Genomic DNA, 69,915 nt, shown 5'->3' on the forward strand with positions numbered 1-69,915 from the left:
CTCTTAACCCAGTACCACAGTGAGCTCTTCCAGAGGACCCCTCCTTACTGCAGTCCCCTGGAAACCCACCCGGTAGGCTGACAATCTTATTATATAGGTGTTGTTCCTTTTTCCTTTTGTTTTGTTGTCTGGTATCCTTTAGGCTGCAGCCGGGCCTGAAATGCAAGCTGATATTTCTAACTCTCCCACTCCTGGCACCCTTGTTGGTGGGGTAGAAGATTCTTGGACCTCCTTATTCTCAGCATCTCTTGAGGCCAGGAGATGGTGAAAGCGAGCTCCATGTTTCCCACAGGAATTGACCCAGATGCGGAATCACCTTAATGACATGTCTGTGGTCCTGTCCATGGACAACAACCACTGCCTGGCCCTGGACAGCATCATCAGTGAGGTCAAGGCCCAGTATGAGGACATTGCCCAGAAGAGCAAGGCCGAAGCCAAAGTGCTGTACACGACCAAGGTGGGAGCTCTCATCTGTTTCCACACTCTAGCTGTAGGTCCGCTGACCTCCATCAAAAGCGCTCCAACAGTTTGCAAAGTTGTGATGATGGGTTTCTCTTCTGTCAGCTTGGAGAGCTGGAGAACAAGGCTGGCAGGCATGGGGACGACCTGAAGAACACCAAGATTGAGATCATGGAGCTCAACCGGATGATCCCAAGGCTGCGGGCTGAGATTGAGAATTTCAAGAAGCAGGTGGGTTTGGGCTGAGTGGAAAGTCCTGGAGGTCTTCTGGGCCCTGAGGAGGAGGAGAAGCAACAGCTGGGCCTCTGTCATAGGCCTTCTCAGTCCTTTTGTGGTGTTGCCTGCGGGAGAGCCTGGTCTTTGGGACACTCTTCTCCTCGATTCTCCTCCTGGAGGTTGGGCTTCTCAGAAGGCTCCTTCAGGAGAGATGGTTGTCCATTCTGGTTTGCCCAGCAGCAAATCTTCCAACTGTAAGGGAGGCTTTAAACACTCAGCTCTCAGTAGGATCTGCCCTCAGTGAGCTATTTATTATGCACTTCATGTAACCTTGAAGACTAATTTGTATCACTGGAATGAAGTGATTAGGAAAGACAGTCTTTTAACAATCTTAAAAAAAGAGAACCATTCACCAGACTACTGCCACCTTAACCAGCAAATTGGTGTTCCTCTTCTTGATGAGACATGAGTTAATTTAAAAGGGCCAAAGAAGAATGAACCAACTGTGACCCTGACTTCTGTTTTCTGAGTATGCTCCACTGAATTTCTAAGAAGGGGAGGAAGGGAAAGGGAGGAATTTCTTGGGTGCGTAAGAGACATTGGAAAGATCAGCTGTTTGCTTTCTGGTCACTAGGCTAAACAGTCTCTTAACTCCCTCTTTCCTAGAATGCCAACCTGCAGAACGCTATTGCTGATGCTGAGCAGCGTGGGGAGCTGGCCCTCAAGGATGCCGACACCAAGCTCCAAGAACTGCAGGATGCCCTTCAGCAGGCCAAGGATGACCTGGCCGGGCTGGTGCATGACTACCAGGAGTTGATGAACATCAAATTGGCCCTGGATGGGGAGATCGCTATCTACCGCAAGCTGCTGGAGAGTGAGGAGTGCAGGTGAGGGGCTGTGGGGTCATTCCTCCAGAAGTGAGTTCAGAGTGACCTTTGAAGTGGAGAAAGGGAACAAGGTTACAGGGAGAGGACAATAGGTAAGGAATCTCTTGAATGACAGAGTTGAGGATTCAGGCCCCACTATATATATATATATATATATATATATATTGACAATCATACTTATCTCACACTCTGATTTACCTTAGACATCAATACTGCATTACATATCTCTGTTAGGTGACAGAGGATGAGACAGTTGGATAGCATCACTGACTCAATGGACATGAGTTTGAGTAAACTCCAGGAGATAGAGAAGGACAGGGAAGCCTGGTGTGCTGCAGTCCATGGGGTCACAAAGAGTTGGACATGACTGAGCGACTGAACATCTCTGTTGAGCCTCGCTCTATATGCAAATGGAAGGGAAAGTCTTTTGGGCTTATAATAAAAGTTATAGTGCTGTCCACTGGACCTTTCTCAGATGATGACAATGTCCTATACCTGTGCTATTTAATACAGTAGCCCTTAGCCACTTGAGCACTTGAAATCTGGCTAGTGCAGCTGAGTTTTACATTTAATTTAATTTAAATAAAATAGCTTCATGTGGGGAGTGGTTACCATGCCGGACAGCACAGTATAGACATCCCTGAGGCTGAGTCTATATGGGAAGGTGGCTGATACATACATACTCTGGAAAAATAACACAATATCAAGTAGTAGATTAAGGGCTCAGTAAGTGGATGTCAAATTCCAAAGGGGTGTCAAGAATTGAAAGATCCTTCTAATGACTAGCTGCTCCATGAATCCTGTGTTCAGAGCCTCTGTCTTTAGGCAGCTCCCAATCTGATGGAGGAAGTGGAACACACATGTGAGAAGAAAACTTAAGGATTTTTTATGTCTCTAAGAAAAGGAGTGAGAATGCAGATGGAGCTGTGTCTATTGGGAATTGTGGGATGAGGAAGGAGTGAACGACAACAGTGGGGGGCACACTGGCAAGGCGTGCAGACATGTTCCATGTCTGCGCAAACATGCTGTCATGCCTGTTCCATGAACAAGAATGAGGCACAGGAAAATGGGGAGTGTGGGCAGGACATTTCCATCATGTGTTGAGTGTCAGCCCCTCTCGTATATTACCCATCTTGAATAACCATTACCACCACCACCACCCCAGGAGGGCTCACTGGGGAAGACATCCCGGAAGAAGAGAGGTAGGAATAAGAAAGCCAGGCCTGGGTGAAGGAGGGGAAGGGCATAGCTAAGGCGGGAACATGGTCTCAGGAGGTGAGGAGAGGTGAGGATGGGTTAATCAGGGGGGTGTTGGGTGATGAGTAGTCTGTCTGGAAGACAATCTGGGAAATTAGTGAAAGACGATGGGAAGATGGAGAGATGGTGATTGGTGGAGCTGCTGGAAGGCTTACCCCTCTGCAGCAGCCCCTTTTCCTGGGGAGATCTGTGTCTGCAAACAGACTCAGAATAGCCTTTCTTCTTTTGGGAGCTTGACCCCTATGAGGGCAAACGGGAGGACATAGCTCCCAGGGTTATGGACCCTGAGCTCTTCGGCTAAGGACTCATTGCAGAAATAATCCTCAGCTCCTCTTTTTAGGATGTCTGGAGAGTGTCAGAGCGCTGTGTGCATTTGTAAATAGCCTTTCAAAAACTTTCTCCCTGGGATGCAAAAAGGGCAACTAGAAACATCCTAACTGACATTTGGGTGGGAAAGCCTGACCCATGCAAGGCGGCCAGGCCACCAAAGTGTGCAGGGCCTCAGGCCACGGCCACACTACTCTGCTCCTGGTGCAATGTGATCAACTGGCAGGCCAGAGCTGAAGCCCCTGCAGTCCCGGGGAATTCTTTATGTTGGAGAACCAGAAATTCCTGTGGATACTTCTGCCTCTTATTCCGGGGGAAGGGGGCCAGAGGGCCAGGGCTCACTCCTGCTCTTTACCCCCTGAGGCCTCAGAGAACCGAGTAACTTTCTCTGAGTCACACAGCCAAGCAGGGTTGGGATCCAGGCCCAGGGCTCGAGGCTGAGTCGAGTGCTTGTCCCGCTTAGCGGTGGTCAGCAACGTCACCAGCACAGACACCAGCCCTGGTGGAGGCCGTGCGGGATTTGGAGGGGTCACCCGTGGCAGTGGCGGTGGCTACAGAGGTGGCGGCGGCAGCGGCAGAAGAGGCAGCAACAGAGGCAACAGCGGCAGCTACGGAGGAGTCGGCGGTGGCAGCGTTGGGGGCAGAGGCAGCGGCGGGGGCTGCCAGGCCTACAGCAATGGGAGCAGTGGCTCTGGGAAACAGAGCGGCATCCAGAGCTTGGGAAGCACTGGCTACAAGTCTGGCGGTGGGGGCGGCACCACCATCTGCTTCACTCAGACCACCAGCTCAAACCAGCTTTGCAAGTGATCCTTTGGCAGGGGGGTCAATCTCCACGCCCACTGGGTCCTCCTCAGCTTGTGACAGCACTTCTCCCCTCTCTGCTTGGCATCAACAAATGCCAACCCCAACCTTGCTTTTCCTCAAGCTCCTGGGAGAAGCGGTTGAACTTCTTCCTGGCTCCTCCATCCCCAAGACCTCTTCTAGGCTAGGGAGGTCCTGCTGCTAGTCTGGAATGATGATGCCCCTAGATGCACCCTTGTAAAGGCCCCTGACTTTGGACAGCAACACCTCAGCCCAGACAAGTGTGGGTCTTCCCAGCCTGGCCTGTTCCCGCCCTGGCCCATCTCTCTTGGCAGTTGATGGTCTGAGGCTGGAATGTTTCCGCCCCTGCCTGAGGAGGGCAGTGCAGTGGGGCTGCTGCTAGAGGGTAAATGGTTAAGACCTCCGGACTGTTGGTCCTCAGGGTTCCCGCCCCACATCTGGACATCATATCCTGACTCACCTCTGGCACCTTAATTCCCTGAGCTGTGGATCCTCTGCTGATGGTTGTTGTACTTTCTTTTCCCAATAAATTGCATTGTATTTCATATTCTGGTGTTTGGCTTTCAAGGAGTCACAGAATAAACCAAGGTCCCAGAATAGATGGAAATCAGGGATGGATGGCGATCTCCTAGAAGGGTAGTAGTAGGTGTAAAGGACACTGCATAGTCTTGGCTTCCCCTCTATCCATTTGGTTGTGTTCTCGTGATAGGACTGGTCAAGAGTATTTATGTTGCTTCAGTGGGAACTTCCCACTCCCAAGGAGCCCTTCCCACCCACTCTCTTGCCCCCACTGGGTCGCTGAGACCCAGTCTTGGTAGAGGAATGTTTTGCAGTTCATCAACGTAATAGATTCCAGTGGGATTTGGTTCCTTCCAGGTAAGAAGCAAGGGTTTCCATGGTGGTTCAGATGGTAAAGAATCAGTCTGCAACGCGGGAGACCCAGGTTTGATCTCTGGGTTAGGAAGATCCCCTGGTGAAGGGAATGGCAACCCACTCCAGTATTCTTGCCTGGAGAATTCTATGGACAGAGAAACCTCATCCATGGGGTCACAAAGAGCCAGACACAACTGAGACACTAACACTTTTGCTTTCTTTCAGGTAAGAGGCAGGAGTGCTACACTAGTGAGGCTCACACCAGATAGACGTAAAATTATGATTGGGGAAGATGCGTGTTTACCCTTACACCAACGTTTCCCAGTCATTCTCAGAAAGCTGAATCCCAAACCCAGGAAGGATCAGGGTAATAAGATAGCCACTGATGGAAACCAGAGAGCCTGAGAGAGTCTGTGGAGACAGCAATTAGAGTCTCATTCCTTTTCCCACCTGCCAAACCAATCCCTTTGGCAGGCCTTTGAGTGTGATAAAACTGGTTTGTAAGTGACTGTAAGTCATGCATTACCACCCAGAAGTGAGATCAGAACTGGACTAATGAGAAGGCAACGGTACATTTCTCTGATGGTCCAAGGAGATCACCAGGAGATTGCTCAAGATTCATGTTCTAGAGCCTGATCTGATCTCCTGTGTTCACCCCAAGTATAGCAGCTCTGGAGAAGGAGATATTTCAAAGTTCCTACACTTGAGAGTGCAGTAAATCTATTCCCATCTTTTTAAGGTCTACAGGCAGGAGGTAGCCCTCTTTCCTATTTATCCCTGGCACAGCTCTGGGGATTTTGGGAGCAGGGCAGACCATTCTGGATTACTGCTCTTACTGGCCCTTTAGAGACATTCCAAGAAACTTCACTAATCTTAGGAAAACACCTCAGATGCTCTGTTTCATGTATTGTTTAGTTTACTGGGAAGAGTCGTGGATTAACCCAACTTTTCACTACATTGGAGCAGCAGGGTTGAGGGTAGCCGCTGCAGTCTCTCTCTCTTTTTAAACTTTTAATTTTGTATTGGGTTACAGCCAATTAATAAAACACTGTGGCAGTTTCAGGAGAACAGTGAAGGGACTCAGCCATAGATATATGTGTATCCATTCTCCCCCAAACTCCCATCCCATCCAAGCTGCCGCATAACACTGAACAGAGTTCTATGAGTCTCCGTAGTCTCTTTATCCATCTGGTCCATGTGTGAAAATCTTGGTGTGGTGTGCTGTCTCAGGGCCCTGCATAGGGTGTAGGGCACTGAGTAAAATTTTGGTCATCAATTGAAAGAATGAACTGAAATGAATAAGGAGAACAGAACCTCCCTCCTCCCAGGCTGACAGGAAGATGGGATAGTTCACACTGCAAAGCAGGATGGAGATGAAAGTTACAGTGAGCACCTAGGACCCTTTTGTGAACTCTTTTGAGAAGAGTTGGCAGAGGGGGCTCTTGAGGGAGGTAGTGAAAGCCTGGGAGAGGAAGCCTGGAGCCGGCCTGGGAAAGAGAGAGAGTTTGGGCCGCACAAAGGAGGGACAAAGATACAGGGCAGATATCCAGACCAATTCCCGGGAGAATTCCAGGACTGGCATCATGTCCCATGTTCTTGACATAGACTGGGACTAAACCATGTGCTAGTGGAGCATGGAAGCTTTCAGGGTGAGGGCATGATGTTTCAGGTCAGAGTAGTGGTGGAGAGGATGGACTATTCCTAAGCCTATTGGAGGCTGGCAATCCTGGGCTTTCTGAACCTTCAGGAGTTCCTCAAGTTTACCTCCTATTTGAAGTTAAAGCTCCTCGTCTTTGAAAGAAGCCAGGGTGGGTAGAGTAGGTATTTACCCATGTGGAATGGTCAGAGGGTGACAGATCACTTGAAATCCTATCAGTTATACCTTTAGCAGTAAATTTATCTCCTAGTGTCAATGCTTCCTTTTTCTCCATTCTTTATTGTTAATTCTTTTTATCCTTCACCCTTCACCCTCTCAAGAGAACAGCATTGAAACATGCATATTATCTAGGGTGAAACAGATCACCAGCCCAGGTTGGGTGCATGAGACAAGTGCTCGGGCCTGGTGCACTGGGAAGACCCAGAGGAATCGGGTGGAGAGGGAGGTGGGAGGGGGGACCGGGATAGGGAATACATGTAAATCCATGGCTAATTAATTTCAATGTATGACAAAAACTACTGTAATGATGTAAAGTAATTAGCCTCCAACTAATAAAAATAAAAGGGAAAAAAAAAAGATCTCCCAGATTAAAAAAGGAACATATAGCAAAAATGCAAAACATTTAACAAGGTAAAAAAAAGAAAAGAAAGATCATCTGTAATTCTACCACCCTATAATATTTACCTTTGTGTAATCATGTGTATGCACACATACATATACAAAAAGGACATGTAAATACACTTTAATATGGAGAGTCTTACAATACATACTGCTTTACAACCTGGTTTTCATTTAATCTACTGTGAAATTTACCCATTTAGTCACTCAACAGCTGAATTGAGTGTCTACCACTTTCTAGTCACTGTACTAGGCCCAGAAATAGAGTGGAGAACACAAAACACCTCTGCTCTCACAGAATTTATAGTCTAACTGGGAAGAAATTTACTGAATAACATCTTTCCATACAATAAATATAGAAGGCTGAATGCCAAAGAATTGATGCTTTCGAACTGTGGTGTTGGAGAAGACTCTTGAGAGTCCCTTGGACTGCAAGGAGATCAAACCAGTCAATCCTAAAGCAAATCAACCCTAAATATTCATTGCAAGGACTTATTTGAAGCTGAAGCTCCAATAGTTTTGTCATTTGATGGGAAGAGCCGAGTCACTGGAAAAAACCCCGATGCTGGGAAAGATTGAAGGCAGGAGGAGAAGGGGACAACAGAGGATGAGATGGTTGAATGGCATCACTGACTCGATGGACGTGAGTTTGAGCAAGCTCTGGGAGATGGTGAAGGACAGGGAAGCCTGGTGTGCTGCAGTCCATGGGGTTGCAAAGAGTCATACATGACCAAGAGACTGAACAACAACAATATAATAAATATGGATAGAAATCATTATTTTTTAATGCAGATTTTAATTTTTACATTAAAAAAAATAGAAGGCACACACTGGGAATTAAACTACTATTTTTTTTTCCTATCTAGAGGTGTGATATACATGTTTTCTGGTCTGTAATATTCTACCAAACATTTTCCTAAACCAAACCCAGACGGAAGATCAAAAATCAAAGCTCCCTTCTTTCTCTGGCTGGGTTAGACCAGTGGAACATGATTTTGATAGAAAGAAGAATAGACTTGGAAGTGCAGAGCTTGAAGAATCACATTTTTATCAAACCTATCTCCAACTTAGGACTTCCCAGGTGGTGCTAGTGGTAGAGAACTTGTCTGTCAATGCAGGAGACATAACAGATGCAGGTTCAACCCCTGAGTTGGGAAGATCCCCTAGAGGAGGGCAGGGCAACCCATTCCAGTATTCCTGTCTGAAGTACCCCATGGACAGAGGAACCTGGCAGGCTAAAGTCCACAGAGTTGCAAAGAGTCAGACATTACTGAAGTGACTTATTACCACAACTGCTACCATTCCCAACCCAACCTGAAACTAACCAACTGATTTATACAGAAGGATTTTAAGTAAACTTGCACAAATACACTTAATATACTATAAGAAAAAGATGTCTTTTAGTCTATTTACAGAGTATAGCATATATTCATTGGCATCAGGGAAAGTAGTAACACCAGGGAACAATGTCATATTGGTAACACCAGTAATACCATCATAGCGCTAACACCTAAAAATGACAACTACTTAATACTTAGATTTAAAGTGGTTAATCACAGAAATTCTAAGATCAAATCTAATAGATGAATTAGAGTATTCATCTACTATTTTTATCTAAAAATGATTCTAGAAAAAAAGAGGTTTCTCTCAAAACACGGAGTCTATATCAGAACTAGAAGACAGTGATAGAAGAACTGCAAGCCCAAGACTAGGAAGTTGATTCTCACATGCAGCTTTTGGATAAAGGAAATCTTTTCCAGTCTATTTCCACAGCCAAACTAGTTATAATTTCTCCATGATGGCAGGCAGAAAATAGAGTTTCAGAACTCTGAAGACAGGGGCAGCTATTTTAACACCATATGTAAGTACTGCCCAAATCATAGAAGATCCCACACAGGGGGTCATTGCATTTGAAGGACTGAAAGGCTTACCCAAGTGAAGGAGCTGTGAATACCTGAAAGGTTCAGGCAAAGCCCGCCTGTGGTGTTTGGTGTTTGGGACATGGTATTATTCCACTTTGTTGACACAGGAACATATATGCTGGGGTAGGGGCCTTCCAGGTGGAATGCTTGACACTGTCTTGCTCTGGAGCAGCCAGATTCTCAAAAGCACATGAAGAAGTTACTCACTTTAGCAGGGATTATTGAATAGAAAGTGTTTCAGAAAAAGCAGAAGTCCTGGGAGAGTCTGGTAATTATCTTTTTGACCCGTTAATATCTAAAATTGATAAAATGCTGCAGAACAGAGCTAGTCTCTTCAAGATATACTCTCCTGGCATCACCAGCAGAAGCCTTTTCCAGACGATTTGGCTCATGATATCAGAAGGTTTCCAGTGCCTGGACGGAGGAGCGAGTGTTGCGTGTTGTTCTGGGAAGCTGATTTGCACAAGGAAGTCACCACTAAACTACTGCCTAAGTCTAGTCCTCGGCCTTCTTTTTCTGCTCTATACTCTAGAAACATCTCTTTAAATGCCAGAAAGTCTGTGAATGTGAGCATGTTGAATATGTCATGAACCACTTCATCATTATGGTGCTTTAACGTTGTGGTGAAGATTGCCATGTTGAATCCGGGTATCCGCTTCAGGAGCTGATTTTCAATATACTTTTCTACAAAAGAAAGATTTTCATTAAAAATTGCAATGTAGGTGAGTTTATTCTCTTCTATGATTTTAAACTCCTGTTAGTATTTGTCCATGAAATTTCTCTGCAGGACTTGGAATTTGGCATCCATGATAATGTCCTCCACAGAGCCAACAACAGCATCAAATTCAGCTTCAGCGGCGGAGGAAGTGGACACTGCGAAACTCTCTTCCTCCAAGACTTTCGTCACTTCCGCTATATCCATTCCATGGCCTTTCACCAGTCTGGGGCCCCTCTGAGGCTGGGTCTGCACAGTGCACCCAGGAACTCTATGCCCCACCCACCACTCTGGACCTGGCTCCCATTACTGACCTCTGGGAGCCACGCCCTGCTTCCTGTCACCATGGCTGACATTATTAGTCTTAATGACTGAGCAATATTCCACTATATGCTTGTAGCATAGCATTTTGATGCATATGTTATTTCTATTATTTTCCAGTATAATAAACACTGCTACAAGGAACACATATTTCTGAGCACTTATCCTGTTCATTCTTTAAGATACCTTCCTAGATATGGAATTGCTAGGCCACTTTAAAATTTTGATTTATATTGTCAAGCTTCTGTCTAAAATATTGTACCAATTGATACTTTTATAAGTAATGTATGATTTCTTGTTTCTCCAGTCTCATGAACACTTCGTGATATTGTTGATTTATATTGTCAAGCTTCTGTCTAAAATATTATACCAATTGATACTTTTATAAGTAATGTATGATTTCTTGTTTCTCCAGTCTTATGAACACTTCGTGATATTCTTTTTGAATTTTTCACTGTTTCTTCAGGTTTTATTTTCATTTCTTCAATTAGTAACGAGGTTGAACATTATAAATCTGCTTATTAGTTCTTTAACTTTAACTTTCTGTGAATTTTTTCTTCTTTAATCTGTTTTCTCTTTGGGTAGATATTTTGTTTTTCTTATTAATCTGCTTGTCTGAGGCAAGGACTCCAATGGCACTTGAGCTGCTCAGGAGTCCAGAATCCCAGAAACATTAATCGTTGAGCTATAATTAGTTATCTGTGGGGATGCCGAGAATAGCTGGGGTAAGGTCAGGAAGATAGAATCTGATTCTGGGAGAGGGAGGTCAGAGGAGACTAACAGGATTGCAGGAATGCCTGCAGTGGTAGATGAGATGAACGGAGTGGGGTGAGGCTAAAAGAAAGATAAGCAGGAATCAGCTTTGAAGGGATTAGGGGTCTGTAATAGATAGCTCCCTATCCCAATCCTGCTTCATTCCCTCCCTCACAACATTAATCCTAAGGACACTCTGCGTATGTTTTCTGCCCACAAATGCATCTCAGAGTTTGCTTCCTAGGAATCTGACATGGGATTGGGCATTGGGTTTGCCTGGGATATGGATGGGGAGGATGCTTCTCTTCTGGTAAGAACTGGTCCACCAAGAAGGGTAGAGAAGACTCTGAAATCCTTGAAGGGGTGAAGGACCAGGGGCATATACCAAAGAATTCATTAGAAAGTTCTGTAGGGATTCAGAGGGGAGTGGGTTTCCTTGGCTTGCTGCTACACAGTTGACAGCAGAGATTGATGTGCTAATTGAATCAGTCTCTTTATCCTTCCTCCTACCTTTCTTGTACATTCTGGACGTTCTTTCTTCCACTGGCTGAGTTTCTGAGGACCTCACTCTGAAGCCCAAGATCACTGAAATAATGTCTGGCTAGCTGACAGAGATAAATACCTAGCTGTTTTCTCTGTTTCCAGGCTTCTAGGGTTCACCTCCTCCAATTCACCATCACTAGCATGAGAGGAGAGCAATTAGCAAATGTGTGCACTAGAGCTCCATAACCACTCCCACCATTAACACTAGTCATTTAGTTATTTCTAGTCAAGCATTCTGCCTTATTAAAGATGTGGTTTCTCACAGTCAAGGCCAACACAGTTCATATTTAAATGCCCTTTAATTTATTTCATTCACTTTTTGCTTGAGAAACTGATAATTAAGATGCAGAGTCTTAGCCAGCCAACAGTAATCCTTTGTGATGGAAGTATGAAGAAAATCTAGGGCTTGAAGTATTTCTAATAGTTTGTTTCAGCTTTCCATAATTATTGCCCATCTCTAGGGATAAACACCTTTCCCTGGGCACATGTGCACATACCTTGGCTCAGCTGCCCTCTGGGCATGACCTTTTTCCTTCCTTGTAGATATGAAGACGAGTTTATAAGTGCTGAGGCTAAGAATGACTTCATGGTTCTGAAGAAGGTGAGCAGGGTGGTGGGGTTATATAAGGAGGAGATGGGACAAGAGAAGGAAAAATGGTGGTCCTTTCTCAAGGATGTGAGACTGGACGACACTTTGTCAGGAGGATTTCCAACTGTTGTCCTGTAGCTGATGACCAGAACCCGGGACTATGGAGACCATCACCAGCAGTGACCAGCACTCATGCATCGAATATTGAGACTGGGACCTGATATATGATGCAGAAATTCTCCTTACCCATAGCCACACCTCTCCGCAATAGCTTTTTTTCTCCCAGGATTGATGACACTATAATCTCAGCTGCCTGGACGCTAAAGCCCAGATAGTCATTGTCAAGTTAGGAGTTTGTCCCTGAGCCACCCCCCTCCCCAATTCCTTTAGTTCCCTTGCACATGAACTCTTCCCTGCCTCCCCTCACCTCTCTGATTTCTTATCTCCATTAAAATGCAATACATAATGATGCATTTAGCTCTATGAGCTTGATAGAATAAAAGGGACCCACAATGTTTGCTGAATTAGAGGGCAGCACACAGGAAATGTAGCCTGTGGGAAGTTATATTAGCAGTTGTGTGTGGAGTGAGTGACAGATGAAGAAAGAATGGAGTGCTGAGGGAGTCTTTGGGGTTAAGTCAACTGTGTCAGACTTTGTAATATGTCCAACTGCCATGATGTGCTTCACTGTTTCTGGATCCATCTCATGGCAGGTCACACCCTTGGACTGGCACATTTTACATGCTGGCTTCAGTGTTCAGTCCTTGCCAAGAATTCCAAATGGCTCAGTAATAGCCAACTGGCTAACGTCAGTGCCCAGCCTGACTCACCTCTGGGGCAGCCTTTCCTTACTTCCCTTTTGGGTCGTTGGGCCAGGGTTGTGGGAGAATGTGGTCAAAAGCAGCTGCTATATCCTCATTCCCTGTAATTCAATAGCAGCCATCCCTCTTCCTGGCAACTTTGTCTACAACACTTGGACCTCCTTTTCCCCTCATATCTGGAGTTTTCAAGTTTCTGGAAGAACAGTAAATGAAGTAAAATTTTATTTAGTAATTTCTACCTGCCCAGACATTGTTTTGAGAATTCCATGTGTAACTTGTTGTCTTTTTTTTAAAAACTTCTAAATTTTGTATTGGGATATAGCCAATTAACAAACAATGCTGTGACAGTTTCAGGTGAACCGTGAAGGGACTCAGATATACACATATATAAGTATGTATACGTGTGTGTATGTGTACTCATGTGTCCATTCAGGAGTTTGGAATGGACACATACACACTGCTATATCTAAAATGGATAGCCAACAAAGACCTACTGTATAGCACGTGGAACTCTGCTCAATGTTATGTGGCAGCCTGGATGGGAGGGGAGTTTGGGGAGTAACTCATTTAGTCTTCATAATGATCCCATGCAGTAGGTGTGTTTATCCTCATTTTACACAGAGGAAAAGGGGGCCAGAGAGGTAAAGTTCTCACTGTGGTAAAGGTCACAGTTAGCAAGTGGTAGAGCTGGATTTGAATAAGTGTTGTTGGACCCCAGAATCCTTACTTGTAACCTCCATGCTTTACTAATAACACATACGTAGTTTTGTTTCTTCACAATAAGTTTGGGCAGTGGGGTATCTCTGATTTTTGATGGCAGCATGCATGCATGCATGCATGTTGAGTCATGTCCAACTCTTTGCGATCCCATGGACTATATTTGCCAGGCAAACCCACAACTCTAGCATCTCCTGCATTGGCAGGCAGATTCTTTACCACTGCGCCGCTTGGGGAACCTTTTGATGGCAGTTGTTGTTTAGTCTCTAAGTCATGACCAACTCTTTTGTGACCCCATGGGCTATAGCCTGCCAGGCTCTGCAGACACCTACTTTTATTCAGAGTCCTGCTCTGTCCTTGGTGCTGAAATCTGGCCCAGATGCCTAGGGGACTCTTCTGTTTTGGTAGGCTGATGCTCACCGTTGCTCCCTCTAAACTTGACTTCTTCCATCCCCTTCTTTAGCTCAGATCTGCTCACAGATTTTCTGCTTAAAATCAGATAAAGTCTGTTCCAAAGCTCAACTTTAAAATAGTCCCAGACTTTGTCCATTTTGTTATGTTTACTTTAAAACTAAGGAAAAAACAAACCCCAAAATACCCAAAAGACTCTCTCTCACAGTTCTTATGGATAATAAAACTTAGATAATTTAGCACACTTTATTTTTTTTGTTTCATCTGCTAGGGAATATTTATCACTGGGTGGTTAGAATCCTTTTTGAAAACTTAGATTATAATTTTTAATTTAATTCCTTTATTATTGGGATGAGAGGGGTTTAAAAATAAAAAGCTAATCTTCTCTTGTTTGAGGCTAGGATCATACTGAGCAACACCAGAAACAGGCACTCGCAGAAGAAGAGAGCAATTAAAAATATTAGCTATTAGTTTTTATGTCGAGTGCATAGCAAAAAGCAGAGACACCAAGTTGCTGACAAAGGTCCATATAGGCAAAGCTATGGTTTTTCCAGTAGTCATGTATGGATATGAGAGTTGGACCAGAAAGAAGGCTGAGCGCTGAAGAATTGATGCTTTTGAACTGTGGTGCTGGAGAAGACTCTTGAGAGTCCCTTGGACTGCAAGGAGAGCCAACCAGTCAATCCTACAGGAAATCAGTCCTGAATATTCATTAGAAGGACTGGTGCTGAAGCTGAAGCTCCAACACTTTGGCTACCTGATGTGAAGGGATAACTCATTAGAAAAGATTCTGATGCTGGGAAAGATAGAAGGCAGGAGGAGAAGGGGACGACAGAGGATGAGATGGTTGGATGGCATCACTGACTCCGTGGACACGTGCAGGCTCTGGGAGATGATGCTGGACAGGGAAGCCTGGCATGCTGCAGTCCATGGGGTTGGGAAAAGTTGGACACGACTGAGCGACTGAACAACAGCAACAATGTGGTAATAAAAATAAAATTTGTCTCTCAGGGATGTTTCAAGGAATACATGAAAAACTCTTTATAGAATGAAAGATATTCATATAGCTATTGTACTACAGATATGAAAATTTTGATTAGCAACTAGATTATAAACTCTTTAAAGAGAGGGACTATGTCATATGCTGTTCGTATGTTGCTTAATACTGGATAGAAAATATGCACTTCATAGCACTTGTCGATTGATGAACTGACTAAATAATTGAATGCATGCTAGAGTTGGCACAGCTCCCAGAAAAAGGTAAGTACTCAATAAATCTATGATATTACCATCATTATTTTTAGAGTTACTGCTGTTTATTGATTTCTGAAGACTCAGACTCTTAAGGCTAGAAATGACTTCAGAGGCCATTAAGAGGAGCCCCATTTAGATACTGGAGTCCTCTCCAAAACCAGTTCTCTAACTGGCGATCCACCCTCCTGGGTGGGGTCCTCCTCTCTCTCACAGAAAATGCTAAGCTTTGTCCTACCTTCTACCCATTGGTAGAAGGCATTGTCCTACCTAAATTCTACCCATTGGTCCAAGGTTTCCCCTCTGTGACCATAGGGAGCAGTCTCCCTGTGCATGAGAATCTCCACATGTTTGAGGGTGGTTGTGTCTTTATCAGATTCCTTCTCCAAGCTGAACACTTCCGTTTCTTCCTATGCTTTGGCATGCTCCCTCCCAGGCTTCATGTCACACTCGGGATATCGGGAATAAAGCCCAACCCGCTAGATGAGGGTTAACTAGCTCATGAAAAGTGTGAACATGGGGACTACTTTTTGTGCATCCTCCAACCTTGCAGGTGAGTCTGGCAGTCTTTTCCTGCTGCTGAGTCATCCTGAGCTGGCGCCACTTTATAAAAGGTCTTGTGAATCTCCCCAGGCTGAACCTTACAGCTTGTTTTGTTTTAATACATCTAAGGTTTTGATTTACATTAATCTCTGTTAAATCTTTCTTGTTAGATTTGGCTCAGGCCCCAAACTGTCAAATTATTTTTGGATTTTGATCTTACCACCCAACTTCTTCTTATAGTGGCTAAGTTCGGACAAATCACAAATTTGAGTTATATGCAGTAATGTACTCATTTGGGTGTACTTGGAAGGGGAACTGCTATTTAAAGCAAAAATTGCTCATGTATCATAGAGAAGAAAAGTGTTATATTTAGTCTTATGTGAAGTAGCTATTTAAAAATCTTTTTCTTATGGAAAATTTCAGGAAAATTTCAAAATTCCTCTTATGAAAATGAGAGTGGTATAATCAGTGCTTCTGGACCCTTCACCCAAGTCAACAGTCAACAACTCATTTTCTTGTTTTGTCTTTATTCTGCCCACTTCTCTTACCCCTCCTGATTATGGTGAAGCAAATCCTGACATTGTATCATTTTATTCATAAATTTTTTTGTAAGTTTTTCTCAAAGATAAAGAATGTAACCATAGTAACATTATGAGATGGTTGGATGGCATCACTGACTCAATGGACATGAGTTTGAGTAAGCTGTGGGAGTTGGTGATGGACAGGGAAGCCTGGCGTGCTGCAGTCCATGGGGTTGCAAAGAGTCGGACATGACTGAGTGACTGAACTGGCTGAATAACATTATGACCCTTTGTGGGATGAACATTAACTCTTTAGTAATACGGTCAACTACTCAGTCTCAGTCCACATTTCCCATAATGCTTCATCAATGTTTTCATTCCAAGTGCTTGTTTGAATCAGCCCTAAGTAATGTTTATGCATTGTCATTGGCTCACAGGTACAGATTCCCATCCCTCCGTTCATTCATTGTAATTTATTTATCTAAAAATATTTATTTATTTATACTTTTGGCTGTGTTGAGTCTTAGTCACAGCATGTAGGGTTCATTGCAGCATGCGGGCTCTTTGTTGGGGCATGTGGGTTTCTTTCTAATTGTGATGAGTGGGCTCCAGAGTGCATGGACCCAGTAGTTATAAACTTTCTCTAAGGAGGACCATACTTTGAACACAATTTCTAGAGACCAAGTTCTCCTTCAAACCTCTTCCTTAAAAGCTGGGATCTGAGTGACAAGAGCCAATGACCTCGGTCACTGAAGATGAGAGGAGCATGGAAAGTCATTAAGCAGATGCCTTGAAGTTTAGGGTTGGACCCCCTTAGGGAGCAGCCCATCCATAGGACAGCCTAAGTGCTTTTCTGCTTTGGATCTGGTGAAGGCAAAATAAGACTAATGTCAGAGTGACAGTGTTTGTTGCTCAGTCGTATCCAACTCTTTGTGACCCCATAATAGTAGCTCTCCAGGCTCCTCTGTTCTTGGAATTCTCCAGGCAAGAATACTGGAGTGGGTAGCCATTCCCTTGTCCAGGGGATCTTCCTGACCCAGGGATTGAAGCTGGGTCTCCTTCACTGCAGGCAGACTCTTTCATGTCTGAGCCCCCAGGGAAGCATCAACGTCAGAAAAATCAAAGCATCTTGTGACTCCAGGATCTCAGCTAAGATATGTTCAAGATCTGAGTCACTGACCCATGTTGGCTAGAAAAATCAAGCACAGGAAATTATCCAATTAATGAACCAATTCACTGGAACTTATAAAAATGCCCACCCCTCTCCCTGTGTTAGAAGGCCCTTTCCTCCAAGACTTTCTGAAAACAACAAGCCAGCCGTCCAGCAGGCCGTCCCAGGCCACCAAGGGCTCCCATTGTCTCTGCCATTGCAGTGTCTGGCCAGAGCTGACATCTCTACCATCCCAGTCAGTCTTTACAGCCTGTGTCATGAGAAGGGTGCCTCTGGCAGCAGAAGTCAGTAAAGCCTTGGTAGGAGAGGGTGCTAGAAGTTCTTAGTCAGTGTGGCTGGATGTGCTGTCCAGGCTGGGGGCTTGGCACAGAGGTGTTTGGGTGCTGTTGGAGGGAGGTGGAGTTGGGGACATGAGAGGTGGCTTTGGAGGACCTTCTTTCAGAGTTGGAGGGAGACCCGGGGATATGCAAGATGAGAGTCTGCCCAGCACATCCCATTCACCTTGCCCTCTACCATCAGGATCTCCCTCTGCCCACCAAACTGACGGTGCACCCACTAAAGTCCCCAGGGACAAGCTCACAGTCCACATGGTGGCCTATTTTTAGCTATTTCCCTAAACCCTCTGAAACTCTGACTCTGTTCACCCTTTTAACCCTTATTTTCTTGTGACTTCTTTTGCCCTGCCTTCTCAATCTCTTCTGTGGCTTTCTCTTCCTCAGTCTACTCATTAAATGCTGGTGTTCTGCAACATTTAAAAAAAACTTCTTATTGTAATATACATACAGAAAAGAGAACAGACCTCAAGTGTTCAGCCTAATGAGTTTTCACAAATTGAACCCACTCATGTAACCAGCACAGAACATCCATTCCCATGACCCTAGAAGCCCGCATGCCCAGCTCCCTTCCAACCACTTCCCATCCTACCCCACCCCAAGAAAAACTGATTTCTAACAGCAAAGGTTAGTTTTTTTTTTTAATGTATTACTTGTTTTTGGCTGTGCTGGATCTTTGTTGCTGTGTGTGGGCTTTCTCTATTTGCGGTGAGCAGGGACTACTCTCTAGTTCCGGTGCACAGGCTTCTCACTGCAGTGGCTTCTCGTTGCAGAGCACATGTTCTAGGGTCATGGGCTTCAGCAGTTGTGGCTCATGAGCTTAGCTGCCCTGTGTAATGTGGAATCTTCCAAGACCAGGGATTGAACTCATCTCTGCTGCATTGGCAGGCAGATTCTTTTTTTTTTTTTTCTTCCATTTATTTTTATTAGTTGGAGGCTAATTACTTTACATCATTACAGTAGTTTTTGTCATACATTGAAATGAATTAGCCATGGATTTACATGTATTCCCCATCCCGGTCCCCCCTCCCACCTCCCTCACCACCCGATCCCTCTGGGTCTTCCCAGTGCGCCAGGCCCGAGCACTTGTCTCATGCACCCAACCTGGGCTGGTGATCTGTTTCACCCTAGATGATATACATGTTTCAATGCTGTTCTCTTGAAACATCCCACCCTCGCCTTCTCCCAGAGTCCACAAGTCTGTTCTATACATCTGAGTCTCTTTTTCTGTTTTGCATATAGGGTTATCGTTACCATCTTTCTAAAGTCCATATATATGTGTTAGTATACTGTAATGGTCTTTATCTTTCTGGCTTACTTTGCTCTGTATAATGGGCTCCAGTTTCATCCATCTCATTAGAACTGATTCAAATGAATTCTTTTTAATGGCTGAGTAATATTCCATGGTGTATATGTACCAGAGCTTCCTCATCCATTCGTCTGCTGATGGGCATCTGGGTTGCTTCCATGTCATGGCTATTATAAACAGTTCTGCAATGAACATTGGGGTGCACGTGTCTCTTTCAGATCTGGTTTCCTTGGTGTGTATGCCCAGAAGTGGGATTGCTGGGTCATATGGCAGTTCTATTTCCAGCTTTTTAAGAAATCTCCACACTGTTTTCCATAGTGGCTGTACTAATTTGCATTCCCACCAACAGTGTAAGAGGGTTCCCTTTTCTCCACACCCTCTCCAGCATTTATTGCTTGTAGACTTTTGGATAGCAGCCATCCTGACTGGCGTATAATGGTACCTCATTGTGGTTTTGATTTGCATTTCTCTGATAATGAGTGATGTTGAGCATCTTTTCATGTGTTTGTTAGCCATCTGTATGTCTTCCTTGGAGAAATGTCTGTTTAGTTCTTTGGCCCATTTTTTGATTGGGTCATTTATTTTTCTGGAGTTGAGCTGGAGGAGTTGCTTGTATATTTTTTGAGATTAATCCTTTGTCTGTTGCTTCGTTTGCTATTATTTTCTCCCAATCTGAGGGCTGTCTTTTCACCTTGCTTATAGTTTCCTTTGTTGTGCAAAAGCTTTTAAGTTTCATTAGGTCCCATTTGTTTATTTTTGGCAGGCAGATTCTTAACCACTGGACCACCAGGGAATTCCCATAGGTTAGGTTTTAATGTGTTTGTACTTTATATAAGCAGAAGCATATGGTTTGTGGCTGGCCTCTTCTACTTAACACAATATATGAAGAATCATCCCAAACCAGTTGTGCAGTTGAAAGGCGTTCATTCTCATCAGTATGCTATCCCCAGTTTATTTGTGTTTTCTGTTGTGATGGGACATTGGATTCATATTTTCAGCTGCTTTGAACAATGCATCAATGAATATTCCAATCCAAGTCTTTTGGTGAATACATGTGTGCTCTCGATGGCTTTGTGAATATCTACTGGTGAGACTGCCAAGTTCATAGGGTACTGATGTGCTAAATTATGATAGATACTCCAAATAATTTCCCTAGGTAGCTACTCTAGTAGTTTAGGAGAGTTCCAGTTGCTCCATATTTTTGCTAACATTTGGTAGTTTCTTTTGTATTTTGGGCTTCCTTTGTGGCTCAGCTGGTAAAGAACCTGCCTGCAATGTGGGAAACCTGGATTCTATCCCTGGGTTGGGAAGATCCCCTGGAGAAGGGAAAGGCTACCCACTCCAGTATTCTGGCCTGGAGAACCATGGACTGTTTAGTCCCCAGGGTGGCCAAGAGTCAGACACGGCTGAGTGACCGTCACTTTTCTTTTGTATTTTAGCTCTTTGGAAGGAGGCATTATTTTATGTCTTGGTGGTTTTAATTTGTATGTCCCATAGTGGTTAATGATACTGGGCTCCTTTTATATTTATTGCCATTCGGATACCATCTTCCATATCTGTCTTCTGCCCAGTTTTCTACTGAGTGGGCTGTCTGTCTCTCTTGTTGATTTATAGGGGTTCTTTATATGTTCTGGATATTAGCCCTTTGTTCATGTATGAATACTGTTTCCTGCTCTGTAGGTTACTCACTCTTTAGTGGAGCTTTTTGATAAAACAGTTACTTTATCTCATAAGTTCATCATGTTTTTCTTTAGTGTGGTGCTTTTCAAGTCCCATACTCTGCTCTTTACTCTAAGGTCATGATGATATTCTCTGGTGTTTCCTAAAAGGTTTACTGTTGTAAATCTCATTTACATTCAGATCTGTAGTTGACTCTTGGGTATGCTTTTTCCTGTACATGGTCATCAAATTGAGGATTCTACAACACTTTAAAAAAGAGATGTCCATCTGCTTAACCTTGATGGTGAACACATAGGTGTTTGCTATATTGTTTTCTGTATGATTGAAATATTTTATAATTAAAAATAAAATGAAAAATATTTAAGTACTAATGTTTTCTTGGGTGCCTTCTTTGATCTACTGTTCTTTTCATGTTACATAATCTTCATGGGTGAGTTATTTATCCATTTAGTTAAATTTCATCAAGTACCAATGTACCATGAGGTTGCCCTGCTATGGAGAAGCATAACATGGCTGTTGCCTTGAGGAACTATGGCCTGGTATATATAAGGACAAATCAATACAGCGAAGTTCCCTGGAATACTTATTCCAAAGAATAGCCCAGAGTTCATGTTATCTTTAATATGAGTATTCTGTCCTTCCTATATCCTCTTCTGTTTCCCTTTTAAAATCAACTTCTTTGATGCACAATTTGCATACAGTAACAATGCACCCATTTCAATCATTTTTGATAAATGTATATACCAGGGTAACTACTGCCACAATCAAAATGTAGGTCATCTTCCAAAATGCTCTCCTGCCCCTTTGTAGTCATTCACCCACCAGCCCTCAGGCCCAGGCTGGGCTTGCTTTCTGTCACATTAGGTTAGTTTTGTCTCTTTTAAAATTTCATACAAATGGAATCACATAGCACATATTCTTTTTGTGTCTGACTTCATTGCATCAGGATGTTTTTGAGATCCATCAGATGTATGTATTGTGCATATTTTGCCCGGGGCTCTGGTTTGCATTTTCTTGTTCTCAGCGATGTGTTTTGAAGCTCCCTGCCCCCTTTTAACGGCTCTCGGTGCCTTGCAATCATCAGCATTTGCAGCTGTATCTGAAGGCTGAGTGTCTGGTCCAGGTTCTTGGACTAGATGACACTCTGTGTCTGGTTTGAGGATAGAACAGGTGATCCTCTTATTGTTACCCAGCCCTTCGTAAAAACATGGAATTTTCCTCCTTTGATAAAGTTCCTTTTGTTATAAAAATTAGTCCATCAAAATCAAAGCACACTGGAGCTTCACAAAAATACAAGTTTCTGGGCCACATTTCCTAAGATTCTGACTCTGGAAGTCAGGACTAGGGTTTGAGGATTTGGATTTTAAAAAGCTATCCATTTCTTTCAGATTGCTCAATTGCAGGGCAACAGTGGAGACACAGACATAGAGAGCAGATTTATGGACACGGTGGTGGGGGGAGGAAGGAGAGGGTGGGAGGTTTGGAGAGAGGAAGATGGAAACATACATTACTATACACAAAATAGATAGCCAATAAGAATAGATAGCCAATAGGAATCTGCTGTATGACTCAGGGAACTCAATCCAGGGCCCTGTAACAACCTAAAAGGGTGGGGTGGGGAGGGAGGCTCAAGAAAGAGGGTACATGGGCATACTTATGGTTGATTCATGTTAATGTTTGGCAGAAACCAGCATAATACTGTAAAGCAATTATCCTTGAATTAAAAAAAAAAACTATCTAGTTGTCTGATGTGCACTCAGCACTGAGGGCCACTGTCCACAGACTGAAGTCCCAATTCTGTAGCACAGAACAGAGAGATCATTGCCATCAGTTTCAACCTACGCATCCAGCTCTTTGTTATCACCTGTCCCCCTCCTCCATGTCTCCTGTTCTACAAGCATGTGGGATCTCTCACCAACTCTCTCCACTCACCAACATTTAAAATGTTTTCCTCCCTACGTGGGGTATATTTCTCCTATTGTCCACCCACTGGGCCCACTCCTACTCATCCCTCAACACCTCACTCAAAATGACTTCTCTCTGATGCCTTCCATAGCCTTTATTCATCTACTCATAGCACTTTTTTGATCCGCTGTCAAAAATGCTGACCCCCAAAGTACTATGAGGAATTGTTTACATGACTGATCCCTTCCTTCAATACAACTGGAAGCTTTTCCAGATCTTGGACCCTGTCTTGTGTATCATGGTGTTCTTATTGGGTAGCCTGGGACCAGCCATATATAGGCATTTAACAATGATTGCTGAGAGAATGAATGGATGTTTGGAGAGATGACTGAATGGATAATGGTCCATGTTGGATCCCTTGGAGAGAACGAAGTCTTAAGGAAACAGAGTCTGGACACTTTCTTGGTCCTCTGAACACTGTGCCTGACTTTCACTTCCTGTTCTAATCTTCATGCCTTTTAGCAGAAAGCAGAATCAGTGGGTAGGTTGGGACAGAATCTACCTCCTGACTGCATCAGTCTTCAAAGTCAGTTCATGCTTAATGCTTTTGTCATCTCCATTTGGGGTCACAAGTTCTATGAAAGTGTTTTGTCTGTGAGTCACAGGAGGGTGTGTATCTCTAGGTGGTGTTTTTGCCCATTTGTCTGTCGAGTCAGATAAGTGAGAGGGTTTTAAAAAGTTGAAGACACTCCACAAATGTCAGATACTGTTAAGTGTTGGCACGTATGCCTGTGAAGCTGCGGCTTGGCTTTTACAGGGAACCAAGAACTTCCTGAGTTGTACGAAGCTGGCTGGGTGCTGGGGGACAGAGGACTGTCCCAGGTATGAGGCCTGCCCTACAAGGGCTTTCATATGGGTTGAAGGGAGGGAAGATGCTCTCATCTGATTTACGGATGTGGTATGTGCAACAGGCGTTCCAGGTGCTATAGGACATAAGAGGCCAAGGGGCCAGGCTGGTCATATGAGGCATTGTGATGGGGCCAGGCTGCTCCTAAATGATGCATCAGTTTGGGGTGTAAAGGGAAGGGGGAGAAGGCTTCGTGAGTCCTCAGAGTGGAGTGGGAAGTGAGTCCTCAGAGTCTTCCCACCTCAGAGTGGGTGGAAAGTGGTGGCTGGGCATGGGTGAGGGGGGCGGGCTTACACTAGGGCCTCATTCAAGGGCTGAGAGAGGCAACAGTCACCAGCTGGGAACTGCTTAGTGTCTCAGTGGTCCATGGCTCCAGACTGGGGTCCACCAGTTTGCAAAATCCAGCCCATGGGCCTGACCAGGAAGGAGGGGAATAATTCAGCACAAACTGTCACCTCTGCAGGGGAAATAATGCAAAGCGCCCTCCTGGGGACCATCCCTGGACAAACGTGTGGTGGTCTTTGTGACCCTTCTCCCCATTCCATGCTCTGGTTTTACCTGCCATTTCCAAAATGTGATCAAATCCCATCAACTGTTCAGAGTCGAGGCTTGCTCCATGCACTGAGCTCTGGGCAGGAACAGATGCAGAACGCCCTGTGGGGCCACAGGCATGGCCTCCAGATTGGGACAGAACTGAGTCGGAGGCCTGGCTTTGCACTTGTGGTCTTGAACAAGTTACTTAATTTCCAGGCCCCAGTTTTCCTCACCTGTAAAATGGAGCCACAAATCTTCCCTATAGGTTTGCAAAGAGGGTCAAGTAGGGAGAAGTCTGTAGAGTGTCAATTATGGAGGCCAGCACCCATGACTTGCTTTTCTGCTATTAGAAATCCCTGAGTCAACACAGGACTCCCGCTCTTCAGTTTGTAAAGCCCTTTACTGTACTTAACTCACCTCCCATCCTCTGTACTCAATCGGGAGAGCAGAGGTGTATCAGCTCTATTTCATGACTGGCTAACTGGAGGCCCAGAGGGGTCTGGAGCCTGGGGCTCAGGCCTCCTGCTTCTGGCCGGGGGGACCTCCTGTGGCATCACTCTGACAGACTCCTGGGTGGGAGAGTCTGGGCACTGTGAGGAAGCCATCCTGTCCCTCAGGGCCCTCTCCTTTAGGACTGAGCTAAGTTTAAGACTGCAGCTGCTGGGCCCTAGACTTTTTTTCCTGAGCTCCAGATGCAACAGGGCTGGCCCCTCCCTGGGGAGACTCAGCTCACAGCTCAGTGTCAAGGAATGGTTCCTTGTGGAGCAGCATGCCCTCCGACTGCAGACCTTAGGGCCGGCTCTGCCCAGAGCACCATCCACCCTGCCCTTTCTGCCAGGCCTCCCAGCCCAGGGTCCCCTGTCTTGGTGCAGCCCCATCTCCTCCCTCTTTGGCTCTTTCCCACCCGCTGTCCTTGGCCCGGCTGCTGTGCCCTGTGTTGCCAAGCCTGTCCTTAGCCCCGAGCACCCATATCTGAGTGCACTGGTCCCCGGAGAAGCCGGGACTGCCTGTGGGCAGCAGCAATTCCTCTGCCTCCTCCTTAGTTCTCCCAGTGAGGGCCCAGCTTCCCCAGAGCAGAGGCAGCCTTGGTCATGGCGCCATCCTGGGAGGCACAGCTGTGACCACGGAGAGGAGGTGGTGCGGGCCCCGTGTCTCTCCCGGGACCCCTGTGCCCTCACCTCCTAGAAAGACCCACCTACTGCTTTCAGTGGTGGCACCTCCCAGCCAGTACCACACCATTTCTCTCTCCAAGAGGTGTCAGAGGAGAGCGGCTGGGCTTTTATAGTTTGTGGGTGTGGGGGATTAGAGTGGGATTTGTCAGGAATAAGAGATTTGGGCTGGGCCCTCATTAGAGTCTCAGACTTCCACCTCATGCTCTTTGGACTTTGTTCTCGATGTTTAAAATGCAAACTGACTTCTCAGCATATTCAAACTGGGCCCTGGCATTGGCAGCTGCCAAGGGGTGGAAATCAGCTAATTGTTCTGAAGAATTTCCTTGTGATAGCACCGAAAACCACAGCACGTGGGACAGGAAGACGGTGTGGGACATTTCCTCACTCATTCTCAGGGTCTCTTTGGATGAGGGCATCAGCCACACTTGAATCCAAAACACTGTTTGGACTTTGGAGTCAGGATCAACCTCACTGGTCGGCAATGAGAGTGGCTGTATGTGCTGTGTTGTAAAGTCCCCGTCTCCCAACCCAGTCACCAGGCCACCCTCCCCACTCTCACCAGGTGGACCAGCCTTCATGGATGTCAGCGGGCTGAGATGGCAGTGGCCACGATGCTGGGGCACTGCCTGCTGCTGCCCCTTCCTCCTGCCCCCGTCCTCCTCTGAACCCTGGGCTTCAGTAGGTCTGCATGAAGCCCTTGCTCAGGTGTGCCCCCCTCCTTGTTTGGAAGGGGCAGCTGAGCAGCAGAGAGAAGACCCGGGTGTAGCTGAGTCAGGGTAGGACAGGGCTGCCTAACTCAGCCTGCGCCTTTGTTTGGACCCAGTTGCTGTCTCTTGGTTTCTCAGATTAGTGAGATGCTTTGGGCAAGAATCAGGGCCATGAGGGAATGAAGCAGGCAATGAGGGTTTAGAAGACAAAGCGGGGAATGTCCATTTGTGAAATCAAGGGCTTCATGCAGAAGACAGAGCTGGGCGGGGAACCGTGTTGAGAGTGTGTCTGCGTGTATGTGAGTGGTTTTGTGAGTATGGACACATGTATATGTGGTTACTGTGAATGCACAGTACATGTTGTGTTTTGTTCCTGTGTGTGTGTGTGTGTGTGTGTGTGTATGTGTGCATGCGTGTATGTAGAAAATCTGGTAGTCTGAGGACACTGAATTCTGTGATCCAAGGAGACCTGGATCATAGAGAACCTCCACTTGCCACCCTGTCCGAGGCCACTTGACTTGAGGTTCTTTGTGTGCTTGAAGGAAATAGGAGCAGAGTTCCTGGAACTAAGGTTTCATGGGTCACTGGTATAAACTGGCTTGATTCCCAGTGAGCTTGTAGGGGAGCAATTACTCCGCACTCTTGGTTGAAAGCACATATGCTGAGCAGCCAGAAGGTGAGGGGTGAACAAAGGGGCTGGGAGAGATAAATGAGGGGGGATTCTTGGAGGAACAGGTATCTGGGGACACAGGAGGCCAAATTTGAAGAGGAAAGAGAAATCTCCTTTCTCTTTCTCTTTAAGTAAAGACATTTTCCAGAGCACCTGGAGGTCCACTTTCAGCCTTGGAGTAACTAAGACTGGTCTTTGCTGCTGAAGGGCAATGGGAGGTACATGTTGTAACAGTGATTAAACATTCATACCACACATGATAAGTGATATGACGGTTTACTTTTCTCATAACCATCCTCTCAACAACCTTACAAATAGCAATCATTCTTCTTTTTTTTAGAAACTTGATGGTGATAAGAAAAGGGAAATTAGCAGATTAAGTGATTTTTCTGTAGAATTCACGGATTTTAGTCAACAATGTGCCCTGGAAAAAGAGTCAGAGATAAGAGGCAAGAACCCAACAGGATAGTGGGAAATACTGATGATATGTCCCAAGAACTTGGAACACTGAGTCAAAAGATACCTGATTGTTCCTAATATAGAATAAAGAGCAATGCAAAGAATATTGGGGAAAAAATCTATGAGATCATAATGTGATTGGAAGTAATTAGCTCTATCATACACATCATGATGATAAATAAAAATATATTTTAGAAAACTGATGATGGAAAGAGACTTCCCTTGCCTATGGTCTGAGTCAAGTTAACCGGACCCTGCCTAGCTGCAAGTGGATGTTGTTTATAGCTATCCCAGGGAGCTACTCAAGCTTCCTAGGTGGTGTAGATGGTGTATCTTAGGGGAGCTGAGAGGAGAAATGAGAAATCCTGGATTCATTTCTCTAATGTGAGCTTGCAATAGGAAAGGTTGGTGGTCTCTCTGACCTGGACCAGGTAGTCTGCACACTCTTCCTTCCTGGATTAGTTTTCCTCCAGCTTTCTTTTCCCCACAGGCCCCCCTCCCTCTTTGTTGCCTTCCTCAAAGCCCTTGGCTATGGTCTGTGTGTGCGTGTGTGCATGTGTTCTTAGGCGCTTCAGTCGTGTCCGACTCTTTGCGACCCTGTGGACCGTAGCCTACCAGGCTCCTTTGTCCATGGGATTCTCCAGGTATGAATACTGAAGTGCATTGCCATGCCTCCTCTAGGGGATCTTCCAGACCCAGGGATCAAACCCCTGTCTCCTGCGTTTCCTGCATTGCAGGCAGATTCTTTACCGCTGAGCCACTGAGGAAGCCCTGGCTATGGTCCGTATTTCCTATCAGTCCACTGTATATCCCTCTGTTTCTCAGCCTGAGCCCCCCGCACCCTATTTTCCCAACTCCCCAACCAGCTGTCCATCCAAGGCCCACACAGTCAAGAACACATCCTGTTGTGTGATTCAGACGTGTACCTTTTCCTGCTTGGATGGCAAGAGCCCCAGAGGGATGCTATAGCTTCTCTCACTCATGCATTTTCCACCTCCTCATCCTCCTTCTCCTTCCCAGCCCTCCCCCATCTTCTCCTTCTTCCCCCAGGTCCTCACTGAAGCTCTGCACCCATCCTGTAAACTTCTGAGGCTTAATGGGCTGGCAGAGTGGCCGTGGGGACACACAGGAGGTACGGAAACGCTGACTTGTCACTCCTGGGATGGGAGGGTAAGTCTCTCAGGGATTAGGGCTGTGTCCAGCCCTGCAGGATGGCCCCTCTTCCAACTGAAGCTTACTTCAGATGAGTAACCCTGGGGAGACAAAGCAATTTGGAAATTTGGGGTGATTACTAAGGTGTGTTTCGAGTTTTGGACTTGACCTCTTTCTGCCAGGCAAACCAAAGCTGATAATACCTCAATTAGTTGGCTGGCACCATCAGCCAGCCAAGCTCCCAGCCCTATATAAGTGCCATCTCTGGCTCAGAGCTTCAGAAGGTCTCTGAGTTTCCGCCAACCTTCTGGTCCGCTCTCCTTTTGGAATACCTTGCTGTCCACCATGAGTCGTCAGGCCAGCTACAGCCAACAGTCCTGCAGGTCTTCCAGTGGGAGCCGCCGTCAGGGCTTCAGCGGGCACTCAGCCGTGGTGTCGGGCCAGAGCCGGGTCACCTCCACCAAGTCCTCCTTGGCCTCCCGCTCAGGCGGGGGTGGCGGTGGGTCTGCCGCCTGTGCCATGATGGGAGGAGGCTTCGGCAGCAGGAGTCTCTACAACCTGGGGGGGAACAAGAAGATCTCCATCAGCGTGGCTGGAGGCAGCATCCGGGCTGGAGGGTTTGGGAGCACCAGTGGGGGATATTTAGGAGGCAGTGGTTTTGGAGGTGGTGGAAGAGGGATGGGTGGGGGCTTTGGTGGAAGAGCTGGGGGCTTTGGAGGGGGAGCTGGTGGCTTTGGAGGAAGAGCTGGTGGCTTCGGAGGAGGGGCTGGTGGCTTTGGAGGAGCCGGTGGTTTTGGTGGACCTGGTGGTTTTGGAGGACCCGGTGGTTTTGGAGGACCTGGTGGCTTTGGCCCTGGTGGCTTCCCTGGGGGAATCCAGGAAGTGACTGTCAACCAGAGCCTCCTGCAGCCCCTCAATGTGGAGATCGACCCCCAGATTGGGCAAGTAAAGACTCAGGAGCGGGAGCAGATCAAGACCCTCAACAACAAGTTTGCCTCCTTCATCGACAAGGTGAGCCCACCTCGGGACAGCCGGACAGTGAGAAAGGTTGTCCTGATGAGGTTGGCCTCTTCTTCCCAGACAGTGAGAAAGGTTGTCCTAATGAGGTTGGCCTCTTCTTCCCAGACAGTGAGAAAGGTTGTCCTAATGAGGTTGGCCTCTTCTTCCTCTTTGCCTTTTGCAACCAAGGAAGGACTTGCAGGTTCATCCTCTACCTCCAGCCCTCTGGGGTTAGCCTGCTTAAGGGAGTGGCAGATAATGAAAAGATCTCGGGTCCCTTACTGGATGGAGCTACTACTCTTCCTTTAAGTCCCATCACTGCAACTCTGTGAAGTGCCTATGGCACTGCCGAGAATGTTGCCATCATGAATGTCCCCTCACTGTTGCCTTCTGTACCCAAACACAGAACTCCTTCTCCATCTCAGGAAAACCGTGAATTGCTCCTCTTTGAAAGAGAGACCAGCTCTGCCAAAGCTGGATATTTACCTGAGTGATGAATTAATCTACTGTCAGTCTAAGGAGAGGGATGCAGAGTGTTTTTGGGGGTGGGAGGGAGTGAGGGTAAGGGGTGCCTCCTCCTGGGTGGTTCTCATAGGAAGACTTCAGCATGAAGAGCTGTGAGTGTTTGGCCACTGACCTTTGTACACACGTGTATCTGTGTGTAGGTGAGGTTGAAGCGAGGTTTTATCGGGCTTTCTATGACAATAGTTGTGGTGACTAGAGAGCATTCAGGCTTGATCAGCTGCTAACTGAGGGTTTCAGCAGTACTGCTGAGTATGAGGTATTGAGATCTCTTTGTGACCATGGGATAGTATCAGGTCTTAAAGGGTTTGTAGGGACTCGTTGGGGGTCCCCTCACCATACATAAGAGGCTGGGGCAAAGCTGAAGATGAAGTTGATCTTAACACTGGAATATCAGACTTTGCAGAGGGAAAGCTCTTCAAAGCCTAGTGACCCACTAGTTCCTGGCAGACACCTGGGTGTCCAGGTAAATTATTCACAGAGAGGTAGAAAGTTATGTGAAAATACTGTTCTCCACAGAAGGTGGAGAACTGTCCAAGACCTTCTCAGCAGGATCTCTCATCATCTTTGAAGGGGGATTCCCAGGTCCTGGGGTCCTGACTGGCCAGCATAAGGCATGACACATGCCTGGTGCTCTGCAAATGTTTGTTGAATGGTCAATTTATTGATATTTAGTCCATCTGTTTATACAGCTGGCTTTGAGCTTTTGTATAGAAATGTTTTGTAGCAAATGAAAGTTTGAGACATCTTTAGCTAGTGGTTCAATTTAAATGCAACTGAGCCCTACATTTAACCAGGCTTGGCAGCAAGGGCCCATCCTTGGTGCATCTGGGCCCTTGTTCCTAGGACTAGGGCAGCCCAAGAGCCATTTCTCTATGGTTTTTTCTATTTCTCACCTTAGTGCAGGGCACCCAGATGTACTGTAAATCTCTTCCTGGAAACTACATCTGCTGTAGGCTCTCAGATCTCCTGTTATTTATTGTGTACTAAATGATTGAGGAATGAATGGATGAATGAATGGGAAGATCATTCAGTCTGGGTATCAAGAAACCTCAGTTTTGGTTTGCTACTAGCTTGCAGTGTGATCTTGGTTACTCTGGGCCTCAGTTTCCTTATCTGCACAGCAGGGCTCCACCTCCATTGTATGACACTGATGCTGCTATCCACATGGGGTTAGTACTGAACTATCGTAGCAGGCAAAATGCAAGCCAACGGGAGGACTGGCAGATCCCTGGGAACTTTGTTTCTAGGAAAGTCATCCAAGACTGGAGTTGGCTGCAGACCGCTCCCTGAGGTCCTTTTCCTATTGGATGGCAGGTGAGGTTCCTGGAACAGCAGAACAAGGTTCTGGAGACCAAGTGGAGCCTCCTGCAGGAGCAGGGCTCTGGCACTAACACTAACAACCGCAACTTGGAGCCTTTTTTCGAGAACTACATCAGCAGCCTCAGGGCCTTTCTGGATGGTCTGCATGTTGAGAAGGACAAGCTGCATGAGGAGCTGAGGAGCATGGAGGGGATGGTGGAAGACTTCAAGAAGAGGTGTGTGCTGCTCAGTTTCTGGGGCAGGGGGGGTGGGGCAGGGTGGGTTGGAGCGTGGGAGGGGCCAGCTCTGTTCCAGCTGGCTTCACATTGGGTGGGATTTACCCTCATTTTCTCTGACTTTCAAGATCCCAGTCTTTAAAATAATGGCTCATGGTTTGTTTGGGGGCAGAAACCCTTTTAAGAATTTAATGAATGGGTGTATCCATGTAAGTTTGGTGGGGATGTTCCAAGATACTCTGAAGTTCATTTGCAAACCATGTAGACTCAGACAACACCCTCCATCCTCCCTGGACTAGGTCATCTCCAAATCTGCCTCCAAATATGGGCTGTATTTCCCTTGTCAATAGGCTTCTGAGTGAGAGGCAGCTTAAAGTCAAGAGTACGGTCTCTGGAATCCGAGTGCCTTGGGCAAGATCTATTTCACCACTTTCAGCCCTGTGATCTTGGACTAACTCCTTAGCTTCTCTGTGCCTCAGTCTTCTCATCTGTAAAATGGAGACAGTGATAGTATTTATTCACTGTAGTGAGGCCTGAATGAGTTAATACGTGTCATTCACAGAATAAGACCTGGCACATTTGTAGTGCCATTCTTGGTTTTCATGAATTCAGGAAGTACTTAACTAGAGCCCGTGGGGCTCCCATACTTGCTGCACACTGAGCTGGTTCCAGGCCCTACCCTCAGTGAAGCCTGTAGAAAAACCAGGTCTCACCCGAACCTGGAAGGTGGTGCACTGCAAGGGCATTGGCCTTGAGCTAAAGGACAGGACAAGAAGCCCTGAGTCTGCGCTACTTGCGGGAAGTGCTCTGAGGCCACGGTGACCTCCTGGGGAAGATGGGCCAGAAAGTGCTTCTTTTCTCACAGATATGAAGAGGAGATCAACAAGCGCACTGCGGCAGAGAATGACTTTGTCGTCTTGAAGAAGGTGAAGGGTCTTTCCCCCACCTCCCACCCCAGAGCCCCGCTGAATAGGGTGCTATGAGGTTGAGGGGAGGAAAAGTCCAGTCCTCTTATTTTGAGGGTCTCCTTCAAGCCATGTAGGTGAGGGAGGGCCACAGAGGGAGCCAGGGAGCCCCTCCACCCCAGCAAGCTGGGACGGGCTGGGCCTGGCATCTCAGGGCCCGGCGGCTCCCCTCCCAGGAGGAGGGTCCAAAGGGTCCATCAGACTTTGCCATGTGGCTCCCTCCTGATGGGCCTGTGGGTCTATGAATCCCATCAGATCTTGAGTTGTGATCAGAAAGTGGACGAAGAGAAGGAATATATATTAATACATATATCCCTCCCCCCTACCCCAGGAGTGTATTCCCAGGAGCAGTTTAAAGAGAGCCTTTGGAAAAAAAAAAGAGAGAACCTTTGCATATTGCTGATGTAGATTCTCCCCCAGACCCTCCTCACAAATTCTCCTCACCCCGTCTTAGTGTACTGGCCCCAGCCCAGTCTTTGCTCTTCGTTTCACCCTCACAGCCTCTTTGGCTGTTTTCTGAGAAGGGTCCTCCAGCCCAGCCTGAAAGGCAGCCTATTTGGTAATGTTAGGCCAGGTCTGCCTGTGCCCGGATGGATATCTCATTTCCCCTGACTGGGAGCCCTGGGGGGGCGGGGGGGCAGGCCCCTGTGATCCCTTTGCCCCGCTCCTTCCCTCAGTGCCCAGGACTGGGCTAAGCCCACAGGTCAGAGGGAAATGTGACTGAATTCTCTCCCAGGACATTGATGCTGCCTACATGACCAAAGTGGATCTGGAGGCCAAGGTGGACAGTGTGACAGATGAGATCAACTTCCTGAAGGCCCTCTATGATGCTGTAAGTCTGCCCCTCACCCCAAGCCTCATGACCCACCTGCCTCCTGTCTCCTAGAGAAAAAGGTTCACCTCTCTATCCTTCTGATGGAAGTGACACCTTCTCACCTGTCCCTCAGTTGGTCCAGAACTCTCCCTCCTGAGCTGGTGGCTTGCGTCCCCTGGCGAGCTCAGGAGGGGTCGTGTCTGCCTGGCCCTGCAGGAGCTGTCCGAGGTGCAGTCAGATATGGGCGACACATCCGTGGTCCTGTCCATGGACAACAACCGCTTCCTAGACCTGGACAGCATCATCGCCGAGGTCCGCGCCCAGTACGAGGCCATCACCCAGAGGAGCAAGGCTGAGGCTGAGGCTCTGTACCAGTCCAAGGTGGGTGACACCATCGCGTCTCCCCAGGAGGGCCGAGTCTGTTCCAGAGTCATTCTCCTCTCCATTTCCAGCATGGTGGCTCATCTCCCTCCTACTAGGCTGGTTTGCTACCAGACATCTCCCTTCCTAATCAGAGAGCTCTGACATTGCTCGAACCTGGTGCTTCTCAACCAGGGCGGTATGCTTTTCCCCCCGGAGACACGTGGCAATGTGTGAAGACAGGTTTGAATGTCACATCTAGGGGTGGGGGTGGGGTGCTACTGGAGTCTGGTGGGTAGAGGCCAGAGATGCTGCTAAACATTCTACAATGCACGAGACACCATTCTCCCACCAAACAAAAAATTACTCTGTCTGAAATGTCACTAGTGCCAAGCTTGAGAAATCCTTAATCTAAAGCCCTCTGGCTGCATATCTTTTATTATTGGAGATACTTCCATTTTGCTTGCACCCAATTGGGCCCTGACATGCTTGCTTCTGATCTGATCACACTGAGGGTGTGAAGCCAGAGTCTGAAAGGAAGTGGGGAGAGAGCAAGGGAGACTGAGGAAAGTTAGAGGACAGGGGAACTCTGTACACCTTTCTCCCATCCCCAGATCTGAAAGGGGCCCAAGCTAGCCCTTTAAGCATCAGGCTCCTCTGAGTTTTCTGTCCCAGGAGTATAGCCTTCTGGGTAAGAGATGGCTCCAGCCTCTGAAATGTTTGCATTCACGCTTCGGCCCTCTTACTTGATAACTTGGAGAGTTTAGAAATGGTACTCAAGCAATCTGTGTGTCAGTTTTCCCATTCACAAGGTAGGGATAATAATGCCTTCCTCACCAGGGAGCTGTGAGGTTTTATGAGGTAAAGCACATGGCTTGGGGCAAAGTAAATGCTCAAAAGAATCCCAGCAGCGACTGTGCTGGAAGATGTGTCCCTGACTCAGAGGACAGAGCACGTGATTCCTCCAGTGGCTGACCTTGTACAGACCCTAACTCTGTTTTGGTTTTCCTGTTTGTGACACAGAAGGGTTAGAGTAGGGGACCGTAGTAGGCCCTGCTGGCCTTTTGAATGTGTGACTCTTTTCGGGTACAGTTGGGTGAGTTGCAGACCACAGCCGGCATGCATGGAGAAGACCTGAAGAGTACCAAGAGTGAGATTATGGAGCTCAACCGGATGATCCAGAGGCTGCGGGCCGAGATTGAGAGCATCAAGAAGCAGGTGGGAAGGAAGAAGGAGCACTCATCTGAGACTGCGGGCTGATGCCTGCACCATAAACTCAGGACTCAGCACTCACGTCCCAACCACTTGCATGCTAAAATTGACGGGGCGTGCTTCTGGGCTATGTCTTATGGACCCAGATCCTGCCTGCCTGGAGACTGGAAGCTGATGCAGACCAGAAATGTTGAGTTCAGACATAATTAGGGAGGTTGGGGAAAGAACCTGTGTGAAGACCAAATTGGGAGAATAGCCAAGGTAGCTCACATCGACCTGGATTAGGGCAGAGACACAATTCTTTGGATAATTCAGGAAGACTTCCTGGAGGAGGAGGGCTTTCAGGAGATGCTTAGACTCTTACCATGAAAGAGAAGAGAGGTATAGGAGGAGTCTGACTCCTGAGCTGGTCTAGGTCCTTGAGGCCAGATGGTATTAATCCCAATCCTTGAGGCATTAGGATTTCGATTGAAGCCCAGGCTTCATCTTCTTGGGTTTTAGTTTCCTCATTTATTCAACGAGAGGTGATCCATGTGTAAGTGCCAAGCACATAGGCAGGCTCTCAGTGAATCCACTTGAACCTAAATTGGACTTCCGGTCCCTCCCCAACCCAGAATGCTAACCTGCAGACATCCATCGCTGATGCAGAGCAGCGCGGGGAAGTGGCCCTCAAGGATGCCAATGCCAAGCTTCAGGATCTCAAGGCTGCCCTGCAGCAGGCCAAGGAGGACCTGGCCCGGCTGCTGAAGGAGTACCAGGAGCTGATGAATGTCAAGCTGGCCCTGGACATTGAGATCGCTACCTACCGGACCCTCCTGGAGGGCGAGGAGTGCAGGTTAGTTGGAATCCCTTTGGTTTCCAGGAGGCTGAGAGGTTTGATGGTTTTCCTGCCTGAGCATGCGCATGTGCACTGCTGGAGATAGTGGTAGCCCTCAGCAGGCCCATTCCGCCCCCACCCCTCACTTCCACCCCTTTAAGGGCTTTGAGATGCTGCCAATCCTCCAGGAGAGCTGTGCTTTCTATGCAATAGTGACATCACCAGAAACTTATCTTGGACAGATTTTTCCATCTTTCATGTCTCATATTTTAGCTGTAAAGTACATGTCTGAAAAGAGGAGGACTCATAGGCATAATGGCTTCCCTGGTAGCTCAGCTGGTAAAGAATCTGCCTGCAATGCAGGAGGCCCCAGTTCTATTCCTGGGTCAGGAAGGTCCCCTGGAGAAGGGATAGACTACCCACTCCAGTATTCTTGGGCTTTCCTGGTGGCTCAGCTGGTAAAGAATCTGCCTGCAATGTGGGAGACCTGGGTTCCATTCCTGGGCTGGGAAGATCCCCTGGAGAAGGGAAAGGCTACCCACTCCAGTATTCTGGCCTGGAGAATTCCATGGACTGTATAGTCCATGGGATCACAAAGAGTCAGACATGACTGAGCGACTTGCACTTTCACAGGCATAAACACTATTTCTAGGTTATTTCTTTATTTTTAAGGCCTTAATAGTAGGTTTCTGAAGAGTGGGTTTCTGTAGGCTGGCACTTGGTTATAGGGCTCTGGCCTTTAAAGGTACAGATATAAACATTAGTTACTCTATAGGCTCCTGAGGAGCAGGAAGAGTATGGGTAGACACACGAATGACCCTCTGCTCTGATCCTCTTGAAGTGGGAAAGGATAGCAATTTAAACCCAACTTTACACAACAGGAGGAGGAATGCATGTCATGGCATTTTGAGCACCTATTTCTTACAGTCAGCATCAATCAGGAAGGAGCTGGGGGGACCAAGGCTTTCACTGCTGTTGACCTAAGCAAGGTGTATTTAAGGAAAGGAGGCTCCAGGACAGATGCTAACACGAGGTCTGGTCTTCCCCAACAGGATGTCTGGAGAGTGTCAGAGTTCTGTGAGCATCGGTGAGTACCGGGTTCCTTCTCCGGAAAGGGGCTGGATGCCTTGGGATAATGTTTCTCAAACCGAGGGTGGGGCGGAGGGGGGAGACTGTGGGCCAGCGCTGGTGGGCTGCAGGCACCATTTGCAGGCTGGGTAGAGCCTGTAGGGTGGCGGCGGGGGAAGCCAACCTCCCCTGCCCCGTTGTCTTGAGGCCGGCCTCATCCGACTCCGCAAAACCTTAGTGGGCGGTACCCAGGGGAAGAGCCGGTGGGCGGAGGGGATTGGCTCCCGGACTGTTGGCGGGACTGGTGGGCGGGCTGGACCGGCCTCCCAGAAGCTGGCTGACCCCAAATGCTCTTTGCAGAGATGGTTCACAGCACGACCAGCAGCAGCAGTGGCGGCAGCGGCGCCCTGGGAGGAGGAGCTGGGGGTCGAGGAGGCCTGGGCAGCGGGGGTCTGGGGAGCGGCGGTCTGGGCAGCGGGGCTCTGGGCAGCGGAGGCCGGGGCAGCAGAGCCAGCCGCGGGGGCCTGGGCTTGGACGGCAGTTCCGGCGGGAGCTCAGCGGTGCTCAGGGGCGTCTCCAATTCCGTGGGCTCGTGCGCCGTCAGCGGGGGTGGCGGTCGCAGCTCGGTCCGGGTCACACAAAGCTCCTCCCAGAGCCAGCGGTCCCAGCGCAAACTCTGAACGTTGTCTCGGACCCACCAGCCCCCTTCACCTGCCGGCACACTCTAGCTCTGTACGCCCTTTCACATACCCGTGGGACCCTTTCCCTACGTAGCTTCTGCGGCTGGCCTCGCAGCCCAAAATTTCCTGGGAAGGGTGATCTGGCGGAAAAACCATCTACTCCCATAAGGCCGAGCCGCGGGGCAGTGCCCAGGCTCTGGGCTGTGTCACCGCCCCCGTCCCGCAGGGGTCTCCACCCCAGCGCATGTTTCACGGTCCTATGGGAAAGCACCAGCCAGCCCTGTGCACACCCGGCTACCCTCCCCCGCAACCCCCGGCGCCCCCTCTCCACCCAATCTCCTGCTGATGTTCTGCTTTCCCTCAAGCAGTACTTTTCCTTTCTTGGCCCCAGAATATGTATGAATTTTCTGTTCTGTATCTTCAATAAACCACACTGATTCAGACACAGTGGTAGACTTTTCCTTCTGGATTCAAAGGTCATTGTGTCTGATATCCACCGCCAGTGGCTCACCGCAGTCTCTTTCCCACACAGAGCTTGGCCTGAGCTTGAAGTCAGACGCTACCAGGGAGTTCTGAGAGGTCCCAGGCGGGAGGGGCTGGGTCTTTTTTTGGGGGGTGGGGGGGCTGCGTCTTTTATCTACTGAAGACTATGCATGACATATACCAACTTTTTTCATTGATAAGATTTTCAATTCAAAAGTTTCATTACACTTGAAAAAAAGTTGTAGGTTTGATTTCCTTGCTTTTGAATCATTCCAGAAATGTCTGAAATTGTCCAGTCATTACAGCTCATCATAATTCACTTAGTTGCTGATAGTCGTATATTTTCAAAAGCAATTGTAAAAATTTGAGTGTTTTATAACATAAAATTGTATACATATTTTAACACATTTGCTATGATGTGGTGAAAGTGTAAGCGTCAGTATCTCATTTGTGTTCAACTCTTTGGGACCCCACGGATTGCAGCCTGCCAGGCTCCTCTGTCTATGGAATTCTCCAGGCAAGAATACTGGAGTGGTTTGCCATTCCTTTCACCAGGTGATCTTCCTGAACCAGGGATCGAACCCATGTCTCCTGCGCTGAAGGCGAATTCTTTACCATCTGAGCATGGGGCCTTCAAATATAAAGTTAGGAGAGCTGTCAAAGACCCTTGATGGCCCTGTGACAGGTCACCCTTGACCCCTACCCCAGGTACAGCACAGAATCGAGGCAGACCCAGGAGGACTTGTGTAGAACACAGGTTCAGTGCAGGGGCTGGGAGGTTCGACTCAAACCAGGGACATGCAGGTAGACAAACGTGAGTGTGTGCCTGAGTACCTTCTCTTTAAAGTGTGGTCCTCATCAGCATAGAAGACTGACAAAGAATGTCGGATAAACAGAGAGGACACACCTTCTGGTGATCCCAGAAACTCTTTGCTAAGTAAACACACAGCTGCCAAATGCTCACTGCCTAAAAAAACAAAACATACAACTGCAGCTTTGACAGTGAATGTTCTAGCTCTGAAGTGAAAAGCTTACCTGCAATAGTCTGATGCCGACAGACAGAAACCTGGCAACTGCCCATCGCGGCCTGTGCTCCAAGGGGGTGTAGCCTCACCTTTCAAAAGCAAACCCACTGTCGGCTACACATCCCCCCAGGCAGTGATGCAGTGTAACACACCTTTAGCCCAAGGACAGAAGAGATACTTTTGACTTGTTTCAAACAGATTAAAAACTTGCTATTTTCCTTTAAGTATATTTATTAAAGAAAAGCTTTTCTGTATCTTTTGTAGGCTTAGCAGTATAACACAGGGACTTCCCCCCTGATCCAGGTGATCCAAGGGTTAAGGCTCAGCGCTTCTAGTGCAAGGGGTGCAGGTTTGACTTCTGGTTGGGGAGCTAAGATCCCACATGCGGTGCACTGTAGCCTAAAAAAAAAAAAAAAAGCTGAATTTCTTTTAAAAACAAGACAAAACAAAAAACCACAATATATCACAGATACATATGTTCCTGCTCACAATGACTTTCCCATTTGTTAAGGTAAGATGGATGGAAAATACAATTTGGTTAACAGGTATGTGTGTATGTCGTGTAGCACCATAATAGTTGTGAAAATAGATGCTTTCTTATTTGCTAGCACTCTGGTAACCGTTCTTAAAGAATTAACTCATTTAATTTTCAGAGAGGTAGGCAGTGTTCTTCTTTCCACTTTACAAATGAGGAAACAGAGGCAAGAAAGAGATGAACTTACCCAGAGGGAGATAATTCAAACTCTAGCAGCCAAATGCCAAAGCCGCTCTAAATTGCCTCATGAAACTGCAAGTACAGTGGTAAGACCCAGACTTTGAAATAAGGCTGCCTGGGTATGATCCCTCCTAACTACTTGCCGTTTCCCACAAGCATCATATTTCCCCCAAGAACTTGCGATTCTGGTCCTCACCCCACCACTACCTAGCACTGAGACCTTGAGTCTTTCTTGTCTCTCAATCTGATCCAACATATAATGGCATCCTCTGCCTAGACAACCCCTGTTTATGGCAGGAGCCTTTCTGTTCCTGTTGGAATTTAATCCACGTCTAACCAGCAGCTTTATTTCCCTTCAGGCCCACGTCTGCACAGATGTTCCCTCTGCCTCAGAGACAAGAGAGAGTTGCCAGCTTTACAAACAGATCTATACATAGTCGAGACTTCCAACATGTTGGATGGAGGAGTTAATTTGCCTGGAACAAAATTATCTTTGGACCTTGGCCAAGAGAATGTACAGGGCTGTTCTGAGACCTTGTGAGGACTTCTGGCCCAAGGACACTTCTCAGATTTTATGAGAATGAAAGGCTCATCCTTAGTTTCCAGGGCAGGGTGGCATTCTAGTCAAAAGGATGTCATAAGTGGGGTCCTGGCTGATTTGGGGCTTCAGGAGGAGATTGAGGCCTTAGTTGTTGCCCCTAACACTCACTCTAACCCAGAATCAGGAGAACACATGGATGTTACTGCTTCCTAGCTCCATCTTCCCATCCCTGCAGGAGGGCCTGTTGGAAACTGGAGGTTGAGTTCCCCATGGGTCCCATCTGTCCCAGGCTTCAGAAGCCAAGAGGCTGCCAGGAATTTCTTCTAGGCCTCTGGTTCTTTTTTGGATTGGGAGGGAGGCTATTCAAGCTCTAATTCTGGCTGCCCCAACAACTTTCCCCTGTAGCCTTGACCAAGTCCTTTTCTTTTTTGTGCCTATTTCCTTCTCATAAAATTAAGATGCTGGGCTGATGGTCTTTGTCATCTGTCCAGGTCTGATACTCCGCAGGAAGAATATTGGTCTAAGAGTGTGGGAAGCCCAGGCTAGGAATTTCAAATCCATTCTAGGGGGTGCTCTTCCTGATCCCTGTCACATTACTGCCTCCCTCTGCTGCTCAGGGTCCCCAAGGCTCTGATTTCAAGATTAATGGCCCACATACCTCACTAAGACTTTATCTCTCCTCTCCTCCCCAAGTTGGGACTGGTAGTGAAATTCTCCCTCTATTCCTTTCTCTGACCAAGGGGTCCTGCCTCTGTCCTCATGTCCTGCCCCTCTTCCTTGCTGTCCTGTAATATCCACCTCTGGACCTAAGAGATGCAGTGTGAGATGGGGAGGGTTTTGCAGGGACTGCCTCAGCCAGTCATACCAGCAACTTCTCTTAAACTCTGCCTCCCACTGCTTCCAGAGGCTGTGATCTGGTATTTGATAACTGCCCTGGGCCTCACCCTCTTGGCAGCCCTGGGTTTCAGTACCTGGGAGACAGGCAGGGCCAGCTGGAGCCCTCAGCTGACTTCCTACTTTCCTTTTAAGGACCGCACTGATGGCAGATGAGAAGAGATATGGAAAGGAGGCGGGGAACCTCTCTCTCCAAAGACCCTACCTCTTCTGCAGTACCTGTGGGTTCTGGAGTAGGGGTGCCTGGGTTCAAATCTCCATTCCACCACTTTCATCTGTAAGTTCTCAGATAAGATACTTGATCTCTCCAAATCTCCTCTTTCCCATCTGTAAAGTGAGGGTAAGAATAAGAATACCTCCCTTATAATGTTGACTTACAGATTTAATGAGATTATCCACATTACAGAACCAGTGCAGTGCTTGGTCCATTGAAAGCCCTTGGTGAGAGGTTGACTATTAGTGCTATGATCATTATTCTTTTGTCCTCAGACTGAATGGAATCTCAATATTCTCAATCATCCTTCTGCTTCCTCCAGGTCAATGGTTCCCAAATTTGTCTGCCCATTTAAATCACCTGGAATTTAAAAATTCCAAAGCCTATACTACTCCCCAAATGAATGAACCAGTCCCTATGGGTGGATAGAGGCATCAGTGGCTTTTGAAGTTCCTCAGGTGATTCCAGTGTGTAGCATGTTTAGAAACCATTACTCTGTGCTGTCCAACCAATTGAAAGGTTTTTCTGTGGGGACAGCAATTTGCCTTAGAAACCTCATCCACTATCTAACATTTTCCCCAGGTCAATCTTCTGGACAAGTAAAATCTCTCCTTTCACTTTAAGCCAGTTTTCTTTTGTGCTGAGGGAGTAGAATAGTTTTCAGCCTACACCAAAGGCTCAGATAGTAATATTTGCTGAGCTCCCGTTGCTCCAGCCCTTCAAGGGAGTGATAGAAACTCACCTGGGGTCAGCCAGCTGTCAGGAGTTAGACGGGGGTGTTGGCACTGGATGCTGGCAGCTAGTCATAGCTAGAGACCAAAGGGGTTTTCTAAATTCTGTTTTCTGGGGGTTCCTCTTCTATTTCATCACAATTGACCAAGTACCCATGTTCAGTATGGGAGTAAATGTAAACCTGAGCTTCCTGTTTAGTTGGCGGTAGAGACACACATGAAAGGTTTAATTATGGGCATTCTTCATAGTAAGAGTTGAAAGTGAGTGATGCAAAAAGTGTCGTAGCAGGTGACAAGTTGGCTCACGTGGTCTAGAGTCTTCAGGAAAGGCTATGTGGAGGTGAGGGGGCAGGGGTGCCTGAACCCACTTGTATGACTCTCTGGAGTTTCCATATTTGATCTCAGTTATTCACTAGAGTCACCCTGTGAAGCTAGGGTGATTATCCTTTTTCTGCAGACTAGGAAACTGAGGCTCAAGGAGCTAAGTGTCCAAGTCATGGGACCAGGAGCGGGCAGAAGTCCAGGTTTTGAGATACCCAACTCAAGGATCTTCCCCACACCATTGCTGCTTCCTACCTGGGTCCCATCATCTTTTCTCCACTTTTCCTGCTTTCTCTGCCTCGACCTGATTCAGAATCCTTGCCTTCAGGCCACTCTCTCACTCTGACCCATCCCAATCCCTGGCTCCCCTTTTCTTCCTCTCATTACTGGTTTTCTCCTGTGTTTCTTGGACCCAGGGGATGAGGCTTGGCTTATCTTTCTTACCAAGAGTTCCCTGAGGGGGTTAGGATCAGGACTAGGGCTGTGCAGACCTGACGTGGCCAGACTAATGTGGCAAGCATCCTGACTTGACTGGGACTGTCCTGGTTTAAGCACTGAAAGTCCAGGCAAAGAGGGGCCACTGGTCAACCTGCCAGGATCTGAGAATGGCTCTATGTTTGTTTAGTATGTTATAGTGCTTTGTGCTTTTTTACTTGCCTTATGGGATTGACTTTGTGAGGAATAGATTCTCTGATTTCTTTAAGTTTCTGAGGTTCTACAGGAGGTGACTTGCCTAAGATCACAGGTCAGTGAAAGCAGAGCTGGGTGCTGCAACCAGCTCTGTGACTGTAAATTTTAAGCTCACTTTCTCTTTTACATAGAGTCTACTGGAGACTGTCCACTAAACAACTGCCGAGCAGTAAGGAAGACTTGGAGGCTGCTCACAGAGCCCCTCCCAGCCCTGGGATGCCGCTCACTGGTGCTCCCCAGCACTTGTCTTGCTCTAGCTGTTGGCAGCTGGGACTTCAGTCTCAGCTTTCGCAAAAGTATTTATTTATTGCACAAAACCAAAGAAAGACATAGGAAAAAAACCACCTACAATCCTTAATAAACCAATTCACTTCCTATGCTACTTTTTAAATTTGCCTTCTCAGCGTTCTTAATTTTTATGGGTTCATAGCACAGATACCATTGTGTATTTCCTCATTTAACATTGTATCATTCTGTAATGATAATTTTAGATAATTGTATCAAAGTGGCAAGCCATCATTTAGTCATTTTTCTGAGTCTGGATGTTTAGGGCTTTTCCCCCTCAATAATATTTGTCATTGTTATAAGTTTTGAATGAAAGTCACCATCCATTTAGTTCTAGAGGGCAAATACACATTTTTTTATAGGCTGACACTGATGCATGTTGAATGAGCTTTGCCTACACTTGCTGTCTGGGGTAGTGCTTTCCAAAATATGGTCCACAGGTGCTTTGTTACTGGTTTGAGAGGAGATACCTACAAAATATGAGAATAATCATTTAGAAACAAATTGAAAATATTTTTCCTTTTAGCAATGGAACAGTTTTGGGTCTGTTTAACCTAAAAATTAAAAAAAATGAGGCTTGTATTTCATATACCTTAAAGAAAATCTCCTTTTGGTTTTCCCAGGTGGTTCAGTGGTAAAGAATCCACCTGTCAATGCAGAAGATGCAGGTCAATGTGGGTTTGATCCGTGTGTCGGGAAGATCCCCTGGCTAAGGAAATGACAACCCATTCCAGTATTCTTGTCTGGAAAGTTCCATGGACAGAGGACCCTGGTAGGCTACTGTCCATGGGGTCGCAAACAGTCAGACATGACTGAGCACGCATGAGCACAAAAGAAATCTCCCTTTAAGGGTAATTCATTTTTATCCTATTTCACAAAAGCATTGGTCTACAAGAGATTGGGATGGGAAAAGAAAAAGGAAAAAGAGAGATTTGAGGATAGTTTGTCTCTTGGTCTAGAAGACCAAGTTAAGTCCTGCGAGATGCTCTATGAATCTATCACCACAGACCTTTGGTGCCATAGGACCTCATCTGTCTTGCACTTGTGGAGCCCGAGTGTATGGAGTGACACATGATGCACCCAGAAAGTGTGGGCAGCCTTGGGCAGAGTCCCCCGCTTTCACTCGAACTCAATGACCACAATACTGTGATCAAGATTTGGGTGATGATAACAGTGGGGAGCAGAACCAGGGTGGAGGAAGATTATTACTGTTGCCCTACCAGGATAATGCTGGTGAAGTCTCCACCCTGGTCCTAGCTGTGGTTGCGAGGAGACTGGACACCCCCTAGATTTGTCCCAGATCTCCTGGACACACCCCCAAACCAACAACTCAGGGTGGAGTTTCTTAAGAAGATATCAAGATTTGGGGGGAAAACTGTATAGAAGTTTCCAGCTACTTGACCTGCAGAGACTGTTGCATTCTGATCTCTAAATGGCAAGAGATGAATGATAAATAATCGAGTTGGGGAAGTTTGTCTGTAGCACAATTTCTGCAACTCATAGGTGTGAGATTTTAAACAGATGTTTCTGGCAAGGTAAACTAAACATAGATACTCCCCTCCCAGGCTTCAGAAGGTGCCCAGCCCAGCAAATGCATGTATATATAGGGACAGAGCCAGATCTCCCGCCAAAGGAGTCACAGCTCCTTCTCTCCCTGCTCTCTGCCTCCTTTTATTCCCTTTCTCTGGTCTGCGTCTCTGGATGCTCCAGGAGCCATGAGCCACCAGTTTAGCTCCCAGTCAGCGTTCAGCTCCAGGAGCAGGCGGATTTACAGCTCTGGTTCCTCTGCGGGCTCTGGTGGTGGGAGCTGCGCTGTGAGGTCCGTGTGTCAGGCCCGAGGGAGGTGTGCTAGTGGTGGTGGTGGGTATGGAAGCCATGCAAGGGGGTTTACCTCCAGGAGCCTATACAATCTGGGTGGCAGTAAAAGCATCTCCATCAGCCTAGTGGGGAGAAGTGCCAGTGGTTTCTGCCATGGTGGGGGAGCAGGAGGGGGGTTTGGAGGAGGCAGGAGCTTTGGAGGTGGTGGTTTTGGGGGTCGTGGCTTTGGAGGTGGTGGCTATGGAGGAGGTGGTCTTGGGGGTGCTGGGTTTAGGGGTGGCAATTTGGGGCTTGGGGGCTTTGGTCCTTCTTGTCCCCCAGGGGGTATCCAAGAAGTGACCATTAACCAGAGCCTCTTACAACCACTTCACCTGGAGGTGGACCCTGAAATTCAGAGGGTTAAGATGCAGGAGCGGGAGCAGATCATGGTTCTGAACAACAAGTTTGCCTCCTTCATTGACAAGGTGAGTGCCCCAGGAGCAGGTAGTCTCTGGGCTCTGACCAAATGACCTTGTACCCTGCTGCCTCTCACCACATTGTCTCTGGTGGTGACAGTCACTTCCAGTGTGTGTGTCCTGGGACTTTAAGAAAGCATTGACTTCATTTAGACCTCAATTTGACTTCTTGAGGGGTTCATCTTTATCTTTTCATTTTGGCAGGAAAGCAGATCCAAGGAATGAAAATACCCATCAGACAAAATACATGATGTAATCTCACTCATCATTTTCACTTTCCATCCATCCATCCATCCATTCATCCACCTACCCATCTATCCATTTACTCATTCATCCATATACCTCTTCACCCATCTACCCATTCACCCACCCATCCACCTACCCACCTACATATCATCCAGCCCACAAACATTTACTAAGCATCTATTATATGCCAGACACTCCAGGTGTTGCAGGGTGACAAGGACACAGGTCCTGCCCTCAAGGAGCCCCAGATCTAAAGGGAGGAGGATTGTGACAGTGTGTGGGAGGTGTGTTGATAAAGACAATGCTCTCTGGGCCATAGCACAAAGGAGGGTGTGATGAGCTCTGGGCTGATAAAGGTCTTGAAGGTGGAGAAAGAGTCAAACAGGTTCTCAGGGCAGAGGGAGTTTCCAGGCAGAAGAACCAGGAGGCTGGAGGGTTTGACGCTTTTAGGAAATTTCAAATGGTTACAATTTCTGGAGAACATGGCACAAGAGAGGAAGGAGGAAGGAAGTGGAGATGGAGACACAGAGCAGGGGGAGAGAAACAAAGTGGGCACACTGCAGCAGAACCAAGCTGATGACTCTGGTGGGGATTGCTGGGGGTGAAAACCAATACCCTACTGTATAGGATTCTGTCTGAGTTCCTCATTTTAGCTCATCCAGGGCCAAGAATAGGCCAGATGGAGCCAAAATAAACCCCTTCTCCCTAGTTTAAACCTTAGGTTGGATTGGGTCAGGTCCAAACCACCAAGCAGGGGCTAGTAGAAGAGATATGGAAAAGACCTTCCACCAGCATTTCCTTTAATCCAAAGGTGATGGAGGCATGGAAGCCACTGGAGGCTCCCCAGAAATTTCTTTACCTTTGGGGATGTAGTGGGAAGCACCCTGGGATCCAGGGACCCTTGCAGGCTTAGTGACATTCCTTCAGGCCTCATAGAAGTTCAGTGTTGAGGCCAAAGCTTGACCTATCTCTGACTGCAGGGTAAGCATTGCCAAAGTCCACTGTTGGTCTGTGTACTGGCCTCTGATATCTGGGTGAAAGCTGGGGCAGGGACACAGTGGGTGAGTTGGGGGTGAAGGGATAAGAATGTTGAGATCCAGAGGCAGCCAAAGAGGAATTCAACAGAGCAAAGTGCTTCTGACTGCTTCTGATCACCTTGGATGAGGCATTTGGCTGAATATCATCACACCTCAGGTATAGACAGGGACTAAGAGGGCTTGATGGGAACAAGGAGATGACAGATGAAGGAGACATCACTGAAAGGTCAAGCCAGATCAAAGGCAGGAAGAAGACAGCATTGGGGATTGTTGAAATGGCCACGGGCAACTGATCTCCTGAGACTCTGATTTGATTATGGTTCCTGCCATTAACCGGAGAAGGCAATGGCACCCCACTCCAGTACTCTTGCCTGGAAAATCCCATGGACGAATGAGCCTGGTTGGCTGCAGTCCATGGGGTCGCTAAGAATCGGACACGACTGAGCGACTTCCCTTTCACTTTTCACTTTCATGCACTGGAGAAGGAAATGGCAACCCACTCCAGTGTTCTTGCCTGGAGAATCCCAGGGACAGGGGAGCCTGGTGGGCTGCCGTCTATGGGGTCGCACAGAGTTGGACACGACTGAAGCGACTTAGCAGCAGCAGCAGCAGCAGCCTGCCATTAACAGGACATCTCTTCATGTTTGTGGCATGGGGCTGAGGGCAAAGTTCAAGTGACTGTGGCTTCCTGCCCTTCCCTAAGGGCCTGGGCTGTGATGACCACGAGGAGAGTACTTATCCAGGAGGGCTCTGGCCTGGCTGGAAGAGAGAAGGCTTCTATCACAGTGGCTTCTGACCCTACCTTCTGACCTGATCTTCTTGCTTTTGTCTTTAATCTTGTATAGCCTATTCTCAGCATCACACCAGTGCCATCCTTTAAAAACATACCACATCACTCCTCCATTTTAACCCTCTGTTGGCTTCCTGTCTCATCAGAAATAATAGGCATGATCTTACAAGGTCCTATATGATCTGGCCCTCTAACCCATAGCTGCTGCTAGTTCCTGGCTTGCTTATGTGAGACTGAGGCCACATTGCTGCTATTGGGCAGAACCACTCTCAGGCTGCAAGGTTTAGTGAGCAGAGTGAAGGCAGGAACTTAGCTCACCAAAGTACCACTCAGCACAGTGGACACCTTCCCTGACTCTACCCCTGTTTTCCTTTTGCTCACTGGCACACTATTGCATCCCTCATTCTCCTGTACCCCACCATGGTCCTGCCTCAGGGCCTTTGCACTTGCCATTCCCTCTGCTTGGAACTCCTCCCTCCGAGGAGTGGTCCAGCTGGAGCCCTTTGCTCACACACCGCTGTCTCAGTGAGGCCTCCCTGATCTCCCTATTTAAAGGAATACCCCGTATCAGCATCCCTACCCCCCATCGGTGTGTTACTTTTCTCCATGGCCCCTACAGCCATTCAACACACCGTATAGTTCACATTTGTTTCCTTATAGTCATCTCTTCAAACAGATTGTCAACTTTTGGAATGCAGGGATTTTTTCTGTTTTATTTATAGCTGTATCTCCAGCACCCAGAATACTGCCTGGCATCTGATAGCTGCTCAATAAATTTGTGTTCAATGAAAAATTGAGTCAACCCTTCAGGTGTCAAACTTGGGCTCTCAGAGAGTGGGAATGGAGACAAAGGCTATTTAGAAAAAAATTTTTTAGCATCAATGGCAAAGGAAAGGGATCCCAGGAAAATAGGATGAGGGACCCAGTTCTTCCCACAGAGACAGTGCCCTGGCTTTGTTCAGCTGAGCTTGAATCCTCTGTTCAGGGCAATGAGCAGGGTAGATGGTCTATACTAACAGCAATGCCAGTGTCCGAGCATTTCATTAGTCCATGGTGTTTATGAACTGCCTTCTCTGAGCTGGGAGCTATGTATCTATGGGTCTCAGCACCTGGTGTCCACTGGAGAACAAAGCCTGCCTTCTTGGGGCTCACATCCCATTGTAAGGAGGAATGTGCTAAAAAACAAAAGACTGAAATCATGATAGATGGCACAGGGGAAAAGAACAGGGGGTTATGAAGGGGAGACCCCAGGGGGTGCTGCCCTAGTTGAGATCTAAAGGGAGACTAGGACTTCGACAGGCAAAGGGTTGGGGAGATCTAGGCTACTGGAGGCACTAGGAGGTGATTGGAGTGTCATTTGCAGGGGGAGAGGGCCACAGGAGGTTGAGTGGGGTGTACTTTACCCAGGAAGAAGCTTAACTCCATGTGATGCTAAGTTTGATCTGGGTTACCTGGGCTTCTCCTGAGTACTGCTGCTGGGACACAGCCCGGCAGCGTTTGGGGGCCCCTGGGGAAAGATCATGATGGCTTTCAGTGATTTTTATAGCAGTTAAATCTCATGAAAATTGCCTGGCACCCCCTGAAGCCAGCTTCTGACTCTGCAGTTTGGGTGACCAATGAAAGCCATAGTTTCTTCGCCTGGGGTGGGCGCTCGGCCTAAACCCCTAGCACTCAGAATTGTCCCACTGCCCCCTCATTGTTTGACATGGAGCTTCCCTGTGGGACCATGAGATCCTTACCTCGGGTCCCCACAACGCAGAGCAAAGGGCTGCGAAAGCGCCCAGTCTCTCCCCTCCCTGGGATTGCCGCCAGACTGACAACTGGCCAGGTGGCAGGGATTTCTCACGGGGATGTCACAGACCGGGTGGACAAGCTGTGAAGGCAGCTGCTTTATCTCTTGCTTTGATAAAGCTAACAAAAACGAGCCATGGGAAAGAGTGTTCTCTGGGCACATTCCAGCCTAGAGTCAGAGCTAAAGGAAGTTAACAAGGCTGGCTGCTCAGATGGACAGTCTCAAGGCTGGGAATTCTGTCCCCCCTCAACTCCTTAAGCATTGTGGAGAACTATCTTCATGGTTCTGTTCTGACAACACAAAAGAGTGTGTTAGGCTCCTCCCCCACCACTCCCCACATCTCCTGGGCAGCTCCTGGAGGGCATGTGTGTGTGTGTGTGTGTTTGTGTGTATGTGGTGGGTATGTGTGGGTGGGTATGTGTATGTGTGTATGTGTGTGTACAACACATCTGAGCAAAACATGGAGAAATACACTGTCCTCACTTAAGGCACGGAAGGGGAGGCTCCCCCTGCAGGCGGCTGGTGGAGGTAGGACGAAAATTGATCACCACCATGGGAAGGACAGTCCAGGACTGGATCTGCACAGCCAGCCAGCTTTCTGGAGCCTGTACTTGACCTTTGTGTGCACAGCTTTGGGGGAAGAAGCAGTGAGAACACAGGGTGAGATCTACTCTCCATCCTCTGTGCTAATGAAGGAAACTGCAACATGGGGATTTCCCAAATGCTAGTTCCATCCCTGAGTTTGGAAATATAAAAGCGTTTATTGGTCTGTAATGAGACTAGTTATGGCTCAGATGGTAAAGAAGCTGCCTGCAATGCAGGAGACCTGGGTTTGATCCCTGGGCTGGGAAGATCCCTTGGAGGAGAAAATGGCAACCTGCTCTAGGATTCTCGCCTGGAAAATTCCACCAACAGAGGAGCCTGGCAAGCTACAGTCCATGGGGTCGCAAAGAGTTGGACACAACTGAGTGTGCACACACAACTCGCACACAGGCATCGTCAAAGTCCTACTTTGGGGCATTAGAACGAGTCACATAACTTAAAAAACATACTTACTTTAAAAATTCTGTCCAAAATTATTTTCGCTCTTAGGTTATTACAGAGTATTGAGCAGAGTGCCCTGTACTATGCAGTAAGTCCTTGTTTGTGCCTATTTTAAATATAGTAGTGTGTAGATGTCAATCCCAAACTCTTAATTCAAGAATTTGAAAAAGAATAGATACATGTATATGTATAACTGAATCACTTTGGTGTACACCTGAAACTAACACAACATTGCTAATCAACTACACTTCAATATAAAAACATGGCTAAAATTTCACTTTTTTAAAAAAAATTCTGTTTGGGTTATGAGAGCATTTAAACGAGGTGACCCTCCTGAAAAACACACTGGGCAGCAGTCGAGGTGGTGGGTTTCAGGATGGGGGCACCTGGGCTAGTGTGTTCAGGATTTGGTTTAATATTTGAAGCCAAAATTATTCCTCCCCTTCTCTTACTTTCTCTTCTCCTCAATCACATAAAGTGTCTCAGCTGCAGAGACACATGAGCCCTGGGTGTGCCAGAGTTTCAGATGCTCTGGGTCACCATTTCCTGAGGTTGGCATGGGGAGCTGAGGGCGGGGATGGACAACTCTACCATGCAAGCTGATAGAACCAAAGGAAACAGGGTACCACTCGGATGGAGGGGACTTGCCTTCAACAGCAGAGTTCAATTAGTGTAATTTTTTGGCAGGTTGACCTTATAGTCATTGGTCAACCATCAGAAGCCATACTGTATTCATGCATCCTGGTCCTAGAAAAAGAGAGCCCTCTGACCCCCGGAGGGGTGTCCTGATTCTCTGAGGTCTGGATATGCTATGGGGCTGCACCTGCTTCTACCTGTGGGAGTGCTTCTCGGACCCAGGGCTTGGGGGTGAACTCGGAGGTTTTCTGTTCTTAGGTGCGATTTCTGGAGCAGCAGAATCAGGTGCTCCAGACAAAATGGGAGCTACTGCAGCAGGTAAACACGTCGACTCAGACCAACAATCTGGAGCCCATCTTTGAAAGCTACATTAGCAAGCTGCAGAAGCAGGTGGATTTTCTCAGAGCGGAGCAGATGCGCCAGAGCTCGGAGATCAGGAGCATGCAGGATGTTGTGGATGACTACAAGAACAAGTGAGGCTCCAGGAGGAGCAAAGGGGTGGGGAGGAACAAGACAGGGGAATGGTTTACTGTGAATGGGTGAGGGGTGGGGGGACCCTGGACATCAGGCGCAGCCAGGCAGGCTCTGCACCACTGCATAAGTGCATGGGCACCATTTTGCACACGGTAGCCCCAGAGTGATGGCATTGCCAGTCAGCTCTCAGTTGTACTGGGTGGGGAGGGGAAGCAGAAGATCTTCATGGATGTTGGAGTCACACAAGCCTGGGTTCCAGTGAGGGCTTCATCACTTTCTGACTGCCTGCAAGGGCATCTTTCTAAGCCTTTGGTTTAGCAAAGTAGGGATAGTGAGTACCCTCCTTGTTGAACTGTTGTGAGGGGGAGATCTGTGGCTCTCAAATTTGAGCATGCATCAGCTTGTTGAAATCAGATTGGTCTGGGATGGGCCCAGAGGGCTTTTATTTCTAATATGCTTCCAAGTGATACTGATGCTGGTGGCCTGGGAGCCACATATGGGGAATCACTGGTTTAGATAAAATATTCTTAATAGTTCTTAGACTGTTTTTGCACATATGAAGCCCTCAACATGCACTAGCTATTATTAGTAATAATGGTAGGAGTGACATGAGTTGCTTAATTCTAGGTCAGCTGCTCCTGTCCCATAGAGGCAACTGAGCAGCCTCCCCCCTGCCCCCACTCCCCTTGCTGGGGGTGTAGGGTGCTTCTCTTAACATCACCTTGACGTGCTTACTGCATTGAGCAGTCACATGTGTGTGAGTCAACAAGGGGGAAATGAAATGCACATTGAAGGTGATGGGGCAGAATGGCAGGTGAAATTTTTCTCTCTTTTAAAAAATTTAGTAAAAGTGGTTGCTATTTAGGTTCTCATTTAAAAAAATGATCGAACTGGACAAACGTACAAAGGTAAGATATTAAAATAAAAAGGACATTTTGGGGACTTTCTATGTGGCTCTAGATTTTCCACATTGGGGGGTTGTGCCCTCTGTTGACCTGGAGAGCCAGGAGATGGCTCCAGCTGCTTGTCAGTGAGAGTGGCAGGCCCTGGCAGGGGACAGCCAGAGTCCAGGACCATAAAAGTTTGGGTGATTCCGAGCTTCCCACTGTAAGGAAAAATCTCAAGGAGCTGAGGTCAGCCCTTGCAGCCTGTCTGTGTTTCTGACCTCCCCGCAACAGGTATGAGGAAGAAATCAACCGGAGGACCAGTGGCGAGAATGAATTTGTTGTCCTGAAGAAGGTGAGGGATGGGGGTGTCCAGAGGAGAACTGTGGGTTTAGGAGGCTGAGAAGAGGCAGGGACTCCTTTGGGTTGCAGAAGAACGGAGGGGTGGACAAGTGAGTTTGGGGGCCAGCTTGTTGAGGGTGTTTCCCAAATGCTGGGGCCCTGACCCTGAAGCAGTAAGTCTCAAAAATGTGTTGCTAATGTGAATCTTGAAAAGTTTTTGAGTTTTTAATCTCTTCAGAGTCCTGAAAGTGGAATTAAATTAATGGGCAGCATGTGAGTGTGTTGTGTGGGGGCCTTAGGACCTGGGGTGTTTTGCATGACTGGCCAGGATGAGGAGCTGATGGAAACTTCCTTCTGGCCAGCAAAGCCCAGGTTTGCTGGCCCCTTATTTGACTGAGGGGAGGAAATTTGCAGGCTAGGAAATAAACCCAGAGAGGCTTTGCCACTTGCCCAAGGCTACCCAGACAGCTGGTGGCAGGGCAACCGAGTCAGACTGTCTTCGCTTGTTGTTCAGGATGTGGATTCTGCTTATCTGAGCAAAGTGGACCTACAGTCCAAGGCAGACACTCTGCTTGAGGAGGTTGATTTCCTGAAATATTTATTTCAATCGGTGAGTCAATATCTCAAATATTTCTATGAGATAATTTCTCAGTTCTCATAAGAAACCCTTCTCTTTTCTACATCTGTCAGGGGGTGTGGGCTGTAAGAGGGGGAGGTCTGACACCCAACATTACCTCCTGGGGGTGCCTCTCCCCAGTCACCTCAAGTCTGAGGGCCTGGAGTCAGAATCGTTTCAACCCCCAAAGCTCAGGATTCCATGTGTGGGGCCTTGGAGATGGGAGGTGGGAGATGGTGAAACAGTCTCTGCTTCTGTCTGGAAATGAAGCTTAATGCCCAGGACATATGGGGTAAAACCAACCAGACAGCTTCATCAGCACTGGGGAGTAGATGGGGCCATCAGGGAACTCTGCAGAAGAGGGTAGTGTGGGTCTTAAAGGGAATGCAGGTGAAGATTGGAGAAGTGGGGGTAACACACTCCTCCCAACCCTGGTCTAACTTGGAGGCACCTTCTCTGGACCGGATGCTGTGCTGGGAGCTTTACTGGGTCTTGGGTATCTCCAGTCTATAGATGAGAGAACAGGGGCACTGAGACACTGAGTTCCTTGCTCAGGCTCCCAGCTGGTTAGCGGTGGAGCTCAGATGCTAAAGCAAGTCTGAGCATCTACACACATGGAATCCTTTCTGCTGCCTCTGGGAGCTCATGTGATCTTAAGGAACAAGTCTGCCTGGCTGGAGGTCCTGCTCAAGATAGTGGCCAAGCCAGAGTAAGGATGGACGGAGGGTCCAGGAAAGGCATGACGGGCGGCTCTGAGTTCAGGCTCCCTTCTTCTCTGCGCCTAGATCCAGATGCCTGTACCTTTAGTGAAGGTCCCTCTGGGCACACAACAGTGATTCCAAGAGCTTTTCCCAGAGAACTTTTCTCTCTCAAGGCTTCCTCAGAGAGCCTTGGGGGGGGGGGCGGGGGGCAGTAGAGGGAAACTGAGGTCCCGGGAGGGGACTGGAAGAAGTCAGCCTGTGTTCCATGCTTTGCAGGAGCTGTCTCAGATGCAGACCAACATCACTGACACCAGCGTCATCCTGTCCATGGACAATAACCGCTCCCTGGATTTGGACAGCATTATCGATGCCGTGCGGATTCAGTACGAGGAGATTGCACAAAGGAGCAAGGATGAGGCTGAGGCCCTGTACCAGACCAAGGTGAGCATCTCTATCCCCAGCCCAGGCCTGGTACCCTGAACCGAACATACCTCCCAGAACTTGTATTGTCTTTTTCTTATTTCTAAAGTAAAACATGTTTGCTATAGAAAATTTCAAGATTACAGCTAAAGATTACTCATATCCCACTACCAATATGAATATGTCAGCATATTTTCCACTCGTTCTTTGTAGCTAACCTTTATTGAAAACTCACACATATCAGGTACTGCACTAAGTCCTGTTATACATAGAATTTCATTTACTCCTTACAACAACGCTATGAGGTAAAGATTCTTTTATTGTTTTACCAATACCAGAGTATGAGGTTATCCATTTCCCTTGGCTCTTATGGTTTGGAAGTAGCAGAGGCAGAACTTAATTAAGTTCAGGTATACCATCTACACATCCATGCTCTCAGCCACCATGATGTTTTCTTATTTTTTCATAATGATATCTTTAAAAATATCTTTTTATATTTTTCTCTTTCGTTTATTACTTGTGAATACCTTTCTCTGACATTAACTATTTGACATCATTTTTAAGAGCAGTGTGGTATTTCATGGTAAGAATATGTCTCCAGTTTTCAGATAAACATCTTTATAGCTAAATTTTAGGGCACATCTTCGGTGACTTGTTTAACATAAATGGACTCGGAACTTTCTGGAGGGCGAACACTGCAGTTAAGAGTCAAAGGCCGGTCACTAAATTCTGAACACCTGGCGTTGGAGATTTGCTTTGTGGATTACCTGTGACCAACTCCAATCGTGGCTGGCCTCTATCCCACTGTCCTGTAGGCAGGTGTTCTGAGTGCCAGACGGGGGAGACAGATGGTCAACAGTGAAGACTTCAGAATGCAGAGATGCACTTGAGCCCACGCTCTCCCTTGTTTTCTTCAGAGGCACCCCTCTCTGCTTCCTCTGTAACAGTCATTGAGCCCCGGTTTTGTCGATGGCCTGCAGGTGGAGGTCCTCATGATGGGGCCCATAGACACAGGAATGGAGATAGAGAGGAAAATGTGAATAAAGAGGGAACATGCTGAGGGCTTCTGAAGAAGTAAGGTCCTGAGTGTTAGAGAAATCATTCTGGAAAAGGGGAGGAAGGAATGTGGTGGGATGGGAAAAGTGAGAGGGGCCCAGTATGGACAAAGTTTAGATGTGGGAAAAAGGAGGTAAAAGGGTGCATCAAGAAGTAGGTTTGTCTTGTTTGGTTCTGATTCTGAAACTCTGTCTCGAGATACAGGCACCTCTGTGTGTGTGTGTGTGTGTGTGTGTGTGTGTGTGTGTGTGTGTGGTGTCACAGTTCAAATGAGGGAGGTTTGGTACAAGTTTAAGTGTATGTATGCGGGATCACAGCTCTAGGGAGGCTTACTCTGGGACCTTCCCTAGGGGAGAGCATTCTTGGGCAGGGTCTGGGAAGGCAGACTCACTCTTTCCTGGAGAAGTGTGTGATGAGCAGCAGGCTGACCATGATGCTGCCCTTGACCCTCAGTACCAGGAGCTCCAGATCACAGCGGGAAGACATGGAGACGAGCTGAAGACCAGCAGGACGGAGATCTCCGAACTCAACCTCACCATCCAGAGGCTGCAGGCAGAGATTGGCAACATCAAGAAGCAGGTGAGATGGATGCTCAGGGTGGCTGATCAGAGCTTCTACCTCCCATAACCCTCTGCCTCATGAAGCTCTGGAAACTCATGCCCCACATGGTTCTTCTCCTTGACTGTCTCCCGAGTAGATCGAGCAGGTGCACACCATCATTTCTGATGCAGAGGAGAGGGGACACCAGGCCCTCCAGGATGCACAGCAGAAGCTGCAGGACCTGGAGGCTGCCCTGCAGCAGTCCAAGGAGGAGCTGGCCCGCCTGCTGCGTGACTACCAGGCGCTGCTGGGAGCTAAGCTGTCCCTGGACGTGGAGATTGCCACCTACCGCAAGCTGCTGGAGGGCGAGGAGAGCAGGTGGGCTGTGTTTCTGGGCCAGAGTGCAGGCAGGCTGCAGCCCTGGAGCAGTGGGATTTTTTAGAGAGTCCCTATTTATACAATCCCAGCTTTCCTGGGAATTGGAGAAGGCAATGCACCCCACTCCAGTACTCTTGCCTGGAAAATCCCATGGATGGAGAAGCCTAGTAGGCTGTAGTCCATGGGGTCGCTAAGAGTCAGACACGACTGAACAACGTCACTTTCACTTTTCACTTTCCTGCATTGGAGAAGGAAATGGCAACCCACTCCAGTGTTCTTGCCTGGAGAATCCCAGGGACAGGGGAGCCTGGTGGGCTGCCGTCTATGGGGGGTGCACAGAGTTGGACACGACTGAAGTGACTTAGCAGCAGCAGCAGCAGCAGCAGCAGCTTTCCTGGGAAGATGGGTAGCTCAGGGTGAGCAGAAAAGTTCAAGTCAGAAGCAGAGGACGTGTGAGTGGGCAGCATCATTGTCATCATTGTCCTGTTCCCCAGTGCAACGTCTCTAATACCACTACTTAAGCCGCTGCTGCCAGGTGGCGACCCCCAATGCTAAGAGGCCTCACGAAAATGCTTCAAATCCCCTCTGCCTGCACTGGTTTCCTGACCTCCCTGCTCCCAACACACCTCCCCTGCTCCTGATGTCTCCTGGCTGATGATTGCTTTCCTTCAGGCTTTGCGGATAATGCTGACTGTGCGCACCTTGGTTTTTACAGGATGTCAGGGGAGCTGCAGAGCCAAGTGAGCATCTGTAAGTAGCAGAGTCCAAGACTGGGGCTGGTTGGGGCTGGGGGAGGGAGGGCCCATGAGAAGACTGGCCAGCAGAAATCTGGCAGCAGGCATTTTGTGTCCAGTCCTACACAACGAAAAGCAAAATAAGCAAGGACAACTGCACAGCCCAGAGAAATAGCTTGAAATAATACACGACCTTACTTCTCCTTTATTTTGATTTTTATGATGCCTAATAATCAGCAGCGGCTTAGAATTCTTCAGGGTGTAGCAATAATGAAAATGCGCCCTGACATCCCTTTGTATTAGGAGGAATACTTCTGAAATGGGGGAGACTTTCATCCATCCTTTTGGCAAGTCATGCTGCCAGTGATGAAGGATGTAGGGGGCTGCTCCGAGGGTAGGTGCAGGCAGGTCCGCTCTGCCCAGTCCTCTGACCCACGTGTGGGCTGTCCTTGCCCCCACAGCTGTGCAGAGCAGCCAGCTCACCATCGGCGGAGGTGCCCGGGGCTCTGGAGGTTACAGCGGAGGCGGAGGTTACGGAGGCGGAGGTTACGGAGGCGGCGGCGGTTACGCCGGCGGCAGCAGCAGTGGAAGCTACGGCGGCGGCGGCTTCCGCGGGGGCTCGGGCGGCTACGGAGGGGGCTCTCGAGGGGGCAGTGGAGGCGGTTATGAGAGCGGCGGTGGGAGCCACGGAGGGAGTAGCATAAGTAGCAGCAAGTACCGGGGCAGAAAAGGCGGCACCTCCGGAATGCAGATAATCCAAACGTCTACCAGCACCTCCCACAGGCGAATCCTGGAGTAGAGCGCCAGGCTTCCGGGACGCCAGGCTTCTGCAACGCCTCGCAAGCACCACTTCCTGCCCCCCACCCGCCACGCCTTCCTGACCCCCATCCCCTTACCTTTTCCCGATGGGTCTCAGCAGTTTTGCCAATAAATCCCGCTCTAGACAGGGAATCAGGTGGATAATCCCAAACGGAGATCTCTATTTGGAGGGCACTGACCGGTAGTCCAAACACAGCCCGGCACATTCTCAAGTCAGATGCCTCAGCTGGCCCTGCTTCTGTCCTTGGGGACACTTGCAGATTATGGAGAGTTGATGTCGAGTATACCAGGTTTCTCATTCCAGGCTCTTTTTCTCGCTCCAGGCTCCCCTTCTTGCACCTGGGATCTCTGTGAATAATTCATTCCTTAGGGCTAGGATTCCCAACCTCTAGGATCTAATATTAGCCTGATGACCTGAAGTAGAGCGGATATAATAATAGCAGAAATAAGATACACAATAAATGTAATGCAATTGAATCATCCAGAAACCATCTCCCCCCACCCTCTGGTCCAGGGACAAATTGTCTTCCACAAAACCAATCCCTGGTGTCAAAAAGGTTAGGGAACGCTGCCTTAGGGGACTTGAAAATGAGGTCTTTGGCTGAGTAGCTGAGGACAAGGCAGGCCAGCTTGGTAAGGAGAACTTCTGTGCTAGGGGTCGATTCCTGCCTCTGGGTCTGTAGCCCCATCCATTGCTATTGCTAGAGAGTGTGGATTTACCCATCTGACACCTGTGAGTCCTGTCTGGTCCTGATTCTGAATCTCTGTGTCAGGAAACATTATCTCTTGGGTTAACAGCCCAAGACGGGGTATCCAGAGAGCAGAAATGCTTGTCCACAGGGAGGACTGTAACTAGCAGTGAGTGAAGGAGTCGATGGACTGCAGTCTGGTTCTATTCTGTCCTGACTTCCTTTGGAAGCTCCATTCTTTGAAAGTGTGGCCTTCCTGAACTCTGCTTCATAATGACCTTCTGGAGAATTGCCCAGCAGGCTGGGCATGTTCAGCCCAGCACTGATCTGTCCAGGTGCCCAAGCCCTGAGGAGTTTGAGAATCACACTTGGGTTTTGGGAAGGTTCAACCCTGAACTAGTCTGCAAGCTGCCCGTTGTTAGCACAGTATAGCTTCATGCTCCTCCTAGACTGCAAAGTCCTTCCTGACTCCTGTTGTCTGTGATTCTCTCTTTGTGAGACTCTGCTTATTTTGGGTCTCACATAAGATACTTGAGATATGCTGGAGAGGACAGGATGGGGAAAATATGACCAACTAAGGGGGCCTTGTGGGCCTTAAGAGAGGGCTGGCTTTGCTGCTTAGATCTGGATTTACCTCTGCTTGTTCGCTGAGTCCTAATACGATAGCCGTGTCAGTGACACTCTTGAGGCATCTGCTGGACTCAGTGTAGGTTCCCTACGAAGTACTGTGACCTCATCATCTCCTGGTTGAAGGTTGTACCTTGAAGGGCTTGACATTTCTAGTGTCTCTACAATAAATTTTCTGTGCTCTCCAAACTGTTGTTTGATCACATTAGTTTACTCTTTTTTTTTTTTTTTTTTTTTACTTTCTGCAGGCTTCTGGAATTATTCATAATTGAAAAGTAAAGTTTACAGCTTTTATTAGTTTTTTATTGCATGAGTAATAGTTGATCCTCAAAAACCTTGCACACACAATCATACTAATATAAACCTTAAAGTGGCTGATCTTTGAAAAGTCAGTTACACATTTGTTCAGGAGGAATTTGTTTTGCTCCCATTGTGTGGCAGGCAGTGGCCTATGCACTGGGAATGTGATGTTAAATGAACACATTTCGGAATCTGAAGGCACTCACAACACGAACGGGGAGGGTTCAGTGGGACAGGAAATTGGAGTGTGGGCCCCCATGGACCCCCTGGCCTGAGGGTGGAAGCAAGGCCATATTGAGGACAGGGGCAGACCCACTGCACAGGAGCAGTGGGGACCGCAGGCGGTGCACACACTGGGGAAGGGAAGTTTGGTCCTAACTTGAAGGGCTGGAAAGTAGGGGAACAGAGTGGGGGAACAGAGTCAGAGCAGCTATGGACATGGAGTCAGGGAGGGGCCTCCAGATGGGGGAATGGTCTGCTCAGAGTCTTGAAGATCAGAAAGTGTGAAAGTGTGTGTGAGTGACAGGGGACAGCCAGGTAGGAGAGACTGAACTGGGGAGAGAAGAAGCTGAGGCCATTAACTCAGCAGAGTTTATGGTCATGGGTGTCTTTAACTGATGTCCCCGAGGGAGGCAGAGAGGCAGAAATTCAAGGGTGGAGCAGGTTAAGCCATCACCTTATCCTCTGTGATAGTTCTGAGTCCGTGTAAAGGAGTCACGTAAAAGATGTGACCTGCTTTCTCATTCTCTGAAGGAATACAGATGGCATTTGGATATGGGAGTCATTCAAATAGACCTGCAACTCATTCTGATGAGACATCGTGTTCCCATGTGTACCCCTACATTCTCTTGGAGAAGTTTCTCCCCATCTCACCTGTCTTGGAAGCAGGCCTGCGGGGCAAGAACCGGGAAAGGGAAATGTGGGCAGAGGGGCTTCCCGAGGGGAGGGATAAAGGGAGCAGACAAATACAATTTCTACACGTCAAAGTCAAAGAACACAAAGACCAGGATGGGAAGACATGGATAGACAGCAGTGAGTAGAAACATGACTGAAAGTATTCAGCTGACGGTGACAGCATATGAGAGAGTAGTGCCCTGGCTTCGAGGACAGGCATGGGGACCAGGAAGAGTGTAATGTGCAGAGCCTCCTTTTTCTCATCTGTAGAAACGGCCTAGAAGAGATGATCAAGATGGACAGGTGGGAACACAGCAGATTTGGCTCAATATTAGAAGCATCCTTTAATTGATCCTGATGTGAGAGAGGCCACATGGACTTAGCATATTGTAAGCAGAGGTTGGCTAACCATTTGGCAGGAGGTTGAGGGAGGGAGTGAAGGATGGGTGGGGCTGTGTGTATGGCAGCATTTCACGTCTTTGTTGCCCTAAGAGTTTGTGCAATGAAGCCTGAGAAAAAAGGAATTCTACTCTCTATTTTATATTTGGGAAAATTGAGGTCAGATGCCAGGGAAGGATCACATAATGGAGAGGCCAAGAGCTCTCTAACCAGGACTGTTTTCTGGCATCACCAGACCTATTTCAGGGTGTGGATTTGATTATCCCTGGGATCATGCACGTGTGTAGGATGTGTATGATATTCTTAGGGAATCCAAATTGGCTCTGGAAAAAAAATACAAGGGCAAGGCCAACCAGGGGCCATCTTTCCCATACTTCTCCTTCTGGGCAGGAGTTGGGATTGACTCAGAAAGCATGGCCCTGCCTTTTCTTTTCAGAAGCCCTGACCATCCCCATCATGGAAGACTGGGGGGCAGTTGGAAGGAACTATGTGCCTGAATCCAAGGATTCTTGGAACAGAGATTCTACAAAGCAGTGAGATGTGAAGGTCAAGGAGAAGTAAGGATCTTGTACTCTAAGGAGAAGTTTCACATGATATTCTGGGGCTGAGCAATGGGGCTGGGCTCAGAGACCAGAGGAAGTTTCCTGGTACAAATATTGTTTCTGTTAGAGACAAGGAGAGATCCCATCAGGAGCAAATACCTCTCATCTTTAGCTCATCCTGGTGAAAAACATGAATGGGTCCACTGTCCTTTACTATGTACAAAATGCTTTCACATGCATTCTCTCAGATGACCCTCACTGGCATTGGGAAAGTGCTGTGGAGATCACACGTGGTCCCTTCCATGGGCCATAAGGTGCGCCATCCCTGCTTCTGGTCCACGCTTTTCCTGCAAGGCAGATACTCAGAGGGAGAGCCAAGCAGATCCATCCATCCACCAGCAGAGGGGCGGACAGGCGGGAGCACGGCACCCAGGGCAGCAAGACTCCCAGGGAGAGTGTGCCAGCTGACCCTCCCTCTGGAAGCTGGGGCAGGGCAGGGAGCTCTGGGAATCAAAATGTAATCCCACCAGCTTCTCATCTACATAGATTTCGATCTTGAGACACAGTGAAGAGGAGGAGCAACCATGGCTCAATAAAATTCTGGCTCAATAAAATTCTCACTCTGTCTGACAAGGCGTTTCTGGGCTGGGAAAGTCTTTGGTCTAAGGAAGTCTCTAAAGAATGTCGCCTCACCCTCAGTGACCAGCCCTTTGGCCCAGGAGGTGTCTTCAAATTATAAGCCAGGGGCTCTGATGGTTCCTCTTCAAGCTCTGTGTAACTCCCATTCTTTTGTTAGAACCACTGCCCTGGTTTTTATCAGCTTTCTGATCAGTCCTGGAAATTGTATGTCTTCAGATTGATCAATGCTATGTTGCAAGGCTGAGTTGGGAACTTGGGATGCTGGGAGCTTCTCCAGCTTGGAGGATCTGTTCTGAACATCCCAGTGCTATGCCTGAAGGGCTTTTAGGGGTGTTACGGTGATGTGGCCCAGCTTCCACACCTGTCGCAGTGTGCCCGGCTCCAGGGATCATCCCCGCCCAACAAAGCAGGCATCCCACAGGGAGGGTTATTACCAGCCTGGTCTAACTCCCTTCAGCTCAGGCGCACTCAGCGTTCCTTTCTGTAGTGATGGGCCCCTAGCTTCCTATTACAGATTTATGGACCCCATGATTCCCTTAGGTTTCTTCCCACAAGATGCCCTTATTTCAAGAACTTGAACTTCCTTTCCAGGTCTTTTCACTGTTTTCAGTGAACCATGGGGCTTGTTCCAAAGCTTTTCCTGATTATTATGTCTTCTTCTAGGTCCTTCCAAATGCTAAGGTGAGAGAGAGAATCCCTGCTCCCTCTCTCTATCATCTACTACACTTCAGTTTCCCTGTAGGTTAGATACAGTCTCTATTTCATAGATGAGGAAAGCAAGATCAGAGAGGGTAAGTGACATGCCTAGGGTCACACAGCTAGGAATTTGCAGTCAGGAGGTAGACTCTACGCCTCAAAGTAAGACAGTCCCTACCTCTCTTCTTCCACATACTCATCTTGAACTTCCTCTTTTCTGGCCTCTGCTCTGCTCCAGCATTGCCAGTGGGTGACTGCTGGGGGCCTCCTTTGCTGTCAATCTTGGAACAGGCTGGCCCTAGCTCTTCACCTGTCTCCCCTGTGTAAGGAGCCTCGGCCCTTGCTCTGCTGACTGCCGGCTTTCAACATCTCACCCCGCCTCCCCATTGTCTGTGATTCTCCTTTAGGCCTTCCAGGCTTTCGCTTTCCCCACTGCCCTGAAATTTTTTTCTTCCACGTCCTTGGTGAGTCCCGCAGGGCTGGGTGGCTTGTCATTGCATGTCTCTCTTTGACGCTTTTCTCAGTCCCATCCTTCGAAAAGCTCTCGAAATAACACCACACTGCCCCTCCCTCTCCCCTTAGCTTGCCTGTGACAGCCTCATCTCAGTGATCAGTTCTGGGGAGTGTGTGTGAAGATCCTGGGGATTGGAGGTGCTCCGGTACTCTGTCTGGCACTGTTGGGGGTACCCCTCAGGGACAGGAAATCCTGTGGGAAGCTGGGGAAAGAACGAGGTGGAGAAGGCACCCAAAGACACAGAGGGCTTAGTCTTGCTTTCAGAGGCTTACAAAGCAACTGGGAGACAGCAAACACATATGCACCCTAGTGAAAATGAGCCAACTGATACATCAATATGCATTTGAATCTGGCAGCAACTGAGCTTAGGAAAAGAAACCAATGGAGCAGCTGAGTGGTGTTAATCAAGGAACACTCCCTGGAGGAGTGGACCTGTCCACTGCTCAGTGGAACAGACGAGATATAGGCATCTGTCTTCAAGGCCTGCTAGACCAAAAACAGATATTCAGGCCCAGATGCTGAAGAATTGAGATCTTGACTATGGGCAGGAGTTTGAAGACAGTTGCCAAGGCAACTTGAAGGTCTTTTAGAGAAGAGTAGAAGTAGGCTTGGAAGATGGAGTGGCACAGAGAAAAAGGGAAGAAGATAATTTGGCCTGGGCAAAACAAGCGAATGGCAAGGTCAACGTGTGAGCCCTGGTAAGAGGGTGATAAAGCTGAAAGTGATGCAGATGGTGGAGGCAGGCCAATGGCAAGATGAAACCCATGGGATGGATGAAGGCAGGCATGTACTTGAATCTCATGAGCTGGCCTTGTCAGTTACCACCTGGGCACATATTTATGAACGTAAAATGTCTTTTTTTTTTTAAATTGGAAGATAACAATTTTACAATGTTATGTTAATTTTTACTGTACAACAAAGTGAGTCTGCTGTATGTACACACGGATCTCCTCCCTCTTGAGCCTCTGTCCTCCTACCCCATCCCACCCCTCTAGGTCATCACAGAGCACCAAGCTGAGCTCCCTGTGCTATACAACAGATTTCTATGATGTCCTTTCTTTAAAATGGGGCTAAAAACTTCTGCCACATGGACTTTTTGTGATTTTTAAATGAATTGTAGCTCCTACCACATGACTGGTGCCTGTCAGTGTTGGTATTTCTTTCTGGTTGCATTTTGCCTTTACTTTTATAAATGCAGGGAACACAAATAAGCCAGAAGTGAGGGCTTGTGGTTATCGTCTTTCTCCCATCTTTGCTTTTTAATATCACCACACACTCATCACCATCCTGGGGACTCGGTAGGACACGAACTTGGTGAGCAGGCAGCATTTCAGTTTCCAGTCTTTTGAGGTGACCTCAAAAGTAAGCAGTGAAAAGAGAATGGAAATTTGATTCAGGAATTGGAGGAATCCCAGGAATTGACCATATGACTTGGGAAAATTTTTTGACATCTCTGGGTCTGCCTTCTCACTTTTTTGATAGGCAGGTTAGATGGTGGCATCTTGGAGCGATTCTCTTCCCACTCATTTATAGGAACCAATTCCCCCAGCCCATCCTTGAGCTCTTCTTCAGTTTCAGAGGAAGAACACTTGAATCAGAACCAGAAAATTCAACTTCTAGTCCCAGATGTGTCTTTTCTGAGCTGGAGTATTTAAGATGCTGAATCTCTGTGAGTCTCAGTTTTATGTTTCATAAAATGGCTTGAAAACAGCATGACTGCTTAGTTCTCAGGACTCTTGTGGGAATCGTGTCTGCATCAGTTCTTGGTGAGGTGTAGGGTGCAGATATAAGCTGATGGTTATTTTATGCCTTCACTTGCTTCTAGTAGCAGCTAGAGTAAGTTTTGCAGTTCTGTCAATTGTCTACGGACTGTTTGACTATCCACATCTTTGATTCTTCTCTATGTCAGTTTCTTAGTTTGAGGTTGGAAGCATGGATCACTGCAAAGATTAGTTGTGGTCTGGCAGAGGTAAGAATGAACACACACACACTCGCACACACGTACACATATGCACACCCCTCCAAACTGCTAGAAGGAATCGGTTGTGCAGTGATATGTCTCATGAGGGAGTGTGCTGAACTAAAAGGATTTTGATTGCCTGTTAAAAGATGATTAGGCAACAGGCATCACCCTGCCAAGACCATCCCAAGTCCCATTGTTCCCAGTGAGGGACAAGATCCAGATTACTCATTCCCTTAAGAGATGGTTGTGTAGCAGCTCAAGAATGGTAGCTTTGGGACAGAGTCTGAGACAACAGTGCCATGGAGATGAGGGGAAGGGGAGCACTGGGGAGGTGAGGGGCACTTTCTGGAGGAGAGTGTAGGGCAAAAACTGTGGAAAAGGAGGATGGAAAAGGCAGAGTGGTGGGGAGCACGCTGGAGAGGGTGTCCTGCTTCATAACCATAGGGTGATGGGACCAGATGGTCTTCAGTGACAACCTCCCTCCTGCATAATTTGTATTCCCCAGTGGAGCCCTCACACTTAAGTCTATGACTGATCAGTACTACTCAGGGTAGCTTAAAGCCAGCTGAAGTCAGAATCCACTGCTCACAGAGTCTTCAATTCTGTATTTACATGCCAGGGTGAGGAGCATGCCTGGCTTCTAAGAAGCGTCAGAATGAAAGTCTGTGTAGGGTCCAGGTCTTCCCAGATCCCAGTGCCACTACTGCCCGTTAAGACTAACCCAAGTGCTGCTCTCCAGGAAGGCCCCTGGGGTTTGTTTCCTGACCCACTGTAATGCATGCTGGGTCCTTTTGCATCTGAATGGCAGCAAAATCCAGATCACCAACTCGATGGACATGAGTTTGAGCAAACTCTGAGAGTTGGTGAGGGACAGGGAATTCTGGCCTGCTGCAGTCCATGGGGTGACAAAGTCAGACACAATTGAGCAGCAGAACTGAACTGGCAGCAAAATCCCTACTGAATTCTGAATCCCCCCTTCTCAGAGTAAACTGGAGTAACATTTTCCAAGCACGTGCACATGTATGGAGCCATGGACTCAAAGGGATAACACAGGTCTTCTGCCCTTGCAGCTCTCTGCAAGGGAATGGCTTCCCATGCTATCTGATTTTACACACAGTGGGCAGCATACCCCGAATTCAGCTTCTGTGCTGTCATATAACACGTGGCTTAGGGTCTTGTGCACTTCAGCTTGGCATCCCCCATTCAAATACCAGCCATGCTGTCTGTGATCTATGTAAACTTGGCAGGCTGTCCAACCTCTGTGTCTCAGTTTCCTCATTTTAAAAATGGGTAGCATAGTAGCATCTATCTCAAAGCATTTATTGAAAGTTAATATATATAAAGCTCTTCCCTGGTGACTCAGTGGTAAAGAATCCACCTGCCAATGCAGGAGACGTGGGTTTGATCCCTGGGTCAGGAAAAGCCCCTGGAGAAGGAAATAGAAACCTTCTCCAGTCTTCTTGCCTGGGAAATCTCATGGACAGAGGAGCCTGGTGGGCTACATGGGGGTGCAAAAGAGTTGTACACAATTTTGCAACTAAAGAACAACAACATGTAGATCAGTTCTGATACTTGGTCAGTTATTGATACATTATTATTAAATAGCTATTCTTATTCTAGCTTGCCATTATAATTACTATCATTATTTTTATTGATGTTATTACTATTGACATTACTCCAGAAGCAATTTTAACCCCTCAGGCCAACTTTCCTGACTTCCATCACTGTTCTCTCTTCCAAATCTGCATCCATCTCCTTATACAGTCTAGTGTGAGTCCTGAACCACTTGTCAAGTCTCACTGCCACTCCTTTGTTTTACAGAATGTATGAAATAGCATGTTTGTTTATCTCATTCTCCATATGCTTTTGTGTGTGTGTGTGTGTGTGTTTGGCCATACCTTGTGGCTTGTGGGATATTAGTTTCTGATCAGGGATTAAACCTGTGCTTTCAGCACTGGACCACCAGGGAATTCCAGCCATATGGTTTTTCAACTGGTATTTGCATGCCATCCATTTGCACCTGTTTTCTCTTGCTGATTCTGCCCTTGTTCTGTTTCTGCTCTGGTCAACCTCTGAGGAGAAGGAAAACCCAGAAAACTAGAAAAGAACAAGCATCTCCCTTCTGGGCCTTTGAGAGCACAAACCCACCCACCCATCCTGTTCCATGAGAGTTCCTACTTCTCCTCATTAACGCAGCCCACATATAAAGTTTACATTTAATAAAAGAACTTCTTTTAATTTTTCACTTATTAAAGACAGCACTTGCTGAGCTCTGATGTTTGGGGGTGGGGGGCAGATCTCCAAAGGAGAAGGAGCTGAAGAGCTCCTTCTGAGACTCAAGTGTGGGGAGCTGCACCTGCCAGGCTCCAGGAGAATGTGCTGAGCAGCTTCCATGGGCAAGGCAGGAATGCGAACTTCCCTATCTCTGTGACAGGAGGTTATGAAATCCTACCAAGAAGCAGCAGGTGGCAGATGCAGGGTCCCATTTTCCTAAGTCGCAAACTCTCAGAGAGATTTTGCCTGATAACAAGATTACCACACGAGTGATCTTGCATGTGCAGCAACTTTGAGAGCCATCCTGCGAGCTAGGTGTGTAGTGTTTATGATACTGTTGAGGCTCGTAAATATCTTGTATGGCTGCAGGCGAGCCAATCCTTGGAAAGGCGCTGCATCTCGCTGACTCTAGGGCCAAGCCCAGCTGGCTGCCTGTATATAAGGGGAAGTCTCTGTGCTCCAGGTAGAGGAGTGTTAGCTTCTTTCCTTTCTCGACGTGGCTCCTTCTCTCTCCACGTCAACATGAGTCGACGCTTTAGCTCCAAGTCCGCGTACCGTTGCGGCGGTGGAGGAGGGGGCTTCAGCTCTGGCTCTGCGGGGGTGGTCAGCTACCAGCGCAGGTCCACCAGCAGTTCTGTGCGCCGCAGCGGGGGAGGCGGTGGGAGATTTTCTGGTGGAGTGTGTGGCGGTGGTGCTGGTGGTGGTTTTGGAAGTCGGAGTCTTGTTAACCTTGGTGGCAGCAAAAGCATCTCCATTAGTGTGGCCGGAGGAGGTGGACGTGGTGGTTTTGGTGGTGGTTATGGCGGCGGTTATGGCGGCGGTGGCTTTGGAGGTGGCGGATTTGGTGGTGGTGGCTTTGGGGGCGGCGGTTTTGGAGGTGGTGGCATTGGGGGTGGCTTTGGGGGTGGTGGTTTTGGCGGAGGTGGTTTTGGCGGAGGTGGTTTTGGTGGGGGCGGTTTTCCTGTTTGCCCTGGTGGCATACAGGAAGTCACCATCAACCAGAGCCTTCTGCAACCCCTCAATGTGGAAATTGACCCTGAGATCCAAAAAATTAAGACTCGAGAAAGGGAGCAGATCAAGTCCCTCAACAACCAGTTTGCTTCCTTCATCGACAAGGTGAGTCTAACCTCTCAGTGCACTGGGAGAGCTGCTCTTCCATGTGGGACTGGCCCTCCCCATGCGTGCTTGAGTTTGAGCCTCAGGTTTCTGTGGTTGGATGGTTAAAAGGATAGTTTGTGGAATTGTCTTCAGGAGATACATTAGAAGTATGTTTGCAATGATGCTGATGACTAACTTCTCTCTTGGGCAAAAAGGTCTGAGGTCCACGTAAAAGAAGGTCAATTTGATCTCACCATGAAGTGCTTTTAAAAAAAAAAAAATTCAACTCCTGAGCTGACTTTGGCCTCAGAGATGTTGAATAAAGATGACAGAAATGAGGTTAATTCAACCTTCTAGGATGCAAACCAGAACTCTGGAAAGGCCTTCCTAACCATAAAAAAAGGGACTTTACTTGAGTGTAGAGAGAGCACATGGTGATATTGTAGCTAAAAGTGTGCAGTAAGTCAGGGCCAAGCATCTCTTCCTGTCAGAAGAGGAGAACTGCACCCTGAGGATTTTCCATTGATACTAGACCAGGGTGGAGAATGTTTTGTGCTTGTATTTCCAAGTATCTGCTCTAAAAAAGAATGTAAACTATTTTTTACTTGATCATCAATAATGTCAACACAATAGATTTGGAATTCACTTTTTGTATTTTCCCAACATACTTTTGAACTATATGTTTGCTCAGGGAAGCCAAAACAATTTTTATGGTACTCTACCTAAAACAAAAGGAAAAAGGAAGGTAAATCTCTTAAGCATCAAGTATCTGTTTCAAAGTATGATTGCAGTAATTTTATATATGCTTTGCTATTTGGGTAGCTACTCCCTTCCAAAGTTCCAATGGAAACTTTTAAAGTACCATTTCCAATCTTATGGAAGCTGAGGCTTCTCTGAGCTCAGAGTGAGTTGGGTTTTATTATGAAAATGATGCTAACTTGATCATCTTCTTCCTACTTTTTCCCTCTTCCATGGCCAGGAAAATAGGCATTGAAGTTCTTTCCCAAGTGGCTGGGCCTGGCTATGTGGTAGGCCTTGGTACTCAGTGGGTAATGGGGTCTTGTGTTCTTAGGTGAGATTCCTGGAGCAGCAGAACCAGGTGCTGCAAACAAAATGGGAACTGCTGCAGCAGATAAACACCTCCACTAGAACCTACAGCTTAGAGCCCCTCTTTGAGTCATACATCAGCAACCTTAGAAGGACTGTGGACCAACTGAAGAGCGACCAATCTCGGCTGGATTCAGAATTGAAGAATATGCAAGATCTGGTGGAAGATTACAGGAGCAAGTAAGGATTACTGGCTGGGCTACTCTTGTTTTTTGTTCTAAAATATTTCCAGAAAGTAGCAAGCTAAGACTATGAATAGCATGTAATAATACCTTTTCATAGGTTAGAGGAAAGTC

At 47.6% G+C, this 69,915-nt stretch overlaps 4 protein-coding genes and 1 pseudogene across 4 annotated transcripts in view; 4 read left to right on the plus strand and 1 right to left on the minus strand.

The window, feature by feature from the left end:
* Positions 1 to 3,953, plus strand: part of LOC110138178 (keratin, type II cytoskeletal 2 oral-like) — an 8,263-nt gene extending 4,310 nt beyond the window's left edge. Inside the window, 5 exon segments of the mRNA XM_070454841.1 lie at positions 293 to 457; positions 565 to 690; positions 1,342 to 1,562; positions 3,160 to 3,194; positions 3,610 to 3,953. Coding sequence (XP_070310942.1) covers positions 293 to 457; positions 565 to 690; positions 1,342 to 1,562; positions 3,160 to 3,194; positions 3,610 to 3,953 — 891 coding nt within the window.
* A 5,473-nt stretch (positions 3,954 to 9,426) lies between these two features.
* On the minus strand, positions 9,427 to 9,960 carry LOC110138199 (ADP-ribosylation factor-like protein 2-binding protein pseudogene; annotated as a pseudogene).
* An 18,606-nt stretch (positions 9,961 to 28,566) lies between these two features.
* On the plus strand, positions 28,567 to 37,643 carry LOC110138206 (keratin, type II cytoskeletal 3-like). Its single transcript, XM_070454371.1, has 10 exons — positions 28,567 to 28,846; positions 28,982 to 29,232; positions 31,060 to 31,280; positions 32,146 to 32,206; positions 32,982 to 33,077; positions 33,276 to 33,440; positions 34,512 to 34,637; positions 35,246 to 35,466; positions 36,501 to 36,535; positions 36,877 to 37,643. Exons 1-10 carry the CDS (start codon positions 28,567 to 28,569, stop codon positions 37,194 to 37,196), a joined length of 1,776 nt encoding a protein of 591 aa, XP_070310472.1. The 3' UTR covers positions 37,197 to 37,643.
* Positions 37,644 to 44,743: 7,100 nt separating this feature from the next.
* KRT77 (keratin 77) lies at positions 44,744 to 59,382 on the plus strand. The gene is made up of 9 exons (XM_020895013.2): positions 44,744 to 45,377; positions 51,172 to 51,386; positions 52,566 to 52,626; positions 53,128 to 53,223; positions 54,207 to 54,371; positions 55,860 to 55,985; positions 56,104 to 56,324; positions 57,040 to 57,074; positions 57,520 to 59,382. Exons 1-9 carry the CDS (start codon positions 44,811 to 44,813, stop codon positions 57,855 to 57,857), a joined length of 1,824 nt encoding a protein of 607 aa, XP_020750672.2. The 5' UTR covers positions 44,744 to 44,810; the 3' UTR covers positions 57,858 to 59,382.
* Positions 59,383 to 67,875: 8,493 nt separating this feature from the next.
* The window catches only part of KRT1 (keratin 1), a 5,813-nt gene continuing 3,773 nt past the window's right edge, over positions 67,876 to 69,915 (plus strand). Inside the window, exons 1-2 of the mRNA XM_020895012.2 lie at positions 67,876 to 68,530; positions 69,585 to 69,799. Coding sequence (XP_020750671.1) covers positions 67,937 to 68,530; positions 69,585 to 69,799 — 809 coding nt within the window. The 5' untranslated portion in view covers positions 67,876 to 67,936. The remainder of the gene's footprint in view (positions 68,531 to 69,584; positions 69,800 to 69,915) is intronic.

Source organism: Odocoileus virginianus, chromosome 24, assembly GCF_023699985.2.
Source record: "Odocoileus virginianus isolate 20LAN1187 ecotype Illinois chromosome 24, Ovbor_1.2, whole genome shotgun sequence".
NCBI classification, from domain to species: Eukaryota; Metazoa; Chordata; class Mammalia; order Artiodactyla; family Cervidae; genus Odocoileus; species Odocoileus virginianus.

Coding starts and splice junctions, on each gene's coding strand:
- KRT77 (XM_020895013.2), top strand. CDS start 44,811: ATGAGCCACCAGTTTAGCTCCCAGTCAGCGTTCAGCTCCAGGAGCAGG. Junction 53,224..54,206: donor TGAAATATTTATTTCAATCG/GTGAGTCAATAT, acceptor CATGCTTTGCAG/GAGCTGTCTCAGATGCAGAC. Junction 54,372..55,859: donor AGGCCCTGTACCAGACCAAG/GTGAGCATCTCT, acceptor CTTGACCCTCAG/TACCAGGAGCTCCAGATCAC.
- LOC110138206 (XM_070454371.1), top strand. CDS start 28,567: ATGAGTCGTCAGGCCAGCTACAGCCAACAGTCCTGCAGGTCTTCCAGT. Junction 28,847..28,981: donor CCGGGCTGGAGGGTTTGGGA/GCACCAGTGGGG, acceptor GTGGCTTCGGAG/GAGGGGCTGGTGGCTTTGGA. Junction 33,078..33,275: donor TGAAGGCCCTCTATGATGCT/GTAAGTCTGCCC, acceptor CTGGCCCTGCAG/GAGCTGTCCGAGGTGCAGTC.